This window comes from Lepidochelys olivacea (assembly GCF_965140295.1).
Source record: "Lepidochelys olivacea isolate rLepOli2 genome assembly, chromosome: 8".
NCBI lineage: Eukaryota > Metazoa > Chordata > Testudines > Cheloniidae > Lepidochelys > Lepidochelys olivacea.
The window spans coordinates 6787323-6857524 of record NC_140418.1 but is presented as its reverse complement, the minus strand read 5'-3'; the positions used below and the strand labels follow the sequence as shown (position 1 = coordinate 6857524).

Sequence of the window (70202 nt, the reverse complement as noted above, 5' to 3'; positions counted from 1 at the left end):
AGAATGAAGCAGCAGATGCTCTCTGGAGGTCACCTCCTATGCCACATACTCCGCCTGTTGCTGCTGGAATGACAACGAGGTGGACAGGCGCTCCTGTGGCTCAGGGCAGATTGACTATTAGACAGGGCAGCATGCTTAAAAAGGAAATGCCACTTGTCTGGGTGAGCTCAGAAACCTGGCTGATGACCAGTGATCTAAGCAGAGAGTTTGAACTTGGGGCCCTGAAACTGCATTTAAAAGGGCTTAACAATCACTGTGTTCCTAGTAGCACTGTAGGTTATCAAAAAGGAGAGGATTTTGCAAATCTCATTTGCTCTTCACTGTTTATTACCCTTCAGGGTTGTTTTTTAATTTCTGTTGGGTTGGAGAGTGGTTTTTCGTATTTATTATGCAAGGTCTGATCACAAGAGACCTGGCATGCAGCCGGTCCCAGCCCCGGAGAGCTTCTAGTCTAAATGACTAGATGAAACCGATAGGGGACATGCTAGAGCGTTTTCTAGTTAGTGCATGAAAACTTGGAAGGGAAAATCCTAGAAACTGACTTGATGTTACAGCAGTTGTGGGGAATATTTATTTATTTGTTTGTTTTTTTAAAAACTGTTTGCGGCAGAATTCAGGGGGGACACGGAATTGGTCTATGTTTTGGTTTTAGGAAAGCTTTTTTACAAAACCTACATTTTGGGCTTAGTTAGCTTGGATAGCAACTGCTTACAGAACGGTTCTTCTGTAATGGAGTCGGTATATGGCTCCATTATCCATCTGAAAGTGATAATCTGTGGTACATATGTTGGCAAGGGGGCGGGGGGTGAGTGCGGAGCAGGGGAGGGAAAATGTCCTTATTTTTAGATATGACTAACTGGGACTTCCACCTTGATGCATTTTCGAAAATCCTCATCATGGGAAGTTGTCAAGAAAAATCAATCAGGAGGAAATAACCAGTGGAGACTTTGTGACCCGTGTCTCCCTTAAGGGGTGGCTACAACTCAGGAAGCACAGACGGATCACTGCATTGTTTTAATGGGTTTAATATTGCTGCCATTGCTGACAATGTCTTGCAATTCTACAGCACCTTTTCCTTAAGAATCTCAAAGCACACTGCAAACCAGCCCTCATAACCTCTCTGCGAAATCAGCCGGCTCACGCATCTCCATTTTACAGGTGGGCCTTGGCAAATTGCTAAGAACGATCTGGCAAAGCAAATCATTCATTTGTGGCAAGTATCGGCTCAGCTGTGGGCTTGGTCTTTTGTGCATGGCAGGGAAGGGGTTCCTCTCTTATAGAATCATAGAATATCAGGGTTGGAAGGGACCCCTGAAGGTCATCTAGTCCAACCCCCTGCTCAAAGCAGGACCAATTCCCAGTTAAATCATCCCAGCCAGGGCTTTGTCAAGCCTGACCTTAAAAACCTCTAAGGAAGGAGATTCTACCACCTCCCTAGGTAACGCATTCCAGTGTTTCACCACCCTCCTAGTGAAAAAGTTTTTCCTAATATCCAACCTAAACCTCCCCCACTGCAACTTGAGACCATTACTCCTCGTTCTGTCATCTGCTACCATTGAGAACAGTCTAGAGCCATCCTCTTTGGAACCCCCTTTCAGGTAGTTGAAAGCAGCTATCAAACCCCTCATTCTTCTCTTCTGCAGGCTAAACAATCCCAGCTCCCTCAGCCTCTCCTCATAAGTCATGTGTTCTAGACCCCTAATCATTTTCGTTGCCCTTTGCTGGACTCTCTCCAATTTATCCACATCCTTCTTGTAGTGTGGGGCCCAAAACTGGACACACTACTCCAGATGAGGCCTCACCAATGTCGAATAGAGGGGAACGATCACGTCCCTCGATCTGCTCGCTATGCCCCTACTTATACATCCCAAAATGCCATTGGCCTTCTTGGCAACAAGGGCACACTGCTGACTCATATCCAGCTTCTCGTCCACTGTCACCCCTAGGTCCTTTTCCGCAGAACTGCTGCCTAGCCATTCGGTCCCTAGTCTGTAGCGGTGCATTGGATTCTTCCGTCCTAAGTGCAGGACCCTGCACTTATCCTTATTGAACCTCATCAGATTTCTTTTGGCCCAATCCTCCAATTTGTCTAGGTCCTTCTGTATCCTATCCCTCCCCTCCAGCGTATCTACCACTCCTCCCAGTTTAGTATCATCCGCAAATTTGCTGAGAGTGCAATCCACACCATCCTCCAGATCATTTATGAAGATATTGAACAAAACCGGCCCCAGGACCGACCCTTGGGGCACTCCACTTGATACCGGCTGCCAACTAGACATGGAGCCATTGATCACTACCCATTGAGCCCGACAATCCAGCCAGCTTTCTACCCACCTTATAGTGCATTCATCCAGCCCATACTTCCTTAACTTGCTGACAAGAATACTGTGGGAGACCGTGTCAAAAGCTTTGCTAAAGTCAAGAAACAATACATCCACTGCTTTCCCTTCATCCACAGAACCAGTAATCTCATCTTAAAAGGCGATTAGATTAGTCAGGCATGACCTTCCCTTGGTGAATCCATGCTGGCTGTTCCTGATCACCTTCCTCTCATGCACCTTCCTCTTATTGACCATCAGCTGAGGGTCAGCTTATCGTGCTCGCTGTTTGCTCTGTCATACTCAGTTTGTCATGTAGTCTTATTTTCCCTTCCCGTCCCGCCCACATTTCAGAAGTTGTGCAGAGGTTAAAGGTGACGTGCCAGGGGTTGGGGGGAAATGGAGTTTGCACGCCTTTTGGCTTCTGTATGATGTATAAAGAAGGCCTGGATTACTTTTGTAATTTTAAAGGGATTTAAAAAAATTTTTTTTTGGTAATTTCCTGTCTCTTTCTCTTTTTTTTAAGCACTTAAAATTCAGGCCATGGTCACCCTGTGAGACACTATGGATCACTGGAGACCTGCTAGGATTATGACATAGCAGATTCCAAGAAAGTGAAACGTAATTAATTGAGGGAAGGGATTTTGGTTTACAACACTTCAGAGTTATTTTGTTAGAACCTATTTCATTTAACCGACAAAAGAAATGCTCTTAGTTAAGGATTTAACAGCAGCTTGAATTAAGGACTGAGAACTCTGTAGCTTGATCCTTTATAATAGTTAATAATACCAGCAGGACAGTGGGGTGGGAATAGGTATTGTTTCATATTCTCTGTGTATATATAAAGCCTGCTGCAGTCTCCACGATATGCATCTGAGGAAGTGAGCTGTAGCTCACGAAAGCTTATGCTCTAATAAATTGGTTAGTCTCTAAGGTGCCACAAGTCCTCCTTTTCTTTTTGCGAATACAGACTAACACGGCTGCTACTCTGAAACCAATAATTGTACTGATTGCCAATTGCTATTAATTTAGTGAGCTGGGGTAATAGGGTTCTCATCCCAGAATCAGGCTCCACAGAATTAATATTGTGTAGGGAACCTGGTCATGTATGGCAAAGACATTCACACCGAGGGCAAGCACAGCCTTGGCCATGTTTATTAAAACAATCAGTAAAGACAGGAAAGCTCCAAACCACAGGAACAATTGTTGTCTTTGGTGTCATCCCTTGCATATGCTCACACCCTTCCTCAGGGACCTGGTGGTGAGACACAAAGGACCAGCCCCAAACCTGGCATGTCACATGAGTCCGATGGTCCAGGTTCCCCAAATGTCCAAAGGTTGGTGGTAGGTGATAATAAAGATCTGAAGGGCCAGTGATGGACCATCTAGCCCCTGCAGCGTGGTGGCTTGGCTTATTATAGGGTCTGGGTACTACCATGAATATTCATTCAGATGCCCAGCCTTCCATGTGTAAATCTAACTTCCTCACCCTCATAATATTGGGGTGCAGTTATCCTATAGATGAACACATTAATGCCTGTTCGCTCATTTATCATGTACGTCACCAACTGCTAAAGCAAGTTTGTGGTTAAACATCTCCCAATGATTCTATCCTAAAATATCCAACTCAGTATCCGTTCAGGGTTCCGGTGGTGGCCTGGTGGTGTTATGTACCAGCTCCTTCTCTTGAGCAAGGTATTCTCAGTTCCCCCAAATCTAGGGCAGGGGTAGGCAACCTATGGCACACACAAGCTGATTTCAGTGGCACTCACGCTGCCCAGGTCCTGGCCACCGGTCCAGGGAGCTCTGCATTTTAATTTAATTTTTAAATGAAGCATCTTAGAGATTTTAAAACCCTTATTTACTTCACGTACAGCAATAGTTTAGTTATATGTTATAGACTTATAGAAAGAGACCTTCTAAAAACGTTAAAATGGGTTACCGGCACACAAAACCTTAAATCAGAGTGAATAAATGAAGACTCGGCACGCCACTTCTGAAAGGTTGCCAACCCCTGATTTAGGGTAACTGTCGGGCCTTTTATCTATGCTAAGAGTCATAGGCGCCCTTTACTTAGGCTAACTTGCTTAAGCCAGGGTCTTACAGGTTACAGGCCTGTAGGTTCCCTGCGTTACTGCTAAGTAAAAGAAAAGTCTAAGCTAGCTCTGTGGGCTACAACTCCCAAGACTCATTTCTGAGTTCTGTCTTTTTTTGCTGGAGGATTTCTTGGGAAGAGCAGATCTGGATTCCTGAAACTGCGGGGAAGGGGGGGAAGTCCAAGCAAGGCAAAACCTTATAAACAAACCCAACCTCTTCAGGCCGCCTTACGTCATAAAGAAGCTAAAGGGGAGGCTGTGTGGCCTATGGATAGCATTCTTGATTGGGACTGGAGAGACTCAGTTACTGGGAAGGCTGGAGCACACCCCTGTCTGTTTCGGTGCTCCATCTGACCACCTTGTAAAGTGCTTTGAGATTGACAGAAGGGAAGACCCATAGAAGAAATACATGGTATTATTACTTATTCTCATGATTTAACAGGGCACAAACCCACATTTTGTTCGCCTTGTAAAAATGGAGGTAATTTTTGAAGGGGGAGAGGGAGCAGTTGGTCCACGCCTGTGAGTGTGTGTCTATGGTGTTAAACTAAATTTTGAGCACAAACTGTTCACGCTGGTTCTGCCTGAGCAAAGGAAGCAGCTCGCTTTTTGCCTTCCCCTCGGAAAGGGAGATTGCAGATACCTTAGTCCTAGAATAGAAAAGATCAATATAATGTATATATATTTTTTCCCAAGCCAATGAATAATTGATACAAGAAATTGCAATAATGATTCTAACCCCAGAGGGCTAAAACACAGTGCAGACTCTTGTTAAAAGGCTCTCCTTGAAAGACAATTTGAATGGTGAAAGGGGCTGTCTGCGATGTGATTAGGATTCAAAGTGCACGAGCCCTAGATCTGAGTTTATCTTCTTACCCTCCCCTGACGTTGCATCAGGAAGGTTTTGGGCTGTGTGCGGCATCTGGTATCCACGGCCCCATGTGCTCGCGTGGGCATGTGCCCTGTCTCTGTAGGCTCATGGATGCCGGTGCACTGGGGGCCCCTTGTTAATCACAGTACCGCTGCTGAATTAGAAGGCACTTGCTTTGGGTTGTGCTCAGCCAGGCCCTTGAATCTGCTGCTGAGTCTGTGCTGGGGATTCAGGATTATAATCTGCTGGATCAGCTGGTGGCTGCGAGGTAAGCAAGGTCTGACATGGCTCGCATCTAGCAGAAGGAATGTGTCGCCTGGCCAGGGAGGAGGTGAAGGGCAGGACCAGCTGAGGGGAGACGGAGTATTAGAAGGCTAATGATATGAAAGCCATTGCTGGCCTACTTTATGCAGAAAGCTTCCCTTTAGGCAGGCTGGAGTCTGAGGCTGCGGCTGCGCTTCCCCCCTGCTGTTTCTTTCATGTGAATGTCAGAAGATGAGAGAGAAAGAGGGGTGGCAGGGAGAGATATGAGAGAGAGAGTGAAAGAAACATGCATTTCCAAAGGAAGGTGGTGGCAGAAATAGACCAGTTAGCAGCCTGGCTATTGAGAGCATGCTCTGATTCGTCTGTGGACCCACCTTGAAAGGAGGCCCTGAAGGCCACAGGGCTACCCCTTCTGAAGCAGTGGAAAACTGGGCAGCCTTTCTGCCTGCAGGCCCGTGTGTCTGACCAGTGGGTAGGCTGTAGAGAAGTTACCCAGCCACTGATGGGTTTTATAGTCCTCTGGGACTACTGGGCTACTGCCAGGGGCACAAGATGTCTGTTTCCAGGTGAATTTCCGTGAGTTTAGGGTCTCCCTGCTGTTTTCTGGAGAGCTAAGTTCCCTCTGCACTGGGGCAAACACTACGGTGCTTGAACTTTGCTTAATCGTGATTTAAACAGCTGTTCTGGCTCACTCATTTGTATGGCTGAGCTGACCAGCATAGACAGGGCTATATGGGATCTGGGAACTGTCTCCTGGGCTCAGTAGGGACCTCAGGGGAGTGTGTGTTTGTGTCTATCCATCTGTCTGTCCCTCCCGGCAAATACTGGTGGCTGAGACCTTGAGGGGATGGCTACGCTGCACTTAGACACCTGCGGCTGGCTTGTGCCAGCTGCCTGGGCTCACTGGGCTCAGGCTAAGGGGCCGTTTAATTGCAGTGTAGACATTTCACCATTCGGGCTGCAGCCCGAGCTCTGGGACATTCCCACCTCGCAGGGCCCTTGAGCCCGGGCGGCAGCCTGAGCCTGAATATCAACACTGCAATTAAACAGGCCCTTAACCCAAGTCAGCTGGCATTGGCGAGCTGCAGGTTTTAGTTGCAGTGAGGACATACGGACAGGTGCGGTTTAAACATGGCTGCAGCACCGTTCCAGCTCACTCTTCAGAACCGTTAAGGAGGACAAGCTGGCTGGCTACTTGTGATTTGGTAAACTTTTGTTTCTGTTGGTCAGTCCCTGCCTCTGTGCCCTTCAAAACTGGGCAACAGTTCGCTCCCACTGGATTAGTCAAGACCGAGATGTAATGCTGTTCAAGGTGATCAGATGCAGCTAAGTCTTGGGAGAACTGTCTCGCTCCACAACCTTCTCAGTCAAGATAACTGGCCATATTGTCCATCTCGGACAATGGTTGCTTGAACAACTGGCCCATCCAGGCCTGTGAGAATGCTGACATTCTGATCTCCTTAATGGCGAACCTGGTAAATTTTACCAGCAATGGATCCGGCAGGGTGGGACACGGCTCGGTAGCACAAGGCTGTGTTCCAGAAGTCACCAATGGTCCCTTCTGACCTTAGTATCTATGAATCACCAGCGCCCCCCATACTTCATTGAGCAATGCAGTCTGAAACTTCAGCAGCAGGATGGTTATGGTGGCTGGGGAATCCTCTGCAAGAGAGCTGGTTGATAAATGGAAACCAATTTCACAAAAACTGCTGGAATGTCAGCATTGTTTTCCTTGTGAAATGTTTGAAATGGGACCCGTTTCGTTTAATGTTTAGCGAAATGTTTGATGTTTTGTTGTTGTTGAAAAATTAGCAAAGTGGCTATAGAAATTTTACATTTTACCAAAATCTGATTTTCATCCTCCCTCTCCCCTCCCAAAATAGCCAATCCCCCCCCCTCCCACGCCATATACATACACAAGTGTTAATAATTGTGTGTGGGGGGAAATCATTGTCAAAAGAGACCTTTTTTGACAAACCCATTTTGTTTGAAGAATGTTAACCAGCTTTATTAGAAATAAATAAAAGATTGGATTTAAAATTTGTGGCCCGAGAGATGCACAATCTGTGGGATTTCTATAAAACTTGGTCCAGCAGCAGCATTTCATGTGAATAATCGTATTAGTAACTTCTGAACGTGCCTTACCAATAGGATCTGGTATTAAAATGGAGGGGAAATAGTCAGCTAGAGCTGAAAAATGCAGGGGAGATTTCTGCTAAAATCTCCAGGGGATGAAATACTGTGGACTTTGAATACATTCTGCCTGGATTTTGTCAGCATTCCTAGCTGGCTTCTACTGCCCCAGCCACAACTTGATTTGTTCACAGCTGGAGCAGGCACACCATTACAGGCAGCTTGTGTTAGGGTCACAATGTTGTTAGAAAAGGAGACAGTTGACCCCACCTACCCTTGAAAAGAGCCCTAGTAGCTGTGATATTGAAACTCTGAATGTTTTCCGTGCAAATGCACACCAGGGTCAAGTACAGCATCTTATACCCTTCAGCAGATAGCAATGGAAATCCCTCTCCAGGGAGAAGCAGCCAAGGGGATCGTGTAGGTGGCTTGTTGGGTGTTTTACAAACCCATAAAATCCATGCGACAATACCTGGCACTCCTGCGGTGTCTTCCATCCAAGGAGCTGAATGCACTTTACACACATTAATTAAATAGTGCTCACAACAGGCCTGTGATGCAGGTAGATGATATCCCCAATAAGCTGGGGTGTGGAGGCCAAGACTTTCAAGGTGACTTTGGGTGTTGTGGCTGGAGAGTTGAAGGCCTGGGCTGCACTAGAAAGCTTCACCAACCCAGCTCTGCTTGTTAAGGAGTGTGAAAAATACACCTCTACCAGACCTAGCTGTGCCTGCAAAAGCCATAATGCAGATACGGTTACACCGGCATAAAAGTCTGTTTGTTGGTTTAGCTTAATCTGTTTGGGAACCTGGTTTAAGCTCTGCTGGCAAAAATCCTCTTTTGTGGGTACAAGCTGGGTCCCAGTGGAGCAGGCGGGGGTGCCAGTCTAGCTGTACTAGTTTATCTATACTGGCAAACCCTGCTAAATCTAGATAAAGCCTAAGTAACTTGCCCTCGGTCACGTAGTGGGTCCTGACTCCACGTCCTATGCCTTCACTCCAAGGTCATCTTTTCCTGTAACCAAAGAAAACACATTAATTCATTTTCCTTTTACATCTTTTGGGTAGCAGGCACAGAAAACTACCCTCCTGCACAGGCGTGGGAAGTAGGGGTACGGAGGGTGTTGCAGCACCCCCAGGTTTTATGTGGGACCGTTGGTCCCATGCCCAGGGCTCCACTCCCCAGTTCTGGTCCTGGGGGCTGACCCCACTCCCTAGCCACTGGCTCTGCGCATAAAACCTGGGGGTGCTTCCCACGCCTATGCCCTCCTCCTGGGCCTCCACCAACACTCCGCTCCGCAACCCCTCACCTGAGGCTCAGATCCTGGCTGCCAGCCCGACTCCCTGGCCTGGGGCCTGTGCCCAGGGCCCGACTCCTGGCCCCGCACCCGAGGCTCTGCTCCTGGTCCCCACTCCCAGTCCTCCGCTCTTGGGGCCCTGCGCCCGGTTCCAGCACCAGGGCTCTGTTCTTGGCCCCGCACATGGGGTCCAGGCTGCCGGCCCCTGCCCGGGACTCGGCTCCAGGCCCCACACCCGCCCCCAGCTGTGGCCTCGGCCCCCTTGCCCTGGTTCAGGTCCCTCCCTCCCTCCCGGGGACACAGCCCTGCTCCCAGCCTCAGCTGGGGGTGGGCGGGGGGTGGGAGCACAGACAGGGCTAAGGGGACTGGCTTTCAGCACCCCTATTACTAAAAATGTTCCAGCACCACTGTCCTCCCGTCCTTCATAAAAGCACCCTAGCAGTTGTTTGTTTTATCCTTTGATTTGGGGGAGCTATTGTTTGCTCAGCAATTAAGAAATCCAAGTAATCTCTGGCTAAGATGCTCCTTATCTGCTAAAAGAACAGGAGGACTTGTGGCACCTTAGAGACTAACACATATATTTGAGCATCAGCTTTCGTGAGCTACAGCTCACTTCATTGGATGCATGGAATGAAACCTATAGTAAGACATATATATATAAGTTGGAAGTTACCATACAAACTGTGAGAGGCTAATTAGTTAAGATGAGCTATTATCAGAAGGAGGAAAAAAAACTTTTGTAGTGATAATCAAGATGGCTGCTCAGATGGGGACTGGGCAGTCCGGTGGCCTTGGCGAGTGTCCCTGAGCGGGTGGGTTTGCTGGTGAGGAGGGCAGAAATTAGCTGTTAATGTTTCCTTCCCCTTCGAGTGCACCGGATATGTAACTGTAGCCTCGTAAAGCACTTCTCTTCCCGGGGCTTTCCAAACATTAGCTGTGGTGTGCACTGATTGTAATACTGCCCGGGAGAGGGTGCCACTTGGGGATTGCACGCCACCACCTAGACTTTAAATCTCTCTCTAAAATGTGACACGGGGTGGGGGGGGATTTAAAGGCCTGTGTGGATTAACCTGGAGACCCAACTCCATAGCACCTGGCCTTGTCTATGGAGTGCTCTCTGGGCTCTTGGAGGCTAGAGACTTCTCCTTGGTTATGTCCTGGCAGACGATGGGAGGTGCTGAGCAGTGCTAGCATCCGCCATGTCTCACTGTGTGTGCTTGGCTAGCGTGCCAACTTCCTCCTGGTGATGGAGATCTTTCCCAGGCCGGCTGACAGCAAAACACCTAGCAGAGACCAGATTAAGCATCGTTTGGGGGTGGGGGGTGGAGTCAGCATTTGGAGCAAATTGTTTGTTTTGCAGGCGCCCTTTTCTCTTCCGAGCTGTCTGTATATGGCAACGAGTCATGGAATTGGTGGAGGTCTGAGAGTTGCTCCCGATGCTGTCTGTGTGGATTGTACAATTACGGGTGGCAAATGGCTATGTCACGCAGCCCATCTGCATCTGGGAGTAGCTGACAACTTCCGATTTGCTGGTTTCACTTCCCCTCCCCAGAGATTGCTGGCTGTGAGGGGAAGAGGCTGGAGCGGACCATCAGCATTACTGAGCCATGGCTTTCGAGTTCTTGACGTAGGACTGGAAGGGACTTCCTGGGTCATCGAACCCCATCCCCTGCTATTGCAGTCAACCCCGCATATCCTCCTCTTCGTAAACGTCTCATGCTGCATCTTAAAACTGCCCTCGCTGGGAGGCTGCTCCAGAACCTCGCTCCTCCGATGGTTAGAAACCTCCTCCTGGTTTGCAGTCTGCATTCATTCATTCGTTTAGCCCCATTTGTTCTGGTTCCAACGTTGTCCTGAGGATTAGATAGCTCTTCACGCGCCCTAGGGTTTGCTTCCACTGGGTAAGTGGTTTTTCTGAATGTTCCACGTTCCCAAAGCCATGGTCTCCTGCTCCCAGTCCTCATAGCAACCTCTCCTCCGGCACTTGGGGGCGAGACCATTGACCTTATGGTTGAATGGCACAGTGAAGGCCCAACCCCTCACTGTAGAGACATGTGCCCGGGGTGTTGGGAGGAAGAGGTGGGGGAAGAATCCCAGCACTTCCTAGCCAGTTGTTCGGCAGCACCATAAAGTACTCGTCAGCAAGGCCAGCGTTAGGAGGGTGGGGGGTTGGACGCTAGCCGTAAGCGGGGAGGGTTTGGTGTGAGGACGCATGCACGTAAATGCACATTGGGTCACTGCTGCAGGTTGCATGCACCTGCAGGTCTGTGACAGTGTGTACGAGCATCCAGGTAACTGCAAATGCCTACGGCTGGATTAGCACAGGTTTGTTTGAATGTGCCATCATTTAATGCTCTTTGTTTACGAATACTCCCATAGCATAATGTAGGCCTAAATATGCAGTTGAAAAGGCCCAGGGCTACTAGTCTTGGCCATGATAGAATGTATTAGGACCATTCTTTACAAATAGGCTTGTTTTTCAGTAGGATTTCAACTGTTTGGCCATAACCACGTCAACCAACCTCGGAGTGGTAAGAACAGTTTGAGTTGGGCGTGTGTTCACACCTGGCTCTTGAGCTGTGTTCCCAGCCCAGGGTAAACATGGGGAGTGCCACTGTGGACAGAGGGCTAGCTACCCAGTGTCCTCTGGAGAATCATCTGTCTCTCCCTTGTAGGTAGATAGCCTGTATGCCTTCATGTTCATGGCTCTGGAAAATGAGTATGTCTCCCTTCTAAAGACATAGCCCTGTGGACTGCAAAATGAGTCTCTTACAAGATGTCCAAGACACAGGCGAACAGACTAACAGGTGTGTAACATACAGGTCCAGTCCAGGAGACAGTCTTTCACACTCGTACCACACTGCTGGACTCGTACCTTTCAAGAAACGGTCACAAATTTGGCACTGTTGAAAGTCATCAAAGAAGCTTTTTATCTGAAAGGAAAATGAACCTTTCACTGGGTCCATGCTGACGGAAGGGTCGGGTTCTAGTGGTTGCAGAGATGAATTCGTGCCGATGGTCTGTGGCCGATGCTGGTATCTCCAGCTGAACCAAAGACAACCTGGCTATAGAATCGTGTTAGGAACCACATGACACCTTTTCAAAAGTGACTAGGGATGCCTTAAAGGAGCTTGGATTTCAGAGAGTGAATGCTCGGCACTTTCTGAAAACCAGGCTCCTTTAAGGGTGTCATGTCGGATGCCCAAACTCATTATCTGCTGTTGAAAATCTCGGTCTAGGCTCTATAACAGAGTTGTCCACTCCACACTACAAATAAGGAACTCTAATCCAGCCTTAGGCACCCCTTTAATGCCAGAAAATCCTGCCGCTCCGGCCCTTTCTCTTGTTCCTTGCTACTGTGCACGTGCCAGAGGGAGGAGGAAGAAAGAGTCAGAGAATTGTAAGCTCAGTGTTGAGGGCAGAGAGAAATCCAAACCTAGCATCTCTGGTTTGATTTTCCACAGCAGTAGTGATGATGGCCCAGATTCTACCTGGCCTGCTGGAAGGCTCAGCTCTGAAATCTCACCTGAAGTTGGTTTTTATCCTGGCCGTGAAAAAACACCTCTTGGTTCTTGCTTTTCAAATAAAAACCAGCTTCCTTCTACTTTCCCTAGTTGTCTTGGGACTGTGTGCTGTGATGCGAGGTGGCTGGAATCTGCTCCAAACTGCAGCCAGGGTATGTAATGGAATCGGGAGGGGGGAGGTTTTGAATTATTTATTAAGAACAACTTGCAGAGTGACGGCCTAGCTGTTAGCGAACAGCAGTGAGCTCTGAACAAGGGAGGGGGTGAGGGACTTGTACCTGCCCTCTCTGTGGAGGCCGTTGTTGTCTGGTATGGATTAGTGTCGTGGGAGCATGGTGAAGCACTCGTTTGATACATGCAGGAAGTGCAACCTGCTGTGGTCAAAGCTCCTTTGTGTTTATGGCCATAACGCTTGCTGTCGTGGTCTTCCTGTGGGCTAGGGACTGAGCACTAGGCTTGGCTTTGCTGTGACTCCCTTTGTGGCTTGGAGCCTCTCCATTTGCAAAGTGGAGGTAATAAATGACCCCTTCTGCGTACTGTGCAAAGACTCCAGTACCACACGACACCCCCTGCTGGATAGGGGAAGGGTCTGAGTACCCCCACTCTAGCTAACTAAAGGGTGATTTGTGCCCCAGGGTTGCACCCATGAAAGCTTCCACTTCGGGACTTAGAAAAATCCTTACCTAGGAGTTTCCCATGAGCAGTTCTGCAGAAAGAAAGGCAGCTTTCTTCCCAAAGGCTGGCTGGTTAAGCAGGACAGACTTCCATGCGGACTGGAGGTTTATGGATGCTGCAGCTGTGCCACTGTAGTGTAGATGTTTGCTACGTCGATGGAAGGGGGTTTTCGTCAGTGTCATAAATCCATCACTCCCTGAGGCAGTAGCTAGGTCGACGGAAGAATGCTTTCATCGACATAGCCATGTCTATATGGAGGGCTAGGTCAAACTAACTACAGCACTCCAGGTGCAAAATTTTCCCCAGCCCTGAGAGACGTAGCTAGGTTGATCTAAATTTTTGAAGCGTAGAACAGGCCAGAGGTGCACGATCCACTTCTGATGGGGCCATCTTGACTCTTACAAAGCTTTTGGTGCCTCTTCGCCCACTGTAACTGTGGGTTTCCATTGCATTCACTGAGCATTACTACAGCCTAGGTTTTTAGGCTGTGCTTCATTGCCATGATATCTGATTGCACAGGGAAGTTGTTGGGGTGTAATGATTGTCTGAAGAATGCTTTGGAAATGAAAAGCTGTCTGTAAGGATGATGATGGTGCTGACTTATTACCCATCGACTCCTACGCTCTTCAGACTTTAGGGTTTTGTTCCAATAATATTTCTCAGCAGTGCTTTGCATCTTGAAATTTCCCTACAAACATGCTGTCAAGGCTGATTCCCCACGCTGGCACTTCGAGTGCGGAAGGTGGGGACCCGCAAGGATACTAAAAATTAATACTGGCCACTCCAGGCTTGTATTAAACTACCAAGGTTACAGCTTTTCTCTGACCTTGGATGGGTAGATGTTGCCACCACCCAAGTGCAAAAACCACTTTGAGAGACAGGAAGGTGCACTTGGGAATTCCTTCTTGTGGTGTACCCTCAAGCCCTTTCACCCTCCCTCCAGGAAAGAGCTGAGAAAGAAAACCAAGGAAATCAGCTGTTGCCACCAACTAATTAAACAACTTCTGCACAAACATCTTAGGACACAAAAATCCAATCCTGTTCTTAAAAAAATACACCTGCAGTTGTTGACCTGCATCTTTAATCACCCATGTTACTATCTTCTCTGCCTCATCAGGATCCAGTTACTGTTCATTTCTGTGTAATGGAAGCATCAGAAAAGTCTTCGCCATCCCAAGAGATGAAACAAAGGAATCCTATTCTTCCCACTTGCCCTACTGCATCCAGAAAAGCTCATTCATTTTGGCTCCCAGCACCTCTGTCACACCTCCAGGGTTCAGCATATTTCAGTGTTTTCCTTCAGTTTCATCTTTTTAAAAATGAGTCAATATGTGGATCTCTTGGGACCCCCTCCTGCACCGTGTGCTAGTCCAGACAAGACTCCCCTGCTGTCTCCAAGATCAGATTTATAGTTGGTGGGGGGAGGGAGGAGGAAGGGACACATGAAGGGCAGCTTGCAAGTTTGAGAGGAATTCTTTTCTTATTAAAAAAACCACAGGCAAAATTCACTTATGAGAAGGAGCAACGAGGTCTGTAGCCTTGGAGGAGAGAGATGAAGGAATTTTGGAGGGAGGGGGATGTGGGAAGAACGTATTTGGGTGCGTCTGACAGTGACACGCTTCTTGATGGGGGAGGAGGAGTCACCGTTACTTTCCCCTTCCTTGGGGAGAGGCGCCCACCGCCACCCCACTTCCCGTATGCCGGTTTCAAGCCAGCAGGATTGAAATCCGTACAGTGAGAGCCAAGTTGCCATGGGAGATTGCAGGGTGTGAGAGATGTCACCGGGGGAGCTGGGAAGTAGGGGAGACAGGAGGAGAAAGGGTCACTTGAATAAACTAGGGACTATCTCCAGAGGAAGAGCGTCCGTGGCATAAAAGTGGCCCCTTGAGTTGTCTGGCACAGGTGGCAGGGTTCTGTGCCTGCCTGGGATGAACTCTGGGCACAGATGCCAATTTCCCCCTGAAGTTGAGTAAGAGGTTTGGAGACCCAGTTCCCTAAACTGAATGGAACTGGACCTCCAGCTCGACTAGATGGCTTTGAAAATCCCAACCCAAAGAATCAGGACTAGACTCCCGTGGATTCCTGTCCCACCCCCGGCATGGTGATCCTTGGGTTGGCTTCATTTACAGTCCCACTCTTGTAAACCCGCTGAGCTCATTGATTCCACCTGTAACTTTGGTTATTTATGCTTTCCTGCCCCCACCCCTGAAATCAAATATTTCCCCAAACAGTTGGATTCTGCTGCAGACTTCCAGTGAGATTCACCAGCCTTAACCCCCTGCAGGTCCAGGTTTATATTTAATCCCTTCCTGAAAGGGGGGCACAATCGGGTTTAAGATGGAGGGGAAGCCCCGCAGCGAGACGAAGGATTGGGTTTCATACTTTGTGCCCTTTGTTTTGCCTCTAGCTCTTGAAGCTGGGAAGTGCCAGTGGCTCTCACGTGCTTTCAGCTGAGCAGGTCTCCGGTGAAGGGTGTGTGCGTGTTGGGGAAGTCAGGGTTTTCAAATGACATTTCTCCCCTTTACACTCTGGAAGAGCAGAATAAACCGATCCCACGTGGCCAATTAATGCAGCCGGAGCTGTTCAGTCTCCCTTGGAGGTGCAACTGCTGAGAGCAGGCCTGTGTGAACATAAGGGAAGATTGTGGGGCGGGCTGAATGGGGCCACCCCCTGGGATTTGGTTAAAGCGGAAGAAATAGTACCGTGCGGGCCCCACTCCTGGAGGATTCCTTGGAACAGGGCCGCTGATGTAGTGTGGCTGGGAGGAATATTTTTTAGGTGCTTTGGGCTGTCTTCATTTCTACCCCTGGTTTCCTGGGGATGGTTGAGCTCCTGCTCTGGTGTGGAAGGAGATGGCACAGCTGGGCTCATAAAGGAAAAGCCAGTGGTCCCCTCTGGAGGCTTGTGGGTCTGGCCAGCCCGAGATCAGACGCGTGGAGAGCAGACTTGGTGGTCGGGTGCGGGGGGTGGGGGGGAAGTTTCGGTGCTCACTAATCGCGTGGTTCAGAAGTGTGTGCATGTTCACGTCCTGCACGCCCACCCCCGCTGAGCCTCACTGGGATTCCAGCAGCTCAGCTCCGCCGTGAGCAGAAACCTCCCCTGGGCGTCCAGCGGGGGCTGTACCAAGCTTTCCTCCGCTCAACATTGGCCTCGCAAAAGGAGCGACCTCTGGCTCCTCTCCTAGGAGCGGCTCGCACATGGCCATGGCGAGTGGCAATAGCATACCCCCGGTGGTGCTGGCTGGGGCCGCAGTCTGTCTCCTCAGTGGCAGTCTCCTTCTCCAGCAAACACCCACCCTACCCCCTTCGCCCGAACTCCAGTGACCTTCCTAGAGCCCTGGATTTTCTCAGTGGCTCTTGACTAATGGCCAGGCCCAGTTGAAAAGCACAGGCCCTAAACCGCATGGGCTGCAGGAGGATTCCAAAGTTCTTCTTTTTTCCAGCAGGCTGTTTGATTGAATTGTGATCACTAATTTTAAGTTTCAGGGCTGGAGCTGAGCAGCCAGGGAGTTCAGTGGCTGTTGTGGGTGCCCGTCACTTTGGCAAATCAGGCCCTATGTCCTGCCCCCTCCCAATATTTGCAATGACTGCCTTGTTCATTTGGCGCCTGCCCACACTACATATGGAATCCTGCCAGCGTGCATCTGTCTGGCACCTGTAGGGGGGGTCTCTGTTCTAACACTCCTTTTGTAAGACAGAATTAAGCCAGGCTGTTACATGGCTCCCCATCGTGGCTTTATAACCAAGCTGACCCAGCCATAGTACAAACTAAATGCCTGCCCCTGCACCCAGATTGCCAGACAATTGCGTGCTAGCCCAGTGGGACTTGCAGCCTAGATGTATGCCAGCCCGGTGGGACTTTGCAGTGTAAATGGGCCATTACGCCGCCGCATTGTATGTTAAAGCATCCCCGTGCGTACCAGCCAGCCGCACCCTGTCGGAAACCCTGTTGGAATCGTATTTTAAAAGGGTTAATTCAAACTCCTTCCCTTGGTTTGAAACCAACACGCTCTGAGTTACCTGGGCTGTGTTACATTTATAACTGAGTCTGGGACCTGGTTCCCTCTTGGCTAAGGGTTGTTACAATGTAGCTGGGACCCAGCTGTGTCCTCCTAACTTGGCCCACGTGCAAAGTAGGTGTGAAAACACCGTGCAGTTAGAAGGGCTGTGGCTTTTCCAAATTTCACAGTACAAATCGGTGGGAAAGCAAATGGAGCCAGCAGCTTCACGTTCGCTTTGCTTACTGTCTTCCCCAGCGGGGTTCCCATTCACGCTGCTCAGGCTAATGGGACATGGGGTTTCCTCTCCTCTGCCCTCCTTTATGCCCCAATCTCTTCTCCATGGTCAAAATGACCGGGTGGGCATGTGGCGTCTGACCTGGGGAGAGTTGAGAGCCAGTTGGTGGGGTCGCTGTCTTTGTGGGCACATGAGGACGCCTGCCTGCTGCTCCAGGGAGACTGCTTTTGCATGGCTATGCCTGCCTATTTCCTTTTCTTTAGTGCAATTTTTAAAGAGACAGTAGCGGTCGATTCAGGGGTGTAACTCTGGGCAGCGTGTGAGTGGCAGGCAAAGAGGAGGCCGCTGCTTTTCATTCTTCTTGTTTAATTTCCTGCAAAAGCGGGAGAGTTTTCTGTCTCTGCCATCAGTAGTTTTCCACTCTCCGCCCTCCCCTGTCCCTTTAACCCTACCGTGGCACATCCCCCACCCCTTTTCTCTTTACGGTGAGCCTGAGTAAAAGCAGCGATGTTCCCTTGGAGAGCAATTGCCCCAGATCGCGAGGGAAGACGACAAAGCAGGAGTGAGTTTGGAGCTGCTGTGTTAATGTTTCATGATGACTGGCACACTGACGCTGGCTGGCAGTGCTACGGGGGAGGGAGGGTATGCCTGGAAAGCTGGTTTGACAATAATGCTGTTTGTCAGGGCTCTCAGATTAGGAGTGGCCGTGTTAAGTACAGTGGCGAACCGCCAGCCTTCAGGGTACCAAATGGGGGCAGCGTGAAAGGTGCTTCCCTGCATGCTAGGGCGTGTGTGTGTGATCCCCCCCCCCTTTTAATCCAACTTTCTGTCACTTCGCATGCGCTTTATCATTTCCCCAGGAGCAAAACTCGGCAGCATTTTGAAAGAGTTCCTTGCTTGGCTGCGAAGCTGTAAAGGTGAGAGATTTCCTGCCCTGTGATCTGTAACGTGAGTGGAGATGGGCTTGGTAAGCATACAGATTCTACCACAAGCATGTGCTGAGCAAGGCAGAAAGCTGGGGAGAGGGATACGATCAAAGGAATGAATGGATTGTTCCACTGGGCATTGAATGGGGGTCTGCCCAGAGGATGAATGGGAAATGGCTTTCAGTTACTTCTTTCCACAGCAGCATGTGTAATCCAGGTCCCGACGTTGGGTGTATATTACAAACCTACCAGATGTCTGTGAAATTTAATGTCACTGTGGTTTGATCCCCATAGATGATATTTAGATCCTAATTTTCGATCATGTGTATTTAATAGCCAGCTGTTGTTTGAAAGGACACCTGATCCAGTTAAAACAAATGAGGTTAAAGTATTTTCAGGTGTTGCACCGACCCCAGCATCTGCCTGCCAGCTTTTATGGTTGTAAAACCACAATTTCCCTTTTAAAAAAATGTTTTCTTCTCTGCCACGTGACAAAAGACCCATACAAACCCGGAGACACTGACTAGACCCCAATGTTGTCAAATGCACAGAGTAAACAGACGGAAAGAAATATTTTGGTATTCCTCAGTAATTTTAGGGGTTACGCGAAATAGCAGAAAGTAAAACTTTGCAGAGAAAAGGGTGATTTTTAAGATGACTTTGCCCCTTTAAGATAAAGGGTGACATGCAGCCCCTTGAAATCAGTGACAGAATTCCCATTGACTTCAGTGGAGTCAGGATTTCACCCTTACAATCCTTGTTAAATCTAGAGTTGCAAGTTATTTAAATACCAAATGACCAGCAGAAAAAGCTTCATGGTGACATTTGGCAGACTTGGCAAATGCACCTTCTCGGACCTTGATATGTGTCTGATCATCTGTGTTTATAGACAGTAGGGTAATTTGATTTATTAAATCTAACGGAGCGGACGGCCTCCGAGTTGGCGAATTTACTCTTGCACCTAGCATACCGGCTTGTTTTTGGCAGGCACACCTGCCTAGCGCTGCGTTCCCGCTCAGCTCTTAATGGCAGGCAGGGTGTATCAAAACGCACCAGACTTTCACTCCCTGAGGCCCTGCCCACGTTAGGAAAATCATGCTCCATAATTCACCACCACTGCAGTTCTATCAGCAGGGAAAGCTGGGGAAGTGTAGACTGGCTGTAGAGTGCTAAAAACATCAGGGCTTTGTCTGAGCTACAGCTTCGCCTTCCGCTACCCCCCAGCAGAGAAGCGAGTCCAAATTTTGCCCTCCTAAATGAACCGGTAGAGCAGGATTCTTGTATATTTTAGGTTTCAGAGCAGCAGCCGGGTTAGTCTGTATTCGCAAAAAGAACAGGAGGACTCGTGGCACCTTAGAGACGAACCAATTATTTGAGCATGAGCTTTCGTGAGCTGCAGCTACACCTTAGTCTCTAAGGTGCCACAAGTCCTCCTTTTCTTTTTGTATATTTTAGAGCTCTCTGGCTGGCTCCCAGGACCAGAGCTGGTTGCGGTGAGAGGCTGTGCAGTCTGTTTCCTTGAGCCCCTTTTGCACACCTGTCTGTGGGTGCCCCAGGAGCCCTGGTTCTCTGAGTTCGTGGCTGGCGGGCTGCCTCGGGAAGTGGTGCGCGAACGCTGTAATAACATGGCAGCCTCCCTAGGGAGGAGCAGAGAGATTTCAGAAGCCGGAGGAGATTGAAAAGAAGCTGTTTTTAGCACTAGTGGAATTTTGGGCCTGTCAACCTTGATGGTCCTTTTTAAAAAGACCCCTTGCCCTGTCCGCTCCTGCGTCACTTATGGAGGTACCGGTATCGTACCAACTTCCTGCCGGAGGTGAAATATGATGGAGGAGGTGGGGGGAGGAGCTTAGTGAGCGGGGCACAACCTCAATAAACCAGCCGAGGGCCCTTCGGACTCTAGTCTCCTGCAGGGCGCGGTTCTGGGGTAGCGCATCGCACGGAGGCGGTGCACTCTGGCACGTGTGTTTGGCGCATTGCGGGCTTGGAAAAGTTCACCAGGGTATTAAGCAGGGAGCTGCCGCGTCATCCCGGCTGTTGGAGAGCCGTCGCCACTTGCTTCCGGAAGGCCGCGTAGCGAGCTGGACTAATGCCTGTTGGGCTCGGCGCAGCAGACCGTGAACATGTTCCAGGCGGTGACACGAAGAGGCCAAAAGCGAAGTACGAGTTTCTGCCTTAGTGGCAAGCTGCAGACCTGATGGTGTGAGTGGAACTAATGTGCGCCGAGGGAAAAGGCTTTGGCGTGTGCAGCTATTTTCCGCTGTTTCATGGAGGTGGAAAAAACGAATATTGAACTGTCACTGTGTTGCTCAGCTCGGAATCCGACCGCCCTTCGCTGGTTTTCTTTCCCCTTCGCTGGGTCCGTGGAAATTCTTCCATAAGGGAGGCTTTGGTTCCCTTTGCTACCTGGAATCAATGGCGGCAGCCCATTGGATTGAGCCACCCTACAGTATTAATAGAATCATAGAATATCAGGGTTGGAAGGGACCTCAGGAGGTCATCTAGTCCAACCCCCTGCTCAAAAGCAGGACCAATCCCCAATTAAATCATCCCAGCCAGGGCTTTGTCAAGCCTGACCTTAAAAACTTCTAAGGAAGGAGATTCTACCACCTCCCTAGGTAACGCATTCCAGTGTTTCACCACCTCTTAGTGAAAAAGTTTTTCCTAATATCCAACCTAAACCTCCCCCACTGCAACTTGAGACCATTACTCCTTGTCCTGTTCTCTTCTACCACTGAGAATAGTCTAGAACCATCCTCTCTGGAACCACCTCTCAGGTAGTTGAAAGCAGCTATCAAATCCCCCCTCATTCTTCTCTTCTGCAGACTAAACAATCCCAGTTCCCTCAGCCTCTCCTCATAAGTCATGTGTTCCAGACCCCTAATCATTTTTGTTGCCCTTCGCTGGACTCTCTCCAATTTATCCACATCCTTCTTGTAGTGTGGGGCCCAAAACTGGACACAGTACACCAGATGAGGCCTCACCAATATTGAATAGAGGGGGACGATCACATCCCTCGATCTGCTCGCTATGCCCCTACTTATACAGCCCAAAATGCCATTGGCTTTCTTGGCAACAAGGGCACACTGCTGACTCACATCAGCTTCTCGTCCACTGTCACCCCTAGGTCCTTTTCCGCAGAACTGCTGCCTAGCCATTCGGTCCCTAATCTGTAGCTGTGCATTGGGTTCTTCCGTCCTAAGTGCAGGACCCTGCACTTATCCTTATTGAACCTCATCAGATTTCTTTTGGCCCAATCCTCCAATTTGTCTAGGTCCTTCTGTATCCTATCCCTGCCCTCCAGCGTATCTACCACTCCTCCCAGTTTAGTATCATCCGCAAATTTGCTGAGAGTGCAATCCACACCATCCTCCAGATCATTTATGAAGATATCGAACAAAACCGGCCCCAGGACCGACCCCTGGGGCACTCCACTTGACACTGGCTGCCAACTAGACATGAAGCCATTGATCACTACCCGTTGAGCCCGATTATTATTAGTTTTAATTGCACCTAGAGGCCCCAATCTCAACTGGGGCTCCGTTGTGCTAGGTGCTGTACGAACACAATGAGACGGGGCCCTGCCCCAAAGAGCTCACAATCTAAATGGACACGACTGAGGGTGGGAGGGGAAACTGAGGCACAGAGGGGAACTGGCTTGACTAAGGTCACCCAGCAGACTATTGGCAGAGACGGGAATAGGATGCTGATTTCCAAACTGCCTAGCTACTGTCTCATACTGTGCTCTTCAGTAGTGCCTGCCAGGTGAGGCTCTCAAAAGCACAGATTAACTCTAATACGTGTCACTCCAGAACAGCCCTCCGAGGTAGGGAAAGTATCACGTTTTACAAATGGTGAAACTGAGGCACCAAGATGCTAGGGCCCGCGTCTTCAAATGTGGGCCCTAATTGCCTGTAGATGCCTCAGTTTTTGGGTGGCTCACTTTGTAACACCCATCTGAGGGCTGATTTTCAGAGGTGCTGAGCAGCTATAGCTCCACCCACCTCGAGATGCCTTGAGCAGCCCGGTTGGCTTCCACGGGAGCAACCCGTCCTCGCACCTCTGAAAATCAGGCCTGAGGGGTGTCGAGTTAGGCACCTACAACCCCGAGGCATCCAAAGTTCATGGACAGGTTTGAAAAGGTGACTCCACCCAGGCTGCAGAGGGAGAGCCAGGACTAGAGGCCTGTTCGCTTGATGCCCAGTTACGTGGTGCCTTAAAAGACCTCCCAAGGATCAGCCGATGGGCCCGATGGAGAGTTCTGCTCCCACTTGCGCCCATGTACCGGAGAGCCAGTCCGGCCTCTTGTCGCGGGCCAGCCGCTCGTGAGCTCCGCTAACGGTACGGCGACAAACCCAGTGCATCTCGCCATCTGCTTGTGAGGAGCCCTAGGGGGGCCGACGTGTGCGTGCGTGTGCAGCGAAGAGATGGAAAATTCCAGCGAGGAAGCAGCTTTCAATGTTAAGATGCCAGTGGCTGATTGTTATAAACTGAATTAAAAAAAACCCAACAAGTTCTCAAAGCGCTATGCAGTAATGAGAGCTCCCTCGGAAAGCCCTGGCTGATTTGAAAGTAACACTTCCTACCCCCCCCCCCCGCTCTCCCCCCTTTCCTGGTCTCTCTCTCTCTCTTGCAGGTGATTAAAGTCAAATGCATAATCTCTTCCTGTCAGTAACTGTCTCCTTTTCTGCCTCTCTATGCATCGACATTAAAGCTGTTGGCTGTCACTTTGCAGCCTGTAGCCATGGGAACTCTGATGTCACTAACGAGGGCTTGTGACTTTATTCCATACAGGAGGAAGGATTGGTGGTGGCAGAAGGAGGCTGGTTGGAATGGTACGATCTGAAATGATGAAAGAAATAAGAAATTGAGGAGGAACTTGCTAGCGGGGCCAAGACGTGTGACTTGATAAATTGTTCCATCTCTCTCTAGATAAATATAGATCTAGAGATACTCGGGGTGTGCGTGTGTACATATTTCCCATCAAAATAAAGTGCTGGAGTACATTCTGTTTGCCGGGAGTTTAATGGTTAACTAATGTCTGATAAGCACTTGGGAGATTAAAAGTGCTAAGTATTATTATTGTGCTTCTGCGGAGGAATTTGGTCAAACGTGGCAGCATTATTGTTACTCAAACAGCTGTCGCGCTGGGAAACTGTCTGACTGGCTGAATGGAGCTGCTAAGCGGGAGTTGCTGAGCTGGGCTTAAGGGACTGAGATCTGTTGTGAGTGATTGGAATGGGAGAGGTTGCAAAGAAATTAACCTGCAAAGAACTTTTGCAATCTGCCCTGACTCTGTGTTTGAAAACACCCTGCTCTGAAGTGACCGGCTGTGTCTGCAGGTTGTTTTATACAGAATGGGTATGTAATGGGCCTCAGTGAACACAAGTGAAGCCCGTGCCCTTGGAGGAAGTGTTGTCTAGTGGTGAAAGCACAGGGTTGGTAGGCAGGAGATCTGGATTTTGTCCCTGGCTTCGCAGCTGGCCTTGCTTTGGGTAATTTACCTAGCCTCTCTGTGTCTTCATTTCCCCATTAGTCACATGGAGGTGATACTATCCACCTCGTGGGGGGAGATGAGTTTGTTGTTTTTATTATGGTGCTTTGAATCCATGGAGGGAAGACAATAAGTGAATTATAACCCAGGAAGACTGTGGAGCAGGACTGCAGCTGCTAGGCAAATCATCAGTGGGGTTAAGCAGGAAAAGCTGTAGCCTGGGTCCAGAAGGCCTGCAGGGAAGAAGAGCTTGTGGCTTCTCCCTGCCTTTCTGTTTGTCTCATTCCATCTTTTAACATCTCCCGTTCGGTGCTGCTCTGCCTCACATCAGGGAAGGGCTGAGCGTGTTGTCATCTGTCTGCGTTTATATCCGAGTCGCCTCCCGTCGATCCAACCCAAAGCGTGTGGCATCTCTGCAGCCAGCCTTAGGAACTCTGCTTGTCTGTGCTGTGTTGTGCCAGGGATGCATGATGCTTTACACACCGGTAAGAAGACAAGACCCCTGTTCCGAAGAGGCTTTGACCTAAACACAGGCCGGCAGGAAGAGCTGAAACATGAGAGCCAAGTGATGGGTTGCTAACAGATTGCACATGTCTGGTTCGTTCCAGTTTTTTGAAGATGAAAACGTACGTTGACGTGGTGATCAAAGCTAACTGTAAGGGCTCATGAGGCGTGGTAGGACAGTCTCCTGGGCCTGTCCAGCCTCGCTCCTCTCTGTCCTGTACCAGGATCACTGCACTTTTGTCTGCATTGCACAGTTAACCGGAGTGAGCAGCTAGCTCACCCAGGTGTGAGTGTCCCCACTGCAAAGCCCGACCTGTGTAGCCATGTCTGCAGTGTTTCTGCACTTGTGTGTCGGGGGACGTATCCCAGGGCCCTTTGTTCTGAGGTGCTCTAGGATTCTTTCCCAGTCAGTTGTGGGAACACTTGACTGTCCTTGAGGGGGAATTGTGGGAAGGCATTGGAGGACTATCACTACTGAGTGGCCTTTTTGCCTGCATCCTTGCTGCAAAGCGGGTGTGTTCCAGCCTGAGTTAAAGCAAAGCCCGGCTTCTCACCCCCACCACCCCTCTAGCCAGGGCAGCTAGCCCAGGCTTAAAGCGCCGCCACCCCCAGGTCAGAGACTTTTTGCTCTGTGGACGGTAGGGGGTTAATGGCTGAAACCAGGGGCAAGAGCCTGAGCTAATGGTGCAGTGTAAATGCACCCTGGGAGCCTAAACGGGAGTGTGCAGCAGCACTCTTAATCCAGCGGGCAGCTGTGAACTCCAGCAGGAGGGGAAAGCAGCCTCATTGGATCTGAATTTTTCTAATGTAGAGACTGTGCGTATGTGTTTGTACGATTTCTTCTGAACGCTCCCAGACTTGACACAGGCTCTGTTGCACAGCAGGGATCGTGGCCAGCTGTTTCCTTACCGTCTCTCCTCCAGCAAGTGATCTTGCACTCCAGACCAGAAGGAACTGGGCGTTGCCCTTCTCTTGCAAAGGGTAATGTTGTTTTAGTGCAGGGTGTTGGCTTGAACCTACAGTCGGCGAGGATGGGTGTAGCAGCCTTTCCCAATAGTGTGGCGTTGCCATGATATCTCCATGACCACTGGAGCATCTCGTTCATTATCACCAGCACCTTGGCAGGGAGCGCTGGGTCTGCAGTCAGCTTAGGCTAACGCGAGGCAGTACTGTGCCCTGGGGAGCTGCGGCCTTGGGGGTTCCTAGAAAGCGTAAGCAGGGTAGAGAGAGGGTAATGCAACTGGCTGTCCTGTCTGTGCCCTGCTGGGGCCAAGAGGGACATGCACGCTGCGTTCTCACTCGGGAATAGTGGGGGATGGAAGTCCTGCCCGGGTGTGTTTCAGGAAGTGCCCTGCCTGTATATGAGGAAGCAGGAGAAATGGAATACTAATACAACATTGGATAGTTAAAATAACAGCTATGATTAAAATACATCTGTCGAGGAATCAGAGTTAAAAACTATTATATAGAACAGCAAAAAAAGGGGGGTCTGAAAAGAATTCTGTTGGCCCAGGGTAACGGTGGCCTGCTTCTGGGGTGTCCAGCTGTGGTGTGTTGGTGCTGTGGTTCTCTTTAATCACGACATGCTATTTTGTTTACTTGTATGGGTATAATCTATAGATCGCAATTATGCCTAAAAAGATACCTAGTCAGAGAGAAATTGAGGCAGAACAGACATCCCTGGTGAGTGAGAATTGCACCACAATAGACAATTAGCATTTCTCAAAGATCTCACTCCTGTACATTCTGATGAGGGAGAATTGCACCACAATAGACAATTAGCATTTCTCAAAGATCTCACTCCTGTACATTCAGCTGAATGGACTGAGTGAGGCCATCTGCAAGTAGCACATGAGATGATGCCCCAAAATGATGTATATTCCACCTGGCTTGCAGGGTGTAGGGGTTTGGTTTTCTTCAGGGATTAAGTCTTGCAACTAAAGCTCAGAATGCAATCTTAAAATAATGAGTGAATGTTAACTGTTTATGCTTTTGTTTTCCTTGCATGGAGACTGAGTGAGGATGGTCTCATTCTTCATACCAAGGTTGCTTGTCTATTACAAATAGAGTTGGTTGAACTCAAATTTTTGAGCAAAAAAGGGACACACTTTTCACACAAATGTTTGAAAAGTATTTCTGTTTTGTGGCCGGCTGGGATTAGAAGTGACTGGTCACTTTCTCATTGCCTCAGAGATGTGCCCCAGGTGACAAATTCCTAGCCAACTCTGGTTTTTCTCAGTTTGGATGTGTTTGACTCAGACCCGTCTTTAGACCTGGTGGACTGTCTGTATCATTCAGGTCTGGGAATTAGAGATGCAGAAACTCATCCTGCCTAACTTCAACCTCTCCACCCTGGTCACGATGGCTCTGATGATGTTTGGGCTCCTGCCCTGCTTAGGAGAAATGGTGAAAGGCAGAGTGGAGAAGGACGAAAAACAGGCTGAGGCTGGGGTGGAGTGAAAGACCAATACCATACGTGCTGCGTGAGCAAAGCCTGCCTTTTCCGAACCAGGGTCGTGTACCCCAGCAGCTCTGAACTGCATTGGGAATTCCATCAGTGTTCTGAAGTCTTGATCATTGCAACACATTCGGTATGAAGGCTGCACAGTGCAGAGAGACCAAGAAAGGGAGTGAGGGCAGGGAGGGGGTGTATAAATGTGAATGGGGAAAGCCACATCTCTCTCTGTATCTAGTTAATTATAACTGGGTAGAGTGGCAAAGGAATGTCCCTCATTGATTGGGGTGAGGATTCTCCCCTTTTATTTTCTACCAAGTTGGCTCTATTTCTAGTTGCTCTGTTCTGCTGCCAGAGCCAGGAGTGGGTGTGGCTGGTGGGTAGGGTAGAATTCAGTTTATTTTGACATCTCATGACTTGCCAGGGCACCTGTGGCTTCATCAGCTCTTGGGGCTCAGTTCTGGTCTATTTCTGACTCCGGTCTCCTGCGCATGTCACACAGGAAGAGCCAGATTCAGAGGCGATGTGGAAGGCGGTACAGCTCTGACTCCCGTAGTTCGGCCTGTGCCCACTTCCCGGTGAGTGAGGAAATCCAGGCGGGTGTCACTGACACGCTGGGAAGCCTGAAGCGGGGATAGGGGTTGCTGTATTTTACATCCGTAGCTATTTATCCCGCTCCGCTCCTCTCTTCTGGCCCTTTGGCATGTGAGTCCTACTCAATCCGGCTTGCTGGGCTGAATCCCCTGGTGATGCGTAAGGAAGGGAGGTACATTCCCCATTGGTAGGTAGATGGGGGTCTCGGGATGTCTGTGCTGCAATCAGGATTTGTTATTGCAGTAGGTGTAGACGTACCCAAGCTAGCTCTGATATAGCTAGATCAAAGCTTGCTTGAGGAACAACAGCAGCGTAATGGACCAGTTGCTCGAGTATGTATCTGGGGTTCTGGGCAGGCAGGGCTGAATTGGGCAGGTGCCGGGGCTTCCCTGCTGTTGTTACTCAAGCCACCTTTGGACTGTGCCTAAACATGCCGAGTCACGCCTCCTGATGCAGTGTCGACATAGCCAAGTCCAGACAGCATCTGGATTAGTGCAATACGCTTGTGAAAGGGGCAGGATGTCGACTCCCCTCTGAATTTGGCCCAGAGGCTGTTGCAGTAGCGGGCCTGTGATCGCCTGGCTCCAGGCAAAGGCAGGAATGACAGGATTACCAGGCAAAATCGCAACGTATAATCCCTGTTACTTTTCAGCCACCCAAAACGTAATCCCATTATTTCTCTGGATTATATTTTGAAAGCAACCATTCGCTCACTCAGCGCGGAGTCCTCCACGCCACATCCCAGGCTGCAGAGTGCCTGGAGCCGGCTTCGCAGGAGGTGTCTATGCCCCTTCGGCAGTCCCTGCCGGGGCGGGGGCCCACGGCCTCTGTCTGTCGGCTGCAGGCGTCGGTTGTGTTTGCAAGCGCTGGGGGGATGGGGAGGGGAGCTGAAGGCAGGCAGCCTCCGAGTGATTTACGTGGAAGATGGGGTTGTTCAGCCTTTGGAAAAGCCTTCCCTGTAATGCTGGTGACTCATCAGAGTCTATTAACAGCCCAATCCACCTGCTAAGGTGTGAAACCCGAGGAGAGCCACTGACCTAGTTCTCTGTCCTCTCCGGCTGTCTCTGGGCAGGTTTGATCCATGCAGAGCAGGGCCGGGGGCGCCCCGGGGAGCGAGAGATGAGTGCGGTCCGCTGCACGCCGCAGCTAAGCCAGCACAGACGCCGCTTGGCTCGGTAGATCTCTGCCAGATCTTGTGTGATGCTGCGGTCTCGCGCACAGCTCTGGGCGGGCGAGAGAGATGGGCTGAGGCCTTGATGCTTCCTCCCTCTGAGGTGCGGAGTTCCCTGCAGGTGTCTTTCCAAAGTAGACCTTTGAACGCCGAGGCCCTTTCTGCTGCCTGGACATGAACGATCCTGCCGGCCTCTCCTTCAGAGGACGTGCTCCCACCCTTCTCAAGCATGTGTTCTAGTTCTCAAATAAACCAAGGGGGGGGGCAGATTCGACTGTTGGTATAAATTCAGAATAACTCCCTTGGTTTCAGTAGTAGATTTGCCCCAGTGTCAATGCGATTGGAGCCGGGCCCAGAGTATTGGAAAAGCATTTCTCTGCACTGCACTTTTTTTCTGCATTTTCAGTCATTTATGACTCTCTAAAAATACCTGAACTTTGGGGATCTATACGTAGCTGCTGTTTCAGCCCCTTCATGTGACTCCTCACCTCTCCCAAATTGGAGGCAGGGGGTGGCTAGGGCTGGCTTTGTCTTCCTAGCACCTTGGTGTATTGCTGACCTCAGGCTGTTTGAGGCAATTTTTGTAGGTCACCCAAAATCCTGAAAGACCCAGGCCTGGGCTGAGCGTTCAGGCTGAAATACCATTGGGCTGAGGGCCATTGCAAGGACGAGACACCACGTAGCACTTCCGCGGCAGTGAAGTACTGCAGCTTTGCAGGCCGAGGCTTTGGAAGTGGCATGCAGAGCTGAGAAAATGGGACCAGACTAGTTGTTAAATGGGGGCACGCGTGCATGTTTAAATTGCATTTGACTCTGAGTGGATTAAACTGGGAGGAGATTCCCACGCTCTTCTCTTACCGTCTCCTTGCAGCTGGTTGGTAGGTAGGTGGTATTATCCCCATTTCACAGCTGGTGAAACAGAGGGACAATGCAGTTGTGACCTGCCCAAAGCCAGACAGTGAACCAGCAGCAGAACCGGGATTAAGATCCCAGGAATTCCAGATTCGCCTCCATTTGCTCAAATCACTAGACTGTGCTGCCTCTCAGATACACGCACAGACTCCCTGCTCTGTTCCCACAGCTGATGCACCAGCATGTTGGGAGCTTGAAAAGCATTCTGGGTACTGGCATGCAAATGAGCACACGGAGGGATCCGTTAAATGGGATCCACTGTGGCATGAACAGAGGGTTTGGCGCAGCGCAGCCTCCGTGTTTGTAGCACAAGGATCTGAGTGATGCCCCCACAGCACGGACTTCTTAGGCAGCCCCCTCTGTGCATTCTTTATAAGATTGCTTGCTTATGCCCCTGTCTCCCCCCTCTCTCTCCAGAGCGCCTGGAGCTGCAGCAGAATTGGGCCACCATGAATGGACCCAGGGAGCCGACGTGCCCTTGCGCCGCTTGAGAGAAACGCCCGACCCCGAAGAGGCAGTGAGGTCGATGCCAGGACGCTGCTGGTGTTTCTGCTCTGCCAGGGGACTCTGAATGGATTTGCCATGGTGACATGAAAAAGACAGGGGGGATACCCGACTGCCGGCTGGGAGATCCTACACACGCACAGGCAGCCTGCTAGTATTTTAATTTATGACTGTGCTTTCCTGTGAAGGGGGTTGAGAGCAGGAGGGGGGGCGGGGTGGGTGTGGGTGGGGAGGAACCTGCAGTGGCTTCTTGGAAGCAAGGATGACCATGCTGGGGAGGCTCCGGAGGGGTTTCCGACAGGTGTCTCCTCAGATGGTGCTGCTCCTGCTCTTTGCCTTCTGCCTGCTCAGTGTTTTCATCTCAGCATATTATTTATATGGGTGGAAGAGGGGCCTGGAGCCCTCTGGGGATGTCCCGGGCCCAGACTGTGACGAACCCAAGATCGCCCCTTCCCGCCTGCTCCCCTTGAAGTCCCTCAAGGTGGCTGATTCATCCCGCACGGACCCCTTGGTGCTGGTGTTCGTGGAAAGCCTGTACTCTCAGCTGGGCCAGGAGATCATTGCCATCTTGGAATCCAGCCGCTTCAAATACCGGACAGAGATTGCCCCCGGGAAGGGGGACATGCCCACCCTGACCGACAAGGACCGGGGGCGCTTCGCGCTCATCATTTATGAGAACATCCTCAAATATGTGAACTTGGATGCCTGGAACCGCGAGCTCTTGGATAAGTACTGCGTGGAGTATGGCGTGGGGGTTGTCGGCTTCTTCAAGGTACATGGGGATGCATCTTGGGGATGGAATGGGCCATCTGGGGAGACAAAAGGCCAACCAGGCTCTCCGTGCAGGGCAGGGTGGCCAGAGACAAGCTCTTTGGGAGGTACCCAGGGTCTGTTTCTGTTCTGGATCCCCTGCCTCGCCGCCACTGGGAATCTCGGCTGGGGTCCCATCGCATTGCTCTGCAGAGATGAGCCACTGAGGTATAGTCAATCGGTTGGCCATGGGAGGAGTTAAGTCCAGCCCTGCTAAGCTAGGCAGCTGATGGCAGAGCTCTGAGAGAGAGTGTCTGAGTAAAGGGGTGGGTTAAATAGGTGGAGAAGTATATGGAGACCTTCTGACCTGCTCACGAAGGGAGCGTGGTGACCTGGGATTGACCCGTCAAACTATTCCACTAGCAGAAGCTCTCCCCAGGCCTTACTGGGCCCTGGGCATTTGCTGTGTAACAGACTCCCAGCTGACGTGAAATCGTCATGGTTTGCTCACAGGAAGGATCACATGAGCAGCAGGCCCCTCCAGTGCACGCTCTGGGCACGCTCCATGGGGACTGCTGCTTTGTTTTAAGTGTCTCCCTCAGGGGCCTAATAAACCCAGGGCTGTGCTTCCAATTGGTGCCAAGTGCGGATTTACAGACCCCCCCCCGCCCCCCTCCCCCGTGTGGGGATGAGGATACGCTGCTGCCGTCTTCTCTAGCTCTGCTGGTGACAGCAGGGGGAGATTGGCTGGTCCCTGGGAGCTGTCTGTCTGTTTCTGAGCAGAGCTGGAAGAGCTGTCTCCTTTTGGTTTGCAAGGGGGTCCCGTACCAAGGACAGGTGCAAAGAGTTAGCTGGGTCTCTCCTGTGATCCTTTGAGTTTTGGAGAACAATCCCTCACGCTTGCTTTCTGTCTCTTTGGATTTCAGCCAGCTTGGGCAGCGGTGGGGAGCTTGGCCTTCCCAGTAGAAGGAATGTGCTGTTTCCTTCCGTTCCAGACGTTTGGGAAGCACAGCGGGGTTCCCTGGTGGGAAAGTGGCACTGGGAACCCTTTTCTGTTCACACCAAGCTCCGGTTCTGTGGTGCCTCTGATTTCGTGCTCTTCTGTTTGTAACTAGGATTTCCCAGCTTCAGGCAGTGGGGGGAGCTGGACCTGCTGGAGCAAACTGGGCAGAGTCCAGCCACTTGGACTGAATTTCAAGACATAATAAATCCCTGTGGGTGCAAATATGTGAGCAGACAGAGAACCCAGCCCTCTGCTGCTGGGAACAAGAGAAGCCTCATTGAAGCTAATGCAGATACACCTCGGGTGACCAGACAGCAATTGTGAAAAATCGGGACGGGGTGAGGGGAATAGGTGCCTATATAAGACAAAACCCTGAATATCGTGACTGAACTTTGGGACATCTGGTCACTCTGGATTCACCTGTTTACACTAGAGAGAATTTGGCCCAGAATTGACCCCCAGAAGGTCATAAATAAGTAGCTGATGAGACCCTTTCTAAGCAGTGACCCCTGAGATGTAGAGACCTGCACCTGCGAGTGCGGTAAAGCCCCCGGGCCCTTTGGCCAAGCCATTGCTGGCCAGAGGAGAGGAACGGGAGCCAACGCTAGACAGTGTATTCAGCCTCAGGGCCAGCGGTAGAGGAAACCCCTGCTGCCTATTAAACCAATAGGCTAAATATAAAATACTAGGCCCGGGGCTGCTGGCCTGCGTCCACCGGCGCAGCTGTTTTGGGAGGACTCTGCGGTGCCGGGAGCGCAGGCGGGATGCAGGCTGGCTGGGCCCACCCGTGGAGCGAGGCCATCAGCATTCCAGATGTGCTCCCAGCCCGTGAAGGGACTGTCCAGACCCTCGCCAGAGAAATCCGCTCCCCTCACACGCCCAGCGGCCTCCTTTTGACCCCACCGCCCCTTCGATTGAGGAGCCTTCCCCTGAGGAGCAGCGGGGGCCGCTGTTGAGTGGGATGAGATTGGCGCCCCCACACCCTAGCAGCAAGGCATGCCCCTTTGTAGCGCTTCCAGCCTCTGCTGTCCAAGGACGCCAGGGTTGGGACACAAACCAGCCCTGCCTGCCCAGCTGGGCAGAGACGCCTCTGGAGCAGCCTTTCAGGCACGCAGCTCTTGGTTTCAATTAGCAGCTTGTGTGCAGATGGATGGGCTCTAGTCCCCGTGTGGGTGTGAACCGTGTGGAACCGGCTGCAGGGCTGAGCTGTCCCCAGCGTTCGCATTCCCGAGATCGGACTGTCCAGGAACTCGGCGAGTCGTGCTCTGTAACTTGCTGATTCATGCGCTCTAATGCTTGCGCTGGAAAACTCCCCGGCCGAGATCGCAGCGCGGAAACGTCTGCTGAATCTGTGGGGTTTATCAAACACCTTGTCCCGCAGTTCTGCTACCGGTTTCTAATTGTCTGCAGCTCAGTGTGTCTGATGAGCCAATAGGCTCCTTTTTAGCCTCTGAAATGGGATCCTATTTGGGATCCTCCATCCAAATAGAGAGCGTTAAAATATGGCAAGTGATGGAAGCTTAAATGTCAGCAACTGACGGGAATCATAGAATCATAGAATATCAGGGTTGGAAGGGACCCCAGAAAGTCATCTAGTCCAACCCCCTGCTCAAAGCAGGACCAATTCCCAGTTAAATCATCCCAGCCAGGGACAACGTGTCTGTGCAACAGCCCTCCCCCTGGAAATCTTCTCTCTGCTCAGAACAGTGGTGTGTGTGCAGGGGTCACAGTCCAGCAGGCCTGGGAGGTGCAGGGCACAGCAGGAAGGGAGCTCTCAGTTTTAGGGGTAAGATCAACACTCTAGGTTTGGTGCCCCAGCTGCGTGAAAGGCCGTGTTGGCCGTGGTGCCTTATTGCAGGAGCACAGTGGGGAATAAAGACTGCAGAATTCCCATGTGGCTGGTGGGGGACAGGCCAGCTCCCTCTTTTGCAGAAGAGGGGATGGCACTTGCTGTGTAGTGTGTGGCTGCTACTGGGCTCAGAGCCTGAGTGTTTGAATCCAGGGGGTTCCCCAAGTGCTCCTTCTCAGGGGGTTGCTGGGAAGCAGCTTGTGATGTGCTGCCTTTCCTGCTTCCCCAGGTTGTGTTCCTTCAGCTTGTCCCGCCCGCCCCCTCTGGATCCGACCAAACCGGTCCCCCACCTGCCCTGCACTGCTGCCTCTACCTGTCCAGGTGATGCAGTCTGGGCACAACTCGTTTCTGAGCACCGAGGTGGCCTGGATCAGCCAGAGGGGAGCATGGGGGAACGGCACCCAGGGTGCTGCAAGGGAGGCATGGGGAATGCCCCTGCCCCTCCGCCTCCCTCTGAGGCCTTTCTCATTCAGTCCATGGGCTCTCCCCTGGCAGGCCAACGAGAACAGCTTGCTGAGTGCTCAGCTGAAGGGCTTCCCACTCTTTCTCCACTCCAACCTCGGGCTGAAGGACTGCAGCATCAACCCCAAATCCCCGCTCCTGTACATCACGCGCCCCAGCGAGGTGGAGAAGGGCCTGCTTCCAGGAGAGGACTGGACCGTCTTCCAGTCCAACCATTCCACCTACGAGCCAGTGCTCCTGGCCAAGACCAAGTCAGCAGAGTCCATCCCGCACATGAGTGTCGACGCCGCGCTGCACACCACCGTGGTGCAGGACCTGGGCCTGCACGACGGCATCCAGAGAGTGCTCTTCGGGAACAACCTCAACTTCTGGCTGCACAAGCTGGTCTTTGTGGATGCCGTCTCCTTCCTGACCAGCAAGAGGCTCTCCCTTCCCCTCGACCGCTACCTCCTGGTGGACATCGATGACATCTTCGTGGGCAAGGAGGGCACTCGCATGAAGGTTGAAGACGTAAAGGTACCGCTGTCCCAGCTCAGCCAGGCAGTGCTGGGGGGGGGGGGGGGATTCTGATGTGACTAGAGATCCCTGGCCTTAGTGCACTTGGGCACAGATCCCATTGTGCACGGAGCAAGGGCTGGGGGGGGGGGTGTCTGGGACGCTGGTGCACGGAGCAAGGGCTGGGGGGGGTGTCTGGGACGCTGGTGCACGGAGCAAGGGCTGGGGGGGGTGTCTGGGACGCTGGTGCACGGAGCAAGGGCTGGGGGGGGTGTCTGGGACGCTGGTGCACGGAGCAAGGGCTGGGGGGGGTGTCTGGGACGCTGGTGCACGGAGCAAGGGCTGGGGGGGGTGTCTGGGACGCTGGTGCCCGGAGCAAGGGCTGGGGGGGGTGTCTGGGACGCTGGTGCACGGAGCAAGGGCTGGGGGGGTGTCTGGGACGCTGGTGCATGGAGCAAGGGCTGGGGGGGTGTCTGGGATGCTGGTGCACGGATCGTGCACCTAGTGAACAGACGTGGAGACTCTAGTGCCCTCAGAGCATCAGCTGGGGGTGTGAACCGTTCTGCAGGCTTGCTGTTCCTCGAGTACACGAAGCAGAAGTCACACGCGTGACTCCCGACCCCCGTGCGCCGAGCGGGAGCGCACGGCAGGGCCGAAGGTGCGGGTTACTGCCTGATGATGTGTGTCGGGTACCAGTCATGTTTCTCTCTCCCTGCCACAGGCTCTGTTTGACACTCAGAATGAGCTGCGCACCCACATCCCCAACTTCACCTTCAACCTGGGCTACTCAGGGAAATTCTTCCACACAGGTGAGGCAGGGCAGCTTTGCCTCCATAGACCCTTGCTGTCCCTCTCGGTTGCTGAGCTGCAGCATCTATGCTGCACAGCTTAAAAACCCCTCCAGCCCCAGACGTCCGGGACCACGGAGATGGCAGCTCTAGAAGAGCCTCCGCTGACAATGCCCCTTCCCAGAGCTCTCTCTGCCTCTGCAGTGTTGTATCATGGCAGGAGCTTGAAAGAAGGGGGCCCTGCCCCTTTAGTCTCTCCTCTGGAAAACCAAACGAGCAGAACTCGGTGCATTACCTGGCAAAGGCGTTTGCTGGGTTTGGCCAATCAGAGTCCCTAGGGCTGCTCTGGCGTTGTCGAGCCGCAGATGGCAGAGTACTTCCCACCGTTAGCCCCATTTCACAGGCAGAGAGAGAGAGCAAGTACCTTGGCCAGTGGCAGGGTTAGAAGCCAGGACCCACCCACTGGGCTCGGGCTCTCTTCCCTTCCTGGTACTTCTGGTATGTCTCTCGCTGAGGTTACAAGCCATGTGAGTGCAGTCGCAGAGTCACCACGTTCAGCAGTAGTTTGCCCGTTCCCCCGGGCAGCGTGCAATGGGGTACGATGCCAGGTGAATGTGAAACCTAAACAGACGCTTAGACGCTCAAACCTGTTCACAATAATCCGTCTTCAGTACCGTAACAATACGGGACTGATCCCTCTTGGGGGCTGGGGATTTGTGCTCCGCTCTGGTGGCTCATGCCATCGCCAGAGCCCATCTGGGATGGGCTCAGGACCTTCCGAGCTACTGGGTGACTGAAGAGCCAGATTTCTCCCTGCTCTCACAGAGGATGGGCTAGCAAAGGTTGCTAAGCACCAAATGCACCTTTGGTCACTGCAAAGATAACTATCCGCTCCAGAATGACAACAGTGCCCTGGGGGTTCCCCCGTGGCTGCTCCTTTCCACCGGCCTCCCAGGGGTCCGAGCGGCAGCAGAGAGCACATGTGGGGCAGCGTAAGGTCCCGTCTCTGAGCTTTTCGCTGCCTGCTGGATTTCACTACGGCAGTCTCAGAGCAACCCCCCTTTGCAATCCCGTACCCCACCTGAACCGCACATTCAAGCTCTCGCGTGAGCCGGGCTTGAGTTCTTTGGCTTTAGCGCGGCGGGGCTGTGGCTGATGATGGTCTGGCCCCGACAGGCACAGATGCTGAAGACGAAGGAGACGACCTGTTGCTGTCTTACGTGAAGGAGTTCTGGTGGTTCCCCCACATGTGGAGTCACATGCAGCCTCACCTCTTCCACAACCAGTCGGTGCTAGCAGAGCAAATGACCATGAACAAGAAATTCGCTGTCGTGAGTAAGATGCCAGCTGGCGGGTGCTTAGCCATGGGGGATGCTTGCTGGGCTGGGGAGTTAAAGATGGCATCTCAACCCCCCCGGTCTTGTGTCTCTCCTCCTGCCTTCTCAGACTGAGCTCATTCTGTGGGGAGCATGGTAACGAGCAGGAGAAAGAACATTGCATAAGAGCAGCAGGAGTTGCTACGTCATCTCTCTCCTCTCCAGTTTTCACCCCCTGTCCTCCCCCTTCCCCTCATCCTGCTGTCTGTATCTATGCAGTGAAATCTCATGAGGACCTCTCAGTCCTGAATCTTCTGGAACTTCTTTAAAAGATCCCCAAGTGTCTTTGAATAAAGTTTTGCTTGACCTTTAGTTCTCCATCTCCTACCAGGCAATGCAGTTTAACTGGCTCCCTAGGCGGGATGCTAAGACAGGTTTCCTCGTACTTCTTGATCTGTCTGCTCCTGCATTAGAGGCTGTGGAGTAGCAGGGAGAGACTAAAAAGATTAGGTCAAAGACGATCTGAAACGTGAGTGGCATCAAGAAGGCTGCCCCTGTGTTGCTGTTCATCCCCTCCCTCACAAGAACAAGGCATATCCACTTCAAAAAAAAAAAAAAAAAAAGGGCAATAAACTTAAAACAGAGAGAGTTTTTTAACCCCATACATAACTATCCTGTGGCAGAGAGTTCCACAGGTGCTTACTTAAGCCTAAGGACTTGTCTGAACACAAGTTGTACCACTTTAACTATGCCAATATAGTGACACCCCTACAAAACCTGTGCCAGTGTGGACACACTTGTATTGATATAAAGGGGCATTATACCGATATAGCTAAATTCCAGGAAATAAGCCATACTGCCTGGTGTAAGCACTTTTATACTGGTGTAACGGCATCTCCAGTAGGGGTTGCACAGTATAACTATTGTGGGTAAACCCCCCCATCCCTCTCCCCCACACACACCTGAAATAACGATACCGATACGACACTGCGTGCCGACCACGGCTGCGTCCACACGATGGGCCCTATGGTGGTGCAGCGTAGATGCATCCTACAGCGGTGGAAGGGGTTTTTCCTTCCCTGCAGTAAATCCACCACCTCCTGAATTCTTCCATTGCCCTCGCTGTGCCCACAGCAGGGGTTAGGTCGACCTAACCGTGTCGCACAAGGCTGACGTCGTTCCCACCGCTGTGCGAGGTAGTTCGGTGGATCTAAGTGTGAAGTATAGCCCTGGCCCGGGACTAAGGCAAAGGGCTTGTCTTCACTCGAGCTTTCACTGGAGTTAATCAACTGGAGGCAGCTACCACGTTGGCAAAGGCTGCTCGGGACCCACCCCAAATGTTTGTTCCAGACTACAAACACTGGTGCTTGATTGCCTGGAGCAAATGTGTGGCGAGTGTCCAGAGTTCCTAATTTAGCACGTTTGCCTGTTCACTGGACGTAGTGAACACGCGGAAAGTCTAGTCTAGGGCCTTGTCTTCCCTAGGCGGGAGGATACGCTCTTACCTTGAGGGCACTAACACCAGGTACAAGCCTAGTGAAGACAAGTGTTCAGGTGAGTTAGTCTTTATCTTGACCTGGGAGCCTAGGGTTTACCTCGACCTGCTAATTTATATGAAAACTACAACCTGCCAGGCCTTTTCTAGGCTTTTACCTTGTGTTTAGTTAACACAATTTAGCAAGACATCTGTTTTCCATCTGCAGAGGCTAGTAGAATTAAGAAGCTGATGACTCAGGTTACATGAATAATAAGGTACCCAAGGTGGTATGAGCTGGGAAATGCCTGTCTATACATCCTCAGGTTTCAGGACATCAGACAGCTACTAAGGGTACATCTACGCAGCAAAAAGGGTGAGCTAACTTGGGTTGAAATGGTGGTGAAGATATAGCAGCTCAGCTTTTAACTTGGGTCAGCAGCTTGACTTCGAGCCTACAGAGGAGCCAGCAATAGCCAGGTGTGCTCTGGGTATTTTATGTCTTCCTCTGGAGCATCTGGCTTACTGGCCACTGTCTCAGACAGGATACCGGGCTAGACGGACCATGGGTCTGATCCCCCCTGGTAGTGCCTGTGTTTGGAGAGAACTTCTGCAACCTATGAAACATCAACACCCTTTTGTGTTCGTGGAGGGAGGCGGGTGATGAGAAGCGACAAATAACATTTTATGTGGGGAGTTAATACCCCTCCCTCCCTCCCCCGAAAGGGTTGTAAAGTTTCCAATGGCCCATTGTGTTAATGCACTAGTCTTTTTCGCTTCTGGCATTCTGGATCCGAACTAAGGCTGATCACACTGGTTCTGATAAGGTAACGAGCAAGCCACCTCTCGTTCCCCAGCTGAACCCGAACTGAACCTTGTGCCAAAAGCGGGCTGAGACCCAAAGGGTTCAGCTAAGCACTGTGTTCTCGCCAACCAAATGGGAGCTTTGCCTGTCATTGTTCCAGCCCAGCTTGGATCGTAAATGCAATGACTCGGCACCCCCAGCGTCGGGGATACTTGTCGCATTGCTCCGTGTGGCCCAGCCGACAGGCTTGGAATAGCAGGGCATGACTGAGGTGCATTGGCAGGGTCGTGTACGGTCGGGCTGTGCCGTGCCTCTCTGCAGCGTACCTGGCTCTAGCTGGGGCTGGCTCTCCCCTTCTTGGATACTCACCTCCACCATCACGGACAAAGCAAGGACTCAGTGGACCATGCTCTCTGGGAGCTAGAATTGAGAATTCTGCCCCTTTTCCTTGCTAACCCAACCCTATTAAAGCAAAACCTCGGAGCGATGTATCTGTCCGTCGAAGAGCTCCGCTAGAGTTAGGTTTCCGCTGGGTCGTTTGTAGCTCACCGATTCTGTAGCTTAGCTCAGTCACCTTCTCTTTCCTGTCCCTTCAGGAGCATGGCATCCCCACCGACATGGGGTACGCCGTGGCACCCCACCACTCCGGCGTCTACCCTGTCCACGTGCAGTTATATGAAGCGTGGAAGCAGGTTTGGGCGATCAAAGTCACGAGCACGGAGGAGTATCCCCATCTGAAACCAGCCCGCTACCGACGGGGCTTTGTCCACAACGGGATCATGGTAGGTGAAACGGGGCATTGCAGCTATTCCTTGGGCCCCCTCCCTGCCCTAAACCTCCCACAATCAGCTGGGTTGCCAGCACGGCTGGCTCAGAGGGTTCCCGCTAAGACATGGAACTCTACACCAGTAGGTCACTGGTTTGAACGTTGCCCAGCAGTGACGCTCAGCTGGGTGCATCTCTCTGGGTGGCATGAAATGGGAGCGCTGCATTTCAGCCCCAGTCTAATCTCCACTGTCGCAAACCACTCCCTCCACGGCAGTTTCAGCACAGAGGCCGGTGCAGGTGGATTTGGCCGGGTGGGCTAAATGGACCGGTTTGGCGCTGTGACTCAGTCAGCAGGAGGAACAAGACCCACCTTTGCAGTACAGGTCCCCAGCATCCTGCCAGGTGTGGCAGCTTTGCTACAGAGCCGCTCTTTCTGTCAGGAGATCATGGTAATGATTTCCCAGCATCCCTGGAAGATCTTGTCAGCAAGTTAAGGAAGTATGGGCTGGATGAATGCACTATAAGGTGGGTAGAAGGCTGGCTAGATTGTCGGGCTCAACGGGTAGTGATCAATGGCTCCATGTCTAGTTGGCAGCCGGTATCAAGTGGAGTGCCCCAAGGGTCGGTCCTGGGGCCGGTTTTGTTCAATATCTTCATAAATGATCTGGAGGATGGTGTGGATTGCACTCTCAGCAAATTTGCGGATGATACTAAACTGGGAGGAGTGGTAGATACGCTGGAGGGGAGGGATAGGATACAGAAGGACCTAGACAAATTGGAGGATTGGGCCAAAAGGAATCTGATGAGGTTCAATAAGGATAAGTGCAGGGTCCTGCACTTAGGACGGAAGAACCCAATGCACAGCTACAGACTAGGGACCGAATGGCTAGGCAGCAGTTCTGCGGAAAAGGACCTAGGGGTGACAGTGGACGAGAAGCTGGATATGAGTCAGCAGTGTGCCCTTGTTGCCAAGAAGGCCAATGGCATTTTGGGATGTATAAGTAGGGGCATAGCGAGCAGATCGAGGGACGTGATCGTTCCACTCTATTCGACATTGGTGAGGCCTCATCTGGAGTACTGTGTCCAGTTTTGGGCCCCGCACTTAAAGAAGGATGTGGATAAATTGGAGAGAGTCCAGCGAAGGGCAACAAAAATGATTAGGGGACTGGAACACATGACTTATGAGGAGAGGCTGAGGGAGCTGGGATTGTTTAGCCTGCAGAAGAGAAGAATGAGGGGGGATTTGATAGCTGCTTTCAACTACCTGAAAGGGGGTTCCAAAGAGGATGGCTCTAGACTGTTCTCAATGGTAGCAGATGACAGAACGAGGAGTAATGGTCTCAAGTTGCAGTGGGGGAGGTTTAGATTGGATATTAGGAAAAACTTTTTCACTAAGAGGTGGTGAAACACTGGAATGCGTTACCTAGGGAGGTGGTAGAATCTCCTTCCTTAGAGGTTTTTAAGGTCAGGCTTGACAAAGCCCTGGCTGGGATGATTTAAATGGGAATTGGTCCTGCTTTGAGCAGGGGGTTGGACTAGATGACCTTCTGGGGTCCCTTCCAACCTTGATATTCTATGATTCTATGATCTAGGGGTACCAGATCCCAAAAGACGAAGATTTCCCCCCCTGGAAATATGTGCGTGTGTGGAGTTCAGAGATCAGGAGAATTTCCCCCTCCCCAAAGGGGGCAGGAGCAGCCCAGCTCCGTCCCTCCTGAGTAGAAGAATCTCGTCGGGGTGGGTTCCCAGGTGATGTTGAGGCCAGTGCTAATACCTGGCAAGTTGATACCGTCAGATCTTCCCTTAGTTTGGCATGGTGAGGAAGGAGCACCGGATTCCTTCCTGCTCTGACTCCTCTCTGCCCCCAGGTACTCCCGCGGCAGACCTGTGGCTTGTTCACGCACACCATCTTCTATAACGAATACCCTGGCGGCTCCAGTGAACTGGACAAGATCATCAATGGAGGGGAGCTGTTCCTGACTGTGCTACTTAACCCTGTGAGTGCTCTGCAGCGATTGGAAGGGCCCCTTGGTGCACACGGGCCTGTCCCCTCGGCTGAGGTAGATGAGTGTCCCTGTGATGGCCAGGGGCTCTCAGCCTGTGGTCGAGGAGGATGGGCAGGGCCTCCTCCAAGGGCCTAGTTTGTTGGCCCTTGAATTGGGCTGGCCACAGAGACACTCCTGGTCTCAAAAGTGAGAGTCAGAGATCAGACAAAGAGTCCCAGTCTCCTGCGTGGCTTTTCCTCCCCAAACTGGGGGGCTCAGGTCCATCTGTAACTGACCCCGCTTGGGCTGGCAGCAGGGTCTGACCCAGGGACGTTCAGTACTAAAAGCATGAAACGCTGCTCCTTGACTAAGGCTGGTAGCTGTGATGTGAAGCAGCCATGAGAGGAGGACAGAGACTCTTGCTCTCCTAATGGGTGTGTTACACGTCCGGGGTCCCGCGACTTTATCATCGGCGTCGGTCCCCGTTTGTTCCTCCCAGTTCAGAGCTGGGCCCAGGTCTCCCCAGTGTCAAGAGCCGCCCCAAAGTGCAAAGTAAAGTTGTCCTGAGATGGACTCAGAGCACTGACTAACTCCTGTCCTGTCCTCTTGCTGCTCCGTTGCAGATCAGTATCTTCATGACCCACCTGTCCAATTATGGCAATGACCGCCTGGGCTTGTACACCTTCAGACACCTGGTCCGCTTCCTCGACTCCTGGACCAACCTGAAGCTGCAGACGCTGCCGCCCATGCAGCTGGCGCAGAAATACTTCCAGATCTTCTCCGCGGAGAAGGATCCACTGTGGCAGGTACAGAGGCTACGCTCTCAGGCTGGCAAGCTTGAATGGGGGACAGGAGGCTCAGGGCTATCAGGGAATTGAGGACCGCACCAGGGGCAAACGGCTGGATTTTCTTCTATTGTGAGTGAATTTGGCTCTCTTGAAAGCGAGCAGCTAGTCAGCTAGGCACAGTGCGTGCGATGCCGAGTGCGAGGTTCTGCTCCCCTACTGCCTTCCTCCAAAGTGAGAATCCAGGCCAGGGTGGACAACACACCGAGTCCTGCTCCCGACCATATCCCTGCCCCAGGGCTCACAACATGAGTGCAGAAAAGGGCATGTGATAGTAACACTCAGATTCTGCATAGCACAGATCTGTATCCGTGGAGCTCAAAGCTTGTGACAAAGGAGGGTAAAGTTTCATTAACCCCATTTTACAGCAGGGAAACTGAGGCACAGAGCAGGGCTATCACTTGGCCAAGGTCACCCAGCAGGCCAGTGGCAGAGATGGGAGTAGAGGCTGGACAACCTTTGCCTGCTGTAGTGGGGTTCAGCTCTGTGCTGACCTTCCAGCAGCCTCTAGCTCTCCCTCTTCATTACAACCTTGGCACCCATCATCAACGAGAACAGGGGTAGTCTTCACTGTATTTATTAAAGGCCTATGGGGCATCGAGGCCTCTTCTCCCAGCCGCCCCCAGGTTGCACTTCCTTGATCCTCTTCCTCCGGTGTTTCAGGATCCCTGTGAGGACAAGCGGCATAAGGACATTTGGTCCAAAGAAAAGACATGTGACCGGTTCCCAAAGCTTCTCATCATTGGACCTCAGAAAACAGGTACTCCAGTTCCCCTCCATCAAGCTGCGCAGCACAGAACCAGTGACGCCGACGCAGCCGATCCCAGCGCGCGCATCTCCGCTTCAGCTGTGCTCTTGCACCGGTTGTGCCGTTTCTCTTTATGCGGGGGATTGTCTGGTTCTCCATCCGGTGGCCAGCAGGTGCCTCCCTGCATTCTGCCTACCCGCCTGTTGGCCTTGGAGGACTGGGCAGGTCTGAGCTGGTGCTGTTCCTCTCGTTGGGTCCTAGAACCTCCATCTCTTCCTTGGAGGACGGCAAAGCCTACCTATGCCGGGCTGGAGTGGGAACCTGAACTGGGTGCTCTGAACAGCCATGCATGGGGCAGCCTGCGGCAAAGAGGGGAGGGAACGTTGTCTGATTCGCGAAGGCGCAGGGTGGTCACTGCTGTGCCTCCAACCTCGGCTCTGCTTCCTTTCCGTTTAAAGGGACGACAGCCCTCTACCTGTTCCTGGGGATGCACCCAGACCTGAGCAGTAACTACCCCAGCTCGGAGACTTTTGAGGAGATCCAGTTCTTTAACGGACACAATTATCACAAGGGCATTGACTGGTAGGCCTTCTTTCATGCTACCCCCCGCCGGGGTCCCGGGTGTACTGGGGGTGGGGGAAGCTGCAAGCTTTGCGAAGAGCTGTGCGTGGGCTTTGCCATGTGGCTCCAGCTCATGGGACCAACATGTCAGCGCAGGAGTCCAAAATTCCCCTAGCAGACTGTCCGTTGCCACTAGACACCCATTCAGCCAAGCAGCCCCTGGGCTCCGTAAGGTGACTAGATGCTGAGCAAAGGAAGTGCCTCTCTAGATCCATCTGCAGAGCATCTTAATAAACACACCCGTTACCCATGTGGACTGGGCCTGCTACCGGCAGGTACTTGAACCTCCGCCCTCTTCTGAGTCGTGCCGTGGCCACTGAGTTCTTTATATTGTGATGGAAGAGGGAGAGCCCGGTGCCAAGATATCATCTCAGAGGGCAGCCTCACTGCGTTTTATCGACATACCCCTTCCAGGGAGCCCTCGTTCCATTGTGGGAGGCTCCGAGCTGCACTTGGCAGGGGGCTGATCTACACATGTACAGTTGAGCCCCAGGTCCGGGTCACAGCACACTTGTCTCCTGAACCCGTTCCATCGCTGTTCCGATCTGTAGTGTAGACAGGACCTTCCCCAGGTGCGGAGCTGGAGCCCTAGACTGGTGGTGGTCAGACATGAGGTGGCTGTTCAGGGCAGCTGGGGGGGGCGATCGGTAGCGTGTGCTGGATCCTGAATATAGAACGCGTGATATACAATAGTCCGGCTCCGTTGTCTCTAGGGCAGGGAGCCAGGTGTGTTTCTCTGTCGCCCTCCCCGAGTGCCCTCTCTTCCCCCGCCTCATGCAGTGACCTGTCTGCAGGTACATGGAATTCTTCCCCATCCCCTCCAACACCACCTCTGACTTCTACTTCGAGAAGAGCGCCAATTACTTTGACTCGGAAGTGGCTCCCAGGCGGGCGGCCGCGCTGCTCTCCAAGGCCAAGGTCATCACCATCCTCATCAACCCTGCAGACCGGGCCTACTCCTGGTACCAGGTCAGCTGCTCGGCTGTCGCTGCCTCTTCACAAGGCGGCTCCTTATGCTCCCGCTTGGGGCTGACTTGGGCGGGGGCGCGGAATGGAAAATCTGCTGTCCCGCACTGGGTCGGGCACGCTCCGCACTGTCCTGCGGCGTGGCCGCGGGTTGGCAGCCATGGCAGGGGCCCTGGCTTGCACCGGAGGAGATGGGTGTCCTCAGGCCGATGTCCGAGGAAGAGGTGATCCAGTGGTCTGTTAAGTTAGGTGTGGGGTGAGGTAAGCAGTTACCCTGGGGGCCGGGACACTTCCCCGGGGAAGGGAAAGAGCCCTACAGAACAGGGTGTGGTGTGTGCAGCGTACCCCCCGGTTCTGTGCGAAGTAGCACGCTAGACGCTGGGAGCCCAGTGACTGCACTGGTGCTCAGAAACCTCCCAGGAGCTCACACGCAGCCTTGGACTCAGATCCCGGTAACGCTAGCCAGGCCACTGGGGTTTTGTCATGCTACCTGACAAACTAAACCAGTTTGCTGCTGTTAACAGCACCAGCGAGCTCACGATGATCCAGTCGCTCTGAAATACACCTTCCACGAGGTGATCACAGCTGGGCCTGAGACTTCTCAGAAGCTCCGGACACTACAGAACCGCTGCCTCGTACCGGGCTGGTACGCCACCCACATTGAGCGCTGGCTGAACGGCTATCATGCCAACCAGGTAGGAAGGACAAAACTGCTGGGCCGTGTTCTCATCGCAAACCGCGGTGCCGAGAGCACCGTTTGGGCATAGAATCCCATTGTCAAAGCGCTACCGTGGGATTCATGGAGCATGTGCCATTTGCCTCTTGCATAACATCCTCTCTATACCCAGCCCTGGTTAGGGCAAGCTGTGATCAGGAACTCAGCATAACAGGATGCCTTTGGGACCTGTGACTATTTATGACCCAGAGCGCACAACCATCCTCTTCGCCCAACTCCCAGTTTCCGTGGTGGTTTCTCAGATCATGGGGATGGAGTTGGCATGGAATGTATTAGTCTCCTCTCCTCTCGTATCCATTGCATTGGAGCAGGGGGTGTGTGTCTTCGCACGAGTGTGCAGAGAGGTGTCAACCCATCAGACACACATCTGGCTCCAGGAGCTCTGCCTTCAGTCCCACTTTTGAGCTCTCAGACACTCGGAAAGGGATTAAAAGACTAGAATTATGTCACAGAAAAGTTTCAGAGTAGCAACCATGTTAGTCTGTATTTGCAAAAAGAAAAGGAGTACTTGTTCCACCTTAGAGACTAACAAATTTATTTGAGCATAAGCTTTCGTGAGCTACAGCTGAATGCATCCGATGAAGTGAGCCGTAGCTCACGAAAGCTTATGCTCAAATAAATTTGTTAGTCTCTAAGGTGCCCCAAGTACTCCTTTTCTTGTCACAGAAAAGGGATTTCTGAAACTTGTCCAGACCAGGAAGGAACCACTCAGTGTGGTCATGGGAGGGTGATTCTTATGTACCACTGGTGGGCTATTATGCCAGGCTGCTGAGTGTGCGCTGTATGCTATGCCAAACAAATTACAGGGCTCCTTTTTAAAGAGCTTATAACCAACCGGGATAGAGGGTACAACACAATACAGAAGAAATGCACAGCAGACTGTATGGTGTTGAAAGTTTTATGGGACTGTTTCATGTCCTTGAATGCCCTTCAGACACTTTCTAGCTGTGACTGCAGCATCAAAGTGCATGACAAAAATAACACAAGCTCTGTACTTCACAGCGCTCTCTGCAGCGGATTTATACTTTGTGATCGGGCCGCTCTCGGTGTAGTTACAGCACACTGGTCACCATACCATCTATGCACGGCATGCAGGAGTTAGTCTCGGCATGGTTCTGGAAAGGGTGTGTTGCTAGATTTTTTTTGAAACTGTGGCACATGCTGCTGTGTGCACACAACCGTACACTTGATGTGCCCGTGCAAACGGCGGATTTGTGCATGCACATGGCTAGTGGGGCATCTAAATGACCCTGTGTGTGCACATTTTATGCTCTTCACTTTGACATCTGCCGTTGTCAATGTGCAGTTCTGTGCACGTAAGTGTGAGAATTTGGGCCGGATTTTGGTTCACCGTTGGTGGGGTTGTGGCCCCGATGTCTCTGTTCTTCAGAGAAAAGCGACTTGCCTGGAAGTCATTGCGGTTGAAAGAGCTCATGCCTTGCATCGTGTGCTCATGTGCCTTGCATTGTGCTCTAAAGGAGGAAAGCCATGAATTCCTCCTGCAGCAGGGAGTTCTGTAGGTGGGCACTCTTCATTGAGTGTGCCTTGTCCTCAGCTGCATCAGTGCCGCCGACGGGGGTGTTCCTGGAGTGGGACAGAGAGAGGGGCCATCTGAGCGGTAGTTCACTCCTAGCTCACTGAGGGCTTTGAAAGAGAGGACGAGCTGTGAATGGAGAATCAGCGTCGTGCTTGGGGCGCTGGTGTGACGTGTTTCACCTGCCGCATATTCAGCCACCGGCCACCGAATGGCTTCTGTGGCCCGGCCAGTGCTGAGGAAAGTGGAGTCAGTTGCAGGGGCGAGAGGAAGGATTGTGTCTAGTGGCTAGGGTGGTAGTCTGGGGCTGGAGAGGCCTGGATTGAATTCTCTGCCCTGCCACAGATGCACCATGTGACCCTGAGCAAATCACTTTGCCTCTCTGTGCTTCAGTTCCCCATCTGTAACGTACGTGTGTGTGTGTGTGTGCAGAAATAGCCCTGTCCTACCTGTCAGAGGTGTTGAGGGTAAAGATGGGGGGGTGCTCGGACACTGGGGGGCTATAGAAGTACCTAAGGCAGATTGTAGCAGCCCAGGGCCCAGGACTTTTCAGCTTGGGGGGATATGATAGAGGTCTGTAAAATCATGAGTGGGGTGGAGAAAGTGATTAAGGAAAACATATTTACGTGGTCCCATAATATAAGAATTAGGGGCCACCACATGAAATTAATGGGCAGCAGGTTTAAAACAAATAAAAGGAAGTTCTTCTTCACTCAGCGCACAGTCAACCTGTGGAACTCCTTGCCTGAGGAGGTTGTGAAGGCTAGGACTATAACAGGGTTTAAAAGAGAACTGGATAAATTCCTGGAGGTTAAGTCCATTAATGGCTGTTAGCCAGGATGGGTAAGGAATGGTGTCCCTAGCCTCTGTTTGTCAGAGGGTGAAGATGGACGGCAGGAGAGAGATCACTTGATCGTTACCTGTTAGGTTCACTCCCTCTGGGGCACCTGGCATTGGCCACTGTTGGTAGACAGGATACTGGGTTGGATGGACCTTTGGTCTGACCCAGTATGGCCGTTCTTATGTAAGGCACCTGTCTGTTCTCGGGGGCGGGACAGATCCAGTTTGAAGCCAGCATGGAGCTGGTACCAGACTAAACCCCCCCTCCCCCTTTTATTCTTGCAGATCCTTGTTCTGGACGGCAAGCTGCTCCGAACGGAACCAGCCAAAGTGATGGAAACAGTCCAGAAGTTCCTTGGCGTGACGAATGTCATAGATTACCATAAAACCCTGGCGTGAGTTCTCTTCGTACCCTCCTCTTCCTCCTTCAGCCGGCGTGGCCCTCAGGGCTGCGGCCCCGTCATTCCAAGTGTTGGGCTTTCTCTCCCTTCCCCCGGGGCAGGTCTCCCATCAAGGGGATGGTCTGGTAACGCGAGTGAAGCTGGATTAGCGCCACGGTAGAGGGGAAATCCTGGCCCCACTGACAGCAACAAAGCTGCCATTGATTTCAGTGTGGCAACATTTTGCCCCAGGACTCAAAGCCATATTTGCTTGGGACCAGAACCAGCACCTGAGCCTCCTTCCCTTGAGGCTTGGCTGGGTTTTCTGAACACGGTTCCCGAGACACCAGTACCAGGCCAGAAGCTTGCAGCAGAGGAAGGGAGGTCGACGCCTTCCTTGCCCAGATGCTGGGCGTCCCTTTGCGCTTCTTGTTTGTGACCCCGACAGAGGGTCTGTCCTTCTCCGCTTGACCAGGGCAGTATTTTGCCAGGCTGTATTTCCAGTGCTATGGAAACCGCTGTTGGCAAAGGACCATCTGTGCCCACCTGGTCCCACGCGTGAGTTCTCGACACAGCAACTGAGCGGTTCGCTGCCTGCACCAGGGCCAGAAACGGGGCAGGGAGGCGGTGTGGTGGGTCACGCTGAAGTTCCATCTGGCAACTTTTCTTGTCCTTTCATAGTAAGAAAGGGAGTGCTTGGTAGGGTTGAGTTATTAGTGACTTTTCCCTCCTCTTTGACTTAGAATCCACAGAATATTCCTCCCCAGCTTATGACAGCTTTTTTTAAAATATATTTTTCTTAGGAGAGCCCTTCATTAAGAGCTTAAGAAATTAAAACATGCCATTAAAACCGTAAGTTACCATGGGCAGTGCTCCTTTAAAAATCTCTACTTAGCCCCAGGCCTGGCTTGCTGTCTACACAGACTGGTGTGTCCTGTAAAGCGCTGTGAAACATTAGAAACCAAAGTGCAGTGACAGCCTGCAAGAAGGATGAGGCATCCCCATGATGGTTGCCAGATGCTGGGAATGGGCGACAGGGGATGGATCACTTGATGATGACCTGTTCTGTTCATTCCCTCTGGGGCACCTGGCACTGGCCACTGTCGGAAGACAGGACACTGGGCTAGATGGACCTTTGGTCTGACCCAGTCTGGCTGTTCTTATGCCAGCATCTCACAGAATCCTAGAAATGTAGGGCTGGAAGGGATCTCGAGAGGTCATTTAGGCCAACCCCACACACTGAACCAGCGTACCTAGAGCATCTCTGGCAGGTGTGTGTTCAACCTGTATTTAGAAACCTCCAATGATGGAGATTCCACACCCTCCCTTGGTAACCTATTCTAGTACTTAACTATCCTTATAGTTAGAAAGTTTTTTTTTAAATATCTAATCCAAATCTCCTTTGCTGCAAACTAAGCCGATTACTTCTCCGTGTCCACTGAAGATAGGACAAAAACAGTCATTCAACGTCCTCTGTATAACTTACCTTTTACGCGTTTGGAGACTGTTGTCATGTGCCCCTTCAGCCTTCTCTTCTAAAGGCTAAACATGCCAAATTCTTTCAAGCTTTCCTCCTAGGTCAGGGTTTCTAACCGTCTTACCACTGTATTCCAGCTGAGGCCTCATCCATGCTGAATAGAGCAGGACAATTACCTTCCGTGTCTTACATGTGAAACTCCTATTAATACAGCCCTGAGTGACATCTGCCTTTTTTGCCGCAGTATCACACAGGTGACTCGTATTCAAATTGTAACCCACTGTAGCCCCCAGATCCTTTTCAGCAGCACTGCTGCCTAGCCGGTTATTCCCCATTTTGTAGCTGTGCATTTGATTTTTTTTCCTTCCTAACTATAGTACTTTACACTTGTCTTTATTGAATTTCATCTTGTTGATTTGAGACCAGTTCTCCAATTTGTCACAGTCATTTTGAAGTCTGATCCTGGCCTCCACAGTGCTTGCAGCCTCTCCCAGCTTGGTGTCATCTGCATATTCTATAAGCATGCTCTGCACTCCATTATCCATGTCGTCAATGAACACATTGAGGTAGTACCAGACCCACGTCCTGGAGGCCGTCCATCCCTGAGGATCTTAGAACAAAGCTGTTCCTTGGACATGTTTTGATAAATGTTACTGACTTCTCCCCTCTTGTTGTAGGTTTGATCCAAAGAAAGGATTCTGGTGCCAACTGCTGGAGGGAGGGAAAACCAAGTGCTTGGGGAAAAGCAAAGGGAGGAAATACCCTGAGATGGATTCAGATGTGAGTATAGGAAACCTTGCATGATTGCCACTAAATGAGCCTTGCTTTTGCTGTTTTTGCAAAATAGTTTCCCAGCAACAGTAGAACATCTGTGTGTCTCAGCAGAACACAGGATGGGCGGGGGGTTGGGGGGGCGTGTATGTCAGAGTGCACTAGAAAACTGCATTTACATGTGTGAGTCTGGTTTAGTACTGAGCATGGAAGGGAGGGGTTGGTGGGTGGATAGTAAAAAGCTGGTCCGGTTCATATCCAAAGCGCTGGAGCACTCTAATGCATTGACTGCAGCAAGTTCCTGGCACACGCTAACGATTACCATTATTGATGATCTCTGTCCTCTTTCTATTGCAGTCACGAGCCTTCCTGAGGGATTATTACCGGGACCACAATATAGAGCTTTCCAAGCTGCTGTACAAAATGGGTCAGACGCTGCCAACCTGGCTGCGGGAGGAACTCCAGAACGCTAGGTAGCTGCTGCTATCCTCGCCTTACTGAGCAATAGTGTCGCGAGCCCACGAAGAAGATCCCAAATCTAACACCGAGCCAAACAGACAGGAGCGGGAGGGAAAGGTCAACAGGGAAGAGTATTTCTGAGCAATAGTCAGCCAAGGTCTTTGAGCGAGAACCCATGTGGTCATCCGTGTGGCGAACGGGAGCAAACTGTCTCTTCTGAGGTCCCTTAAAGTTGTGCGACTGTCTGACTCTGCAAACCCAGGGCAGATTCCCCAAGAGCTGTTGTCTTCTGAGGTCCCTGTCGCTTCCTGGGTTGTGATGTCACTTCCTGATGAGGGGGGATTCCCCGAAGATTCCCTGCTTCTCCACCCCTGGATGGGGCTAACTTCTCCATGTCTAAGATAGTATTACAGCAACTCTGAGTCTCTCCTCATCAGATAATGGAGCTGAGCACCCTTCCAAGATGTGGACAACGCTTTGCAAAGCTAGCTTGGAGAACAGGAGCAAAACATGCTGTTTGAGGTCAGAGGCACAAAGGGGCTAGCCAGAAGCACCGGCCCAAGTCTGCAATTAAGTTTCAAACAAAACGAAGTGAGACCGCATAAAGGAATGGAGTGCCCTGGGTTCCTGCAAGACCTAGCGCTAAACGCTTGGAGAGGTCTCTGGGTTTTTTAAAGAAGACTTTAAGACTTGGCAATATTTAGTTTGTCACCAATGAATTTGCCCCCCCCGCCTTTTATTTTATTGTATTTTATTTTGTTGAAGGGTGGGAGCTTGATAGATGACTATCTGTCCCATCTGGCAAGAGTACTGAACTGAGAACTGGTTCCAGAGTGGTTACGAAGTTAAAATATGCACCCTGCCCCCCTTCCCGTGTTGCAACGTTTTATATACGTGGTGTTTTCTGTGGTAAAAGACTGAGGTTGTCCAGTAGCCTCGTCACTGGAACGTGCTTTGATATACGAGCCAGCAGCTCAGAAGGGGGCAGACATCGGGCAGGGCAGACATTGGACTAACAGCAGCCGAAAGGATTCTGAGCATGTTGGACCCTCTTGGATACTAAAAGCTAAAGTATTTTAATAATTTTGTTCTGTTTTTCTGGTGCCACAAGTTTGTACCTGAGATACTAGGGTTTTATTTTGTCTCATTCACTGTTACACATGAAGGTGGGCAGCCAGTGCGGTTGGCTGGTCTATCTACTGACTAGTGATGGACAATTCTTTTTCTAATGACGGGATAAGTACCTTGCTGCTCCATCTCTGTCTCTCTCTCAGTTCTATCACTGCCAGTGTTTCAGTATTGAGGTTTCCTGCGAGTTTCTTCCCCCAGCTGTCCCAGTGTGGGCGGGGCTGGTAGCCGTGCTAACGAAGAGCTGTTGCCATTGGTTCCTTGGCGAAGGTCCTGGATCCCTAAGCAGGCTGACGGTGTATCGCTCACTTAGGAGCGAAGGTGGCCCAGGTCGGGGATGACCCAGCTGGAAGGCTGAGAACCCCAAAAGAGCTGATCTGACAGTGCTGTTGGCTGAATGAGCCGCTTGTATGGTGGGCCAGGACAGCCTGGGTGTAGTAGTTTGGGGAGGAGGAGTGGGATGGGGCGAGTTCTTTTATCTTGCTGCTCCAAAGAGGTTTGGAAAAGAGAACTGGGAAGCCTAGCCTGGGGAAGGTGCCTCCAACCAGGAGTGAAGAGAGGAGACAGTAGAAGAAGACGTGAATGCCAGTGTCTCATGGAGCAGGTTCCAAGGGCTCGTTCAGTGTTCTTGGACCCAGTACTCTTGGGAGCTGAGAATCGCCTAAGATTAATTCATCGGGTATCTCCCCAACTGGATGTCACTGCATTAGCACCTGAGTACGTTCACATGGAAGGAGGCCTAGCAAGGAGATTGGTTTGGAGGCGGAAAAGCAAGGAGTGTTCCCCCATAGGCCTTCAGGCTTCCCCCGTGCCAGTCACTGAGTCCCATGTCGTCTTCCTCTCATGGTGCCATGCTGGAATGGTGGGGAGTGAGAGATCCGCATAGACCTAGTCCCTGGGGCGTGCTAATGGTCTTGCGTTGTCCTCTGCACCAGCTAGGCTCTGATTCTGTGAGTCTGCCCCGTCCTGGGACAGCCCCCTTCTCCGGGGGCACATTCCTAATGCTGTTTAAAACAGCAGTGCCACGGGTCCCCTCTGGCACTTGCAGTAACACGAAAGCTTCCTCCCCTCCTCAGACACTCACCTGCCCCGAGAGCAGTCGGGGGGGGGGGAGGGGGGCCTCCCTTTGCAGCCCCTGTTCAATGACGGTATTCTACATATGCAGTGTTGTTGCAGCCATGTCAGTCCCCGGCTATTAGAGGGACAAAGTGGGGGAGGCAATACCTTCTGTGGATGAGAGAGACCAGCTTTCGAGCTTACACACGCCGCCCTTGTCTCAGTATTATACGTGGCCTTTTCCTTTGCACCGAGCCGCCTTCCGGCCGCTGTTAAGCGGCATTGGGTACGTCCACACTGGAGCTGAAGGTGTCGTTTCCGGCTCTGGCAGATGTTGAGCTAGAACCAGAAGTGGCAGGGTGGGCTGAGTCCGATCGCACCCAGGCCCCTAGGACCGTCCTCAGGCTGCCGAGCTCCTGCAGCTTCTCTTTTTAGAGCGCGAGGAGCGCTCGCGCGGGTACGTCTACTTGGGCTGAAAATTACGCCTCAACTCCAGGGTAGACGTACCCTTTGAATAACCAGAGTAGGAGCCGTGGGCAGGCCAGGATCGGCTCGTCCCCCTCGAGTTTTGAGGGGGAAGGTGTCGGTGAAATGCAGCGTGATTCTTATGCAGCCTGTGGCAGTTTCCACCGCCACCCGCTGGAGCCGGGCTGTGGAGAAGCAGCATGTTCTCCTGCTCCATGGCTTGTTGCAGTTACAGCAGAGGAGCCCAGGACATCTCTTCTCTTCTGGCTTCTCCTTGCTTTAGGGCTGGGCGTTGAGTTGAGGCTAGCAGACTGCTCTCTCTCGTTGAGCGCGGTAAGAAGGAGCGAGTGAAATCAGGCACGTACGCCAGCAGCCAGCGAGGCCGGTTTATCGCCCCGTCCTGTGCGTGTGGATTAGGTACATACTGTGCCGTGGCTCGGGGAGCGTTGATCCCAACGAATGGTTTGCTGGAGTTTTCAGTATATCCACGATGACACGGACAGTGTCGCTGCCATCTTGGATTTTTGCCTTCTTCGCTCAAGCAGGCGTCTTAGGTTAGAGCAAAGCTTCCGCGGTGGCCATGGCGTGAGAAGGGGACTCACTTCGTGGGGGCATGAGTCTGAAACGGCAGTCGGGGCTGGTGCCTGGGGGGCGCTTTGTGGGCCCTGCCAGGTAGAGTGTTTTAAATCACTAGTGCCATGGGTCAGTCTAAGCATCTGCATGTTCTCTCTCTCTCTCACACGCACATGCGCGCTACTTTCTTTCTGTTGAGAGTGCTGGACTCACACGCTTGCACATTGCAGCCATGTGAGAGCTCCCTGCTCTAAGGGTCTCTTCTCCTCGATGTGCATTGCAGTGCCCACCAATGTGTAGTATAGCCCCCTTGGGCCGTGGGGTTTAACAAACGAGGCCCTTTCCCATTGCTTTCTGCCAAGATAACAGCTAGCTCCAGCAACTGGCCCTGTAGGGCTCATCCGCCGGCTCGTTGCTGCCCTGCCACATGTGGACTAACAGCGGGCTATGCAGAGACAGAGAGTGCCTGACGCACCCTACAACTGCCCTGTCCTACCTCGTCTCTCTCCTTTAGTCACTGTTCAGCTAGCCTCCAACACAGGCTCGTATAAAGAGCAACCTGCAGCTTCTGCCCCCTCTCTGATTCATTCCGCGACGCTGCGGTCTCTGGCTGGGAGCAACCACGGCACCAGCCTGTGACCTTCCCAGTGGAACGGAGCAGGGTAGGAGTGGGCCGGCTGGAAGCAGGGAAGCAGCCCTGACAGCTAGATGAGCCCATGTTCCTCTTGGCACCTAGGCAGCTCCTATTGCTGCTGCTGTCAGCTTTCCAGGAGCCAGGGGAGAACTGGACTCTCCGACCCCTTGGTGATTGGCAGCAGCAGGAAGGAAAAGGCAGCAAAAAAGCACTCTGTGCAAAATATCTCGGCCTTTCAAGAGGGAGGAAGGCTCACTCCCATGGTGTCTGTAAAGCCAGGATCCCACAATAGGGCCTCAGTTTCCCACCTGCATGCCCAGGCCCATGGTCCCTAGAGGGATGTTGCGAGGCTAGAATGGATGAATGTAAAGTGCTTTTTCCAGCCACTGATGCAAGTCTGTCCCGGTTGCGTCAGGGTGTCTTAGGCTCAGCTTAGCTCACGGGGAAGTGTGTCTGAGCGCTCCTACCCACCAGCCCTCGCGCAGCCAACGGGGCGGAGGCGGGCACCCGAGGAACGAACCACCTAGCCAGGTGCGTATTGACAAAAGACACCATTGGAGTGGTCCCTAAGTGCTGCACTTTACGAGAGGAAAATGGTACCTGCCCCGCCTGCTCTGTCGATCGCTCGCGTGGTCACTGGGCGGCGCTGGAGAGTGAGTGGTGAGAGAGACTCCCAATAGCTGGGCTTTTTTAAACCGTTCTTTTACCTTTTGTTATTGACAAAAGAGGGAGCTCCCTGTGGGTTCCCGTTTTTATTTTTGCATGAAATTCTGTATAATTTCCCCGGGGGGTGGAAGGTGGGAGAAGTCGGTATTTCCTGGGAGAGGGGGAGGTGCGGGAGGATGGGGGAGGGGATATCTCAGAGTTGTCTTTGCCCCTCCTTTCATCCTTGTTGAACCCAGCCGTTTTGGGTGGCATTCAGAGAGTCTGTCTCACTAATAATGTACGGTCCTGTTGAACGAACTGCTAATAAACTGGGGCTCTGTTTGTAGTCACTTGCCTTGCCTCTGCTTTTGAACAATATCTTGAAAAGAAAACAGAATGTCAGGGTTAGAGAGAACAGCTTGCTCCCTAAGGGGGTTCATCCTACGGCCTTGTCAGCGCACGTGCTGTACTGCTTGAATGTTCCCGGGATAGTTCAACCCTCCCAGCCTGGCCACAGCTACGTGGTATAAAGGTAGGGGAAGGAAAGTCCGCCGTCCTGGTCTCAGGTACCTGTAGAGTGGTATGCCTGTGTCCACATGAGGGATGGGACAAGTATAACTACTGGTAAAAATCACCCCCTCACTCACATACTTACACAGCTACCTAAACTGCACAGACCAGGCCTACGGTGCAGCCGTATTTGAGCTGGAAGGCGGTTCTCAGCTCATATAGACAGACGCACCTGCGCTAGCTTGAGACGGGGTAGCAAGGGCAGCGGCTCAGCGAGCCCCCCCAGTACACACCCACGGGGTCCAGGCAGGTACATACCTGATAGATCTGCCCCTGCTCCGCTGTCCTTGGTAGCGTGTTAGCTCGAGGAGAGCTGGGAATCACGCCTCCCCGTTTGAATGCAGACGTTCCCTTCGTGAGCTGGGCGTGCAACTGCCATTGGCTTTTAATGCGACTTGTTCTTGGACTTCCTTTCAGCGGGACTTGTGCTGCCTGGCACACTGGGCTTCTCCGCACACACTCCTTGTACCCTACACACACTCATTCACGCTCCTCTTGGGATGTCGGTGCCCTCAGCTTGGGAAAGTCCCTGTTCGGTCCATGCTGCTGCAGTACCAGCAGGGTAAGCAAAAAAGAACAGCACGTTAGCTTTTGGGTGGCTTGGTTAATGATTTTCGATTCCCAAAGTCAATGACAGGGAAGTACATAACACTGAAACTCACTGCGGAGATTTGGTGCTAGATTGAGTCCCTGTGGTTAAAGCTCAGTTTGCAGGCAAATGGTCACAGCTGAGAAGAAAAGAGGTTAGATATGTGTGTGGTTTACTCTCGGTTTTCAGATGTTTTCTCTCTCTCTCTCCCTTGAAATAACCTGTTCTGTTACACAAAACTGAAGGCCAATGAAGCTCAGATGCGGTATTTTGCAAGCCCTAATTTGAAGCACTCAGTTTGGTTTCTTGGTGCAGTGTTCCTGTCACAAGCCATGGTTTCAAGTAGTCTGACTCCTGGATCCCAGCTGTGGAATAAGTACAGGCCCCAATGCCTGATTATAGTCATTTTGCATCCTATTGGTAAGGGCCTAATTGAATAAGTTTTAAATCACAAGGTTTCAGTGTTTCTGAGGCTGCCTTCAACGTTCTAAGCTCCCTGTCTGTGAATTGCCAATGCCCCTCGTTTGTGCACGCTGAGCGTTGCACAACGTAAAGGTGATGCGGCCACTTCTTGGAATAGCAATCACCCGTCTGTCTGAAAATGGTGCTTACGGTCCATCCCAACAACCCTGGAGATGACTGTCACTGAAAGAATGGAAATGTTTTTTTCTCTCCGTGCATTTGACAGCACTGTGTATCAAACTTGCGCAGATTAACTGCTCCCCAGCTAGTCTCTTCCCCTTTTCTTTGTGGACGGCTCTCATGGAGAAGAGAAACAGAGCAGAATGAGATCATAAAACCCCAATAATTGGCAGGGAGACTCAGGCACAGAACCAGAAATGACCTCTAATTTAACTTCATTTAATTTTAACTACGTTTCCAGTGAGCGGTGCCCCTTTTAAAATAAGCCCCAAGTAATAAACATGGGAGACCCAACCTCGCCTTCCAAACCTGACTGATCCAGCCCCCAAGTTCCTAGCTGGGGAAGCCTAGATTTCAACAGGGTTGCAACAAGATGGGGGTGTACAGTAAATCTGTGCCCACAGGGATCCCAGTGGGCTATTGCTAGGCTACTGCACATCCTGCTAGCTCAGTGTCATGGCGACAGCAGGGATCGACCTGGGATTCTGCTCAACAATCGCGCGTCCTTGCCACTCCATCCACGAGGGAATTGGGGGTAGTGAAATAGGGCTTCTGGCCCACAGAGCACCAGGGGGACATGCACAATCCCCGGTATATTGCATCATCCCGATAAACAGTGGGGTCAACAGGGCGGGGGGGAGCTAGCTCCAATGAAACACCTACTCCGCTAGACAATGCCTGTCCTATTTCTACTGTGTTAGTGCCCACAGGCCCCGTGGACAATGCTAGGTGCTGTACCAACACCTGTGCCTGCCACCAAGCGCCTGCAGGATTGAAGAGATCCCTTTACAGTGATTGCGTTACACCTGGGATAGTATTGACGCAAACTGACTTTGGGTTAAAGACGCAGCAACTGATTCTTACCTGTCCTTGGGGGTGGTTTCAGCCCAAGTTTCTCTGACCTAGTAAAACCAGGTAAAGTCTCTTCGTTCTTTTACTGTGTATGTTCCAGCTGGATGACTTCCTCTTGTTTATTTGCCCTTCTCTTTTTACTGGCGCTGCTGAGATACCATTGTCACCGGCATATCATTTCAACTAGTTTTCTGGTGCTTGAGTTGATTGCTGATTAACTCGAGGTTCTTCACACATTTGCATAGGCCAGCGAGGACCCTCCCCTGTGTACGTCTGCCCCACGTTACAAACTTCTGCTCTTCCCCCTGGGGCTCAGATCCACGTCTGATCAAATCTGGGGCGTGGCCATGCTAGCTTTTACCAAACATGAGAGGTAAAGTCCAGAGAAGATAAGCTCGTTATTCAGGTGGAAGACAACCTGCTAGAGATCCAGGGCCTTTCTGGGTAGCCATGGCAGGCCTGGGAGGGAGAGCTATACAACAGCCATGAACTAAGGTCTTCATCCAGCCAAGAGCAGCCTAGCTGCAGGGCCTGCTGGCTGGGCACGCAGTTGTTGTCTTGCCATGTGCCACGGGGTCCAGGACTTGGCGTGCGGTGGCCCCAGGGGATGAGATGTTCCTTCCCTGTATGGCGGTACTACCCCTTGCATCCCTAAGGATCCTGTGAAATGCGAAGGGGGAGCGATCCCAGACCAGTGTCTTCCCTGCACATGCAGTGATGGAGCTGGTTCACAAGGTGGCGGCATCCACCCAGCACAAGACTCTAACCCTGGGTAGTACTTGAGGACAAGTTCCTGCTGTGAGCAGTTCGGCGTCAGTTGTTCCTGTCTCTCCCCCCAAATACTTGGAGGGACGGGGACGATTCTGCCTCTTCCTTTCTTGAAGCGTTAGGGAGAACTTGTGGATTTTCCTTCTCCAGCCGTTGCTGGAGGCTGGCCGTGCAGACCTGGCACTGCCTGACGCTGTCACAGTTGGCCCTGCCGGCTACTTGGGCTGCTTTGCCAATGCACCTCGAGCCCCACTAGCCACTGCTGCATTTCCCCAGGCCTGGTTCTGCATCCACAGAACTAATGCACCATCCCTTGCTGCTCTAGCCAAGGAACCCAGCGCCTGACTTGCACCATCCCAGCTAGGGTAGTCCTGAGTGCAGCGCTCCGGCCGTACAGGAGAACAGGTTCTGGTTCTTTGGCTTGAGTGTTATACAGGACAATGAATGAGATGATCATAATGGTCCCTGCTGGCCTTAAAACTCTCCGACTCTACAGACCAAGTGTCCAAAACACGGCCAGTTTTGTGATTGGAGCTAAACTGAGGCGTGCTGCAATTGTTCCACTTGTGATCTGACAGGCCCCAGAGATGATCAGGCCTGTGCATTTAGCCCACTGCAGTGCCTTCCCGATCCCTCATCCCAGTGGTAACATCGGGGCAGAAGGGCTTACAACGAGCAGACTGCACCCTCTCGGAGGATCTCTCCGCTGCTGGCGGGTGAGCCTGAGGCAGGGGCAGTCCTGCCAGCCCTGGGCACTCCGAAATCACGAGTCAGGCCTCAAAGTCATGAAGTTGCCTTAAAAATCTTGAGAGGAAAAAATATGAATAAACTCTGGGATTCTTTTCTTTGAGCAGCCCTGGTGCAATGCAGTCCCATGCATGCCGACTCCAGCACGGGGCATGCGAGTGGGGCACCACGGCGGGTAAGGAGGGTGCTCAGCCTTTTCAGCACCTTAGCGTTAAAACACTGGCAGGCTCTAGCCCCCTGCTGCCTCTCCCTCCGTGGCATGGTCAGGCAGAGGGCTAAGGCTCAGAGCTTATGGAGCTGCCAGCATGAGCCACCCGCCTCCTGTCAGGCGGGGAAATGCTGTCCCTGACGTCCCAGAAACTGCGGTGAGCATGGTTCCCAAGCCAACGGATTTCCCTCAACATTGACGCACTGGGGCCCGTTTTAGGCTCGGGTCTCCACAACGGACTTCAAAGCCGTCGCCCGTGTGACGAAGGAAGCGCTTAATTTGGCAGGCTCCTGCCCCTTGGAGTGACCTGCTCAGAGATCTCAGCCCTGAGCTGCTGCTGCTGCCTTAATGACTGTGCTGGGCATGGCAAAGACAGTCTGCAAAGCTGTTGGGTGGTCAGATAACTGGGGAGCTGGATGTGGTTAGTCGTGCTGGTCTCTTTCCAAGCCCAGGGAGATTCTGGCCCTGGAGTGAGCCGAGATGGCTAGTGAGCCATGAGGCATGGCATAGTGTTGTGCCTCAAGCTATTGGGAGCCTTCATATGCTCAGACTTGGGGCATAATAGTCATAGGTTGGAGCCAGGGAATTTGAATCTCATGTCACTCTGAATCCAAACTTCCCTAAAGTTTGGGGTGTTCAGATGTGGGGAAGTGGTGGATTGGCCTGTCACATTATTCCTGTTCAGCCTCAGAATCCAGAGACAGGCCCAATACGGAACTGAGGCCAGGGAGGAATTTCGAGATTAGATGGTTTGGATCAGGCCCGTCTCTCTTCTTAAAGAACTCTGGACACACCCAGCGTGGCTGCCTGTAAGTCACCCCCCTCCTGTCCCAGCCTTCGGGTGAGGCCTTGAATGATTTCTTCACGCTCCGTCTTCATCAAACTCCCCAGTGTACAGCATGGAGGGGATGCTACCGAGGATGTAATGCGGATGGGGCCTTGGACCTGCCATGAACAGAGTGCCTGCCACAGGTGGACAGGATCCCAACTCCAGGACACTTCTCCGAGAACTAGCCATCTTCCCCATGGAGGTCAGAGCACCAGGTGTTCAGAGGGACAGGGGTGCATTTTGGGAAGAACAGGGCAGGGTCCTGAGCCTCAAGCTCGGTAATATTGAAGCAGGGGTGTGCACAGGATCTGCCTGAGTGCTCTCCCCTCCCACTGGCCGGCCATGGACTCAAACAGCCACGAAAGCACTGTTGGATTAAGGGGTGAGGGTGGGGGTGCTTGTCAGCTTTTGGGTCCTGCTGTTCCTTTGTGGAATGCTTTGCAAAGAGATCCAATAACACAGAGACAAAAACATTCCCCAGAACCTCTGGTGTGGGGTTTCCTGTTTGTTGTGCAACACACCTGGTGCCTGTAATTGACTCCGAGAGTTTTGTCAACAAAACACCATGGAAGCAAACTGGCTGGGTCCTTAATCTTCCCCCTGCCTATAGCCGTCTCCGCATTCACACCTGTGCAGGGCTGTGTGCAAGGATGCAGGTGTCTGCTCAGCCATCGCAAGCACACAGACGTGCCCAGGCTCGTGTCCAACCCTGCATGCTTGCTTGCTCACTAATGTACCTGAAGGGCCTCACCCCAGCATGCATGACTGCAGGTGGGCCCGAGCACACGTCAATACAGATACCCACGCGTGAATGCACAGGCTCAGGTGCAATTAGCAGGAGTATGCCCCAATGCATGTACGCAGGTACAAGGGCAAGCGTGAAACACAAGCCGTACACACAGAGGAGCAGATACATACATACGCAAGCATGTACACATGCAAGCCTATCCCTCTGCGCCCAGCCACAGCTATGCACAACATGCCTATTTAACCTCCTGTGCAAGCATGGATGGACCCGTTGCCCATGCCACGCATGCAGGTTCAAATCCTGCTTGCATACATATGCCTACGCTGCATGACTTTTTTCTCCTGCGACATCTTGCAGCTCCAGGAAGATCCCCTCTGGGGCAGGGGAGGGAAATCTGCAGTAAGAACTAATGTTTCCTAACCTCAGGATTAAGTTTCCCTGGAGGAGACGCGTTGGTCTGGTGGGCTGCAGCCTGCAGTTGTTTGGCTGGCGGGGGGCACAGTGGGACTCACACTTTCTCTTCTTTCCAGCAGGGCTCTACAGGGGTTAAGAAGCTCCAATGACTGGAAACCCCCAGAGGGTTTCTGAGGCGAGGGGTCCGTCTGCCTCAGCTCTCGTGTATCAGCCAGGGCTGTGACTGGCCTTTGCCTCCCTGGGGCTGCCTGACAGCCTAGTAAACACGTTTCAAATGAACGCCGCCAGACGCGGGACTTGCATTGCAATCGATCACCCCCTAAGTGCTTTTTGCCGTGTCCTTTCCGAGGCACCAGGTCCTGCCAGCCACAGCCCGGGGCAGCGATGGTCTGCCTGCTGCAGCATCCCCGCCAGCTGTCCTGCGCCAAGGTGGGCCGGAGGTGGAAGGGAACACAGCTCCCATTGCCGAGGCGTCCGCTGCAAGTACAGTAGTTCCCCCCACTTCTCCATGGCTGAATAGCACCCTGGGGAGATTTGCCGGGGGTGACTTTTAGCTGAGACAAGGTGCCCCTGGCTTTGCCCATGTCGAAGCTTCTTGTTGGCCCTCTAGAAGTGGGGGGCCTGGCCTGGAGCTGTGGCTGCAGCAGTGCATGGGCTGGGCCCGTCCAGCCTGCTTGTAACGCTGCAGTTACACCAGGGGGGTGGATTTGGCCCTCTCGTGCCCCTCGGCCCCCAGCAGGCAGACACAGCAGCCTTCAGGAACACAGCAACTTCCTGATCCCCAGGTGGGCGTGCAAGCCTGGCACTCCCAGCAGCACCCCCTTTTCTCCACCCCCCCAGCTCTTCTCCCCTCTCCTAGGGCCACCCTCAGTAGGGGCCACGGAGTGCATAGCGCCCCTTGCTCTCCCCTGCCCAAGGACCGCGAGCAGAGGAGCGACGGGGGGAATCCAGAAATGCCTCCCGTTAGAGAGGGAGCCGTCGTTTTCGGACCTGGAACGAGGGTCTGATGAGAACCGGGCACTGCCAAGGGATTTTTCATAATTGTAGAACTTGCTTCCCCTCTCCCCGCGTTGTTGATAAATCCCTGGGCAGCCCGAAAGAACGAACAGCTGTTTTCTTACCAACCTCCCACCCGCCGCTGGATGGGACAGACGGGAATTTGGGGGGCGGGGGCGTGGGGGATGGTCCCTGGGGCACGCTCCTCCACAGCTGCTGAGTTTTCTTGCGGGTGGCAGAAGGCGACGGGGGTTTCCCCCGGGCCCTGGCCAGCCATCGGCGCGTGAGCTCAGCCCACCCCGAGGAGTGTTCAGATGCTGCCTTCTAACTCGGGGTCTCCTCCAGCCGAAAAACCAGAAACTGACCTAAGGAGCCAGCCGGGCCTACCCGCTCCTGCCTCCCTGTCTCAGCCTTGTGGAAAATGCGTGCGGAAACGAAGACTAAGCCTAATGAATACCAGGCAGGGCATCAGCCAGGTTTCTTTTAACCTCTCGGAGTGAAAAGTGGAGTGCTGCCCAGTGGGGTCCGCAGGCTCCGCGGTTGCGGGAAGGAGGCGGTGCTGGGGGTGGGGGAAGAGTGGGGAGAGGGCGCCGGGCAGCAGCAGGGCCTGGAGCGGCCATGCATCCTGCTGCACGAAGGGAGAAAAACTAGGTACATCTGCAGCAAGCTGGGCTCTTGGCCCTGGCAGTGCTGAGTGGTGGAGCGGCTCTGCTGCTCTGCGGCTCGAGGAGGAAGGGGTGGGCAAGAAGTTAGGCTTCAAGCCGAGGCCCTGCCCCTTTGCCCGGCCACCAACTAGCTTCCCTCCCCGAGGAATATCCCACTGCTACCACCATTGCTTGCTGAGCTCCTCGTCTTGCTAGTAAACGGTCAGGGGGTGGTTTTGTTTTTTTGCTTGCCTGAACATATTTTAAATTATAACCCACCAGGCAAAAAGACAGAGCAGTGACCAGGCCTGCTGATATGCATCCCAACAGGCCAGGCCAGTTTCTGCCTTCCCCAAAGCCCCGGCCACGAGCAGCAGAGCTTGGATTCAGAACTGAGCCTTCCCCACACCCAAAGAGTGCTCCGCTGGGGGACTGGGACATAGACCGACCGCTGTCCTCTGGAGGCACTGTTAACACAGCAAGTCCCTCCTGCCGGAGTTGGGGCCCAGCCTTGGCAGCTAGGTCCTGCTGTGCGATAAAGAGATGCCAATCAGGCTGTGAGAAAGTTGGGATCCTTTGGGCTGAAAGCTGCAGCCACAACTTGTTACAGTTGTGGTTGAGTGTGTGGGTAGGGGATGTGGGCATGGTTGGGGGGTGCATGGGGGCGGTTGGGGGGTGCACGAGTGGATAGGGAGGGCTGGATTGCCTGCCCACTCCCTTTTCTCCAATCACTGGGGTGGAGTGGGAGGACCTGCACCCTAGAGCCAGCCCCAGCTCAGAGAGCCCTGGAGGACCAGCTTCACTGGGGTCCCCTGTCCCACTCCTGGGCCCTATGAGAGGCATACAGTTGTCAACCCTCCTGGTTTTGCCGGGAGTCTCCCCGAGTCAGACTTGATCTCCCAGAGGCTTCTGAAGCCAAACCGGGAGATTGACCGCTAAAAGTCCAGCAGCGCAGCAGGACTAAGGCAGGCTCCCTGCCTGCCCTGACCCTGTGCTGCTCCCCGAAGTGGCCGGCACGTCTCTGCAGCCCTGGGGGGAGGGGGCACAGGGTCTCCGTGCATTGCCCCCGCCATGAATTCCGACTCCACAGCTCCCACTGGCTGGGGCTATTCATGGAGACCTCCTGCCCCCCCACCCTCCTCCCCTGCCGCCTAGGAGCCGCAGGTATGGGCTGGCCGCTAACCAAGCGGCGCGGGGCCAGGGCAGGCAGGGAGCCTGCTTTAGCCCTGCTGCTCCACTGATCAGGACTCGGAACCGCCCAAGATAAGTGCCGCCTAGTTGGAGCCCGCACCCACTGTCCCAGCCCTGAGCCCCTTCCCAGAGCCTGCACCCCTTCCTGTACCCCAGCCCTGAGCCCCCTGACACCCAAACTCCCTCCCACAGTCCACCCCCCCGCACCCCAATCCCCTGCCAGCCCTGAATCCCCTGCCGCACCCAAACTCCCTCCCAGAGCCCGCACCCCCTCCTGCGCCTCAACCCTCTGCCCCAGGCTCAGCCCAGAGTTCCCTCCCACACCCTAAGCCCCTGCCCATCCCAGTGCAGGTGAGTGAGGGTGGAGGAGAGCAAGCGACGGAGGGAGGGGGGATGGAGTGAGTGGGGGCAGAGCCTTGGGGCAGGGGATGGGGCAAGGGTGTTTGGATTTGTGTGATTCAACGGTTGGCAACCCTAGAGAGGCATCGCCGGGCTGCTGCTGCAGGTGACATCCTCGAGGTCACGCTGGAGCTGCTGCTTCTTGGCAGCCCTGGCCGGTGCCACCTGGGGATGGTGGAAGTGCGAGGATGGAGATGGCCGGGGCGGGGGGCGAAAGCAGGCTGGATTGAGGGCAGCCGGGCTCTGGGTGCCCCGTCCGGAGGGAGCTGAAGGCTGCCTGCAGGGAGAATGGCCATCCCGTGTGGCTCAGCGCGGTAGGGCCTGTGGCATCTCCGCAGCCCGCTGTGCTCATTGGCTCTGGCCCCTCGGTGCTGGAACAGCACCCAGGGTTGCTCCTGGCGTCGATCGGCCTCTCCGGCCCTCGCAAAGCAGGTATGAAGGGCGGCTTTGAGTCCACAGGGCCCGAGCCGTCCCCAGCGCCTGGCTGGCAGCCAGCAGCATTTTCTAGCTTCTGCCTCTGGAAAATCTGCAAACGAGGCAAAACCAAGCCGGGGCTGGGTAAGGGCCAGGGGCTCAAACAACTGCGGCTGCCAGGGCTCTCCGACAGGAAGGGAGAGCCCCAGCCAACATTCCAGCGCTTGGCCCTTTAACTCCCGTGCTCCTGAACCATGCTGCGTTGTATCCAGCAGCGGGGAATCGCTGCCCTTTGACCACCCCTGCCTGTGGTAGCCTACCCCAGCACCAGGAGCCCTAGTCCAGTTATTAGCACCCTAACGAGGCCCTGCCAATTGGCGTTACAACCAGCTGATCTGGGTTCGAATGTCCATGTAGTTAGTTCTGGCTGAAGCTGCTGGGGCAGGTCCTTTCCTAACCAAGCAGGTGCCCAGATGCTATGGGGAGAAAACCGGTGTAAGAGCCTAAGTAGGCAGCAATGGGGCACAGGCTGGTGGACTCCTGCATGCTGGCACGCTCTGGGGGGCTGGCAATATGACCAGGCCTGCCCCTGCCCCAAACCAGGCTGTGCAGCAATCAACAGACATGCCTTTCATCAGGGCCTTCGCTCGGCCGCAATCTGGCTGCCCCAGCAGGGGAGCAGCCCAGCGACCGCACGGCCCCAAGGTGTCCCCTGCCCAGCGTGGCCAGGAGGTGGGTTGTGCAAGTGGAGGGGCACGGTGCAGAAGAGAAGGGGAGCCTGGGGGAGGCGCTGTGCAGGGAGCCGCGTCCTGCTCAGGGCCGGAGTCTCTGGGGCTCAGCGCATTGCATGTCAACCAGGCGCTCCTGGAAAACGGAGTCCTGGCATGGGGCTCATTGAGACCCACCTAGAGCTTGGAGCGTGCCAAGGGAGCCATGGCCCAGCCCTGAACTTGGCTCCAATAGAGTGCCTGGCACCCTCCAGGTATCAGCCCAGCCCTCCGGCAGAGGGGGTGGCCCAGGTGCCAAGTGCCGCCACCACGAGTCTCTGTTGCCAGGAGGTTCTGCTCCCAGCAAGCACTCCCTGCTGGGGCCACGTGCTGCAGTACGCGGGGGCGGCTGGCTCCTTGGCATCTGGCCACTGCTCCTGCCCGTGTGCTGGGCCTTGGCCAAGCCCCCTGGCATGGAGGCAGGATTCAGCATTTGTCCCTCCCAGCCCCAGCCCTACCAGGGCTTGAGCCCGGATGTGCAGGGAGGGAAGGAGCAACGATGTAGCCCCTTGCTTTTGTCCCGGCTCCAGGGCCCGTTGTGTAGTCAGCCCTTCTCTCCCCCAGAAGTGGGGCTTGGGCAGGGGCAGGTGTGAGGCTCTACCTGGAGCCGGGTGGGCTCAGCCGTGACCTGGCTGTGGCTCCAAGGGAAAGGAACAGGCAGGCCAGCTGCGCGGGAGGGAGGTTACACAAACATTCCTGGCTCCTGGAAAGGAAGTGGAGATTAACCAGCCCCCCTTGGGGCCTGACTGGAGGTGCCGGATGGCCGGTGCTCTGCCTTTCACCCGGCCATTCCCAAACCTGCCAGAGCCTGGCGCTCACACAAGGGCCCCTGTCCTGCACAGGCAGAAGGCAAGGGGGGCAGGGGCGGAGAGCACAAGGTGAGCGCCTGAGCCCTGCAGAGCCTGGCTGGAGGGAACACAGCAGGGCCGGGGGGGGAGAGGAGCTTGTCGGGGCAGGAAGGAGCTGGGCAGAGGGGCCCTCTGTCCGTGGGAAGGCAGGTACCAGCCCGGCTGCTGCAGGCCAGTGGGGTGATGGGAGCAGGGGCCCCAGAACGACAGGGGTTCTGGGGCGTAGCCAGCCTTGGATTCCTGCCCCATCCCACCCAGGGTGCCCCCAATAGCAGCTCTTCTCCAAAGCTCTTAAGTCCCCAGAGGCTTTATCCTCCCTTCGGAGTGACTCCCAGGTCCCGCTGCCTGGGGCTGGGCCGGCTAACCCCACCCTCCCCACTGCAAAAGTCAAGGCAGGAAAGAACAAGCTGGGACCAGAGGGAGAGCCGAAGCCAACGTGAATAGTGGGCTGGGCGATGATGGAGGGAGACCCAGCCCTGCTGGCTGGAGGGGTGGAGTGAGCCAGCGCGAAGACTGGCAGAGGGGAGAGAGGCGAATGCCCCCCTGGCTCAGGTTGGCTGACTTGGCTCAGCAGAGGAGCTGACGTCGTAGGGTGAGGCCCCGGCGTTCGCGTGCGTAGCCTCAGGCAGACGGGCACCTAGCCTCGCCTCCTGTGGCCCACTCCCCAGGCCCCAAGCTCCCTTGGAAGGAGGGGAGCGCGATGGAGAGGAAAGACTTGGATGGAGACTCCTGACTCAGACACATCCCGGCTTTGCTTTCTGCTCTGCTCTTCCTCCTCAGTCCCGCTCCTTCCCAGCCGATTTTCCTGCTGGCCCGTTCTGTCCCTGCGGCCTGGGGCATGCAGGGTCCCTGGGCTGGGAGCTGGGCCAGGATGAATGATTCACATCTGAGGAGTTCCAGTAAGTGCTCAGGAAATGGGGTACAGGGAGGAGCCAGCTAGGGTCACGTCTTAGCCCAGCTGTCCTAAACCAAAGGGAACGGGAGTGGGGAGCCCACACAGCCTCATGCCCTGGCGGCCCTGGTCTATGCTAGGGCTGTAACTCACCAACAGGGCGGCTCCACCCTAGGTCAGACCCCACAGTGGTATGAACAATTGAGCCAGGTCTGCATTGCAGCCTACAGCAAAGCTAGCCCCGTGGTGAATTGTGGGACTCCTCGGCCTCTGGGCGGTCAGAGAGCCTAGCAGGAGGAGACCCAGGAAGCAGAGGCAGGAGCTGGGATTTGCAGGGAGTTGCCCTGTGACTGTATGCAGCCTTTGTGTGAGGGGATGGCGTGGCGGGATGGAGTGTATAGCCTGGAGCGAGACGGGGGCCGTGTTCGCTTCACCCTGGCAGCTCTGCTACCGCAGCTTCGCTGCTGTTCCAGCCCCATGCTCCTGCCTCTGCCAAGGGGGCTCACTCCCTACCCGTCGCACTCTGTGCGCTGCCCCCGGGGCCTCCACAGCCCTGCCAGCAATAACAACCGGCTCTGCGCTGCCAGGAACAACGCTCGTTTGCAATTCTCCCGGCACCTGCCAGCCCAGCTCCTCCAAGGCCCCTGTGCGGGTGCATATCGTTCACGCTGTACCTCTGGCACTGAGGTTAAGGGCCCGCTACATTCGTGGGAGTCTTCACGTGGGTTTTGGATCAGGCCACGTTACCATCTTTCCTCAGCATGCACCTCACTCCTGACCGGCAGCTCCATTGTAACCCAGGCTGGGCTTTCCAAAGTGGCCTACAAGAGGAAAGCGCCCAAACCCTATTGCCACTTTAAAAACAAAAAACCAGCCCTCGACTCTAACTTGCAGCATCCCCATCTGTTGCGGTACTGGACCCCTCCCTACCCTGTCCATGCACTTCAACCCTGATCTGCAGTCCCCCGCCCTCCAGAGGCGCAAGAGCAGTGCTGTATCTGAACCCTCTTTCTAATCCCCTTGGGCCTTCCTCAACCACCCCAGCTGGCTGTGGGAGGGGCTGCCCTGCTCTCTGGGGACTGTGCCTTCCCACCTCTCTCGTTCGAGCTCTGTGTTGAGCCTCTCTCTGCAGCTTCAGGCCTGCACACGGGCAAAGTAGCCAGCATGCAAGATTAGGACCTGGGTCCAGATAAGTGGCTCAGCCCAGCATCTCTTGCTAGCAGTCACCATCTCTCTCAGAGCCCTGTATTTACCCAAGAGCTGTAGCTTACGAAAGCTCATGCTCAAATAAATTGGTTAGTCTCTAAGGTGCCACAAGTACTCCTTTTCTTTTTGCAAATACAGACTAACACGGCTGTTACTCTGAAACTTACCCAAGAGGGACACTTCTCACCTCCCCCGCCCCCTCCCCGCCTCTATATGCCTCCTGCTTGACAAGCCCTGACATTTGCTCACGGTGATCCTATGCTACCTGGGATGCTGTGGCAGAAGGCAGGTTTTGCCAGGTAAGAGAGAGTATTACAGCATTCGTATTCGTGGGCAGCGGGGAAAGGTGGGGTTGTTCGATGGAGCTGGCTATCTTGATGTGAAACCCTAGAAGCAAGGTGCTATGGTTTTTACCTGGATGCAGCTAACCAAGATCAACCCTCTACAACCCCCAGGCTATACCTTGATGTAAACCACACCTCCTTGTTTGCAGTGAAGACATAGCCTTAGCAATACAATCGACTGTGAAGTGGGTAAGCCAATTCCTGGCGATGAGCAGGACGTGCCAGGCTCCCTGCAGTACAGCAAGAGCCCCTCTTCTCTTCGAGGGGAAAACGCAGGGCCATGCATAGCTGGTGTTTCACGCCACGGGGCGCAATCACATGTGCACAAGAGGGGAATACTCTGCTTTAGCCAAAGGAAGCTCCTGTGCTAGCCTTCTGCTTTTCGTTAGAGGTGTACAATCTGTATTCCAGCAGGCAGCATGCTTCACTGAGTAGGGCTACGGGCTGGGAAGCCTGAGCTCCGTTTCTGGCACTATGTTGCAGCATGACCTTGGGTAAAACACATAAACCGCCCCCTGCCTCAGTTTCCCCACTTGCAAAATGAGAGCGATGCTGCTTGCCTGGCTATGGAGCCATGAGGTCTATGCATTG

At 53.0% G+C, this 70202-nt stretch overlaps 1 protein-coding gene across 1 annotated transcript; it reads left to right on the top strand.

The window, feature by feature from the left end:
* The first annotated feature begins 30210 nt into the window (after positions 1 to 30210).
* Positions 30211 to 55889, top strand: NDST1 (N-deacetylase and N-sulfotransferase 1). The gene is made up of 14 exons (XM_084637994.1): positions 30211 to 30742; positions 34068 to 34550; positions 35251 to 35338; positions 36494 to 36648; positions 39509 to 39694; positions 41549 to 41677; positions 42289 to 42471; positions 43174 to 43270; positions 43717 to 43840; positions 44674 to 44848; positions 45370 to 45540; positions 48241 to 48350; positions 50490 to 50592; positions 50941 to 55889. Exons 1-14 carry the CDS (start codon positions 30233 to 30235, stop codon positions 51058 to 51060), a joined length of 2634 nt encoding a protein of 877 aa, XP_084494120.1. The 5' UTR covers positions 30211 to 30232; the 3' UTR covers positions 51061 to 55889.
* The last annotated feature ends 14313 nt before the right edge of the window (positions 55890 to 70202 follow it).

Excerpts from the sequence above, each read along its gene's own strand:
- NDST1 (XM_084637994.1), top strand. The coding sequence starts at position 30,233 with ATGACCATGCTGGGGAGGCTCCGGAGGGGTTTCCGACAGGTGTCTCCT. Across the intron at positions 43,271-43,716 it reads CATTGGACCTCAGAAAACAG|GGACGACAGCCCTCTACCTG; the intron begins GTACTCCAGTTC and ends TTCCGTTTAAAG. Across the intron at positions 48,351-50,489 it reads GATTACCATAAAACCCTGGC|GTTTGATCCAAAGAAAGGAT; the intron begins GTGAGTTCTCTT and ends CTCTTGTTGTAG.